We start from the raw sequence: 72089 nt of genomic DNA, 5'->3' as shown, positions 1-72089 counted from the left end.
AAAAAAAATGAAATATGAAATGGCCCCTTTACAATGATGTCACAGCAGTAGAAGCAGCATAACTAGTCTATATTCCCACCCACTTTGAAGTTGTACCATGAACTGGAAAAGCATCATTAGTGTTCATATAAAACAAGTCAATCATTTCCCCTTCCCTTGTAGGACAAGTCACCATTTGCTTAAAAGAGGGCAAGATAGCTGTAAACGAGTGAGGTGTGACAACAAAGTGGGGATCCAAAATCAAGGCTTTATTCCATAGAACATAGTCAAGAAAGGCAGGGTTAAACATCAGCAAACAATCACATCCAAGGCAAAGACAAAAGAGTAATCCACAAGGAAGGCAATGGTCAGGGCAGGCAGCAAACAATCATAAACAAGGAAACAGTCTAAGGATCAAAACACAAAGAAAACTAAGGAACACAGAATCTAGAAAACACGGAATGGCTAAACAATCACCAGCAGAGTGTGTGTGTGTGTGTGTGTGTGTGCATGTGTGTGCGTGTGTGCACCTCTTGCCTGATCATAACCCTTCTTTTTAATGTTTTGTTCCTCCTAAATTTTCCTCTTTTTTTTCTCCGATCTCTCTCCATCTATAATTGATCTGCTAATATCCATCCTGTGCACTCACTGAGCGTTCTCTTCTCCCTATCATTATTAGACACGACCCTTACTGCTGATTGGCTGCGAGTGTGTTTTGGGACTCGGTCTGACACTGTGGTCAGAAGCATTTTGTAAATATTGCTTACTGCACCTTTAATGAATTGGAGCATGTAACAAGATCGGATCATGACAGAATCAGAATCTCATGTAATTTGTGCACACAAGATTTAGTAACTTAACATTAACACATAACTAATCTAAACAAACTAACATACAAACACTCATACATAGGTGGAGTTTAAATGGATGAATGAAACCGTTAGACAAACCAGAGAAAGCACTTATTGGAAAATGAGTCAGTTAAACACCCGAGTGAAACCATCAACGCTGTTTTATAATAATGATAATAATAATACATTTTATTTAAGGAGTCAGGGAGGGCATTCCACAAATGTGGGGCAGCAGTACAAAAGGCCCTATCTCCCATTGTCCTTAGTCTGGTTCTGGGTATGTGGAGGAGGTTTGAGTGAGTGGAATGGAGGGAATGGGTTGAACAAGAAAGATGATTTGACTTCTCAACAAGGTTGTCTCATCCCTCGTAAGCTGAAATCCAGGGTACTGACAGAGCTGCACACTGGATATCTGGGTGTTGTAAGGATGAAGACCCTTGGAAATGGCCAGACTCACCTTGGTAATGCACTGATGTGGACTTTTGAAAGACACTTGTACTTGGTAGTAGTGGATGCTCACTTCAGAAAGCCCAAGGTGTGTGGAACGGAATCAACAACGTCTATTCAGATGCTGAGAGGACTGTTTAGTCATTATGGACTCCCAGAAATGTCTCACTTCTCCTCAGATGAGTTCCAAATATTTCTCAAGGTTAATGGAGGGCACATACATGTTCTGCACCTTTTCACCTAACAACGAATGGCTTAGTCAAACATTCAAAATGATGAATTTCAGTTCAACAAAGGCTGGTGTGCTGAAATACTCCACAGAGGAAATGCATACTATGTTGTTTCTGCACCACAGGTTGCTAAGAAGGTATTCCTTCTTAGAGAAAAATGGTATCTGTGAGGATTTCCAGTCAGGATTTAGACCGTATCATAGTACTGAGACTCCTCTCCTTAGAGTTACAAATGACCTGCTCTTATCATCTGATCGTGGTTGTATCTCTCTATTAGTGCTATTGGATCTTAGTGCTGCGTTCAACACTATTGACCACACTATTGACCACACTATTCTTTTGCATAGACTAGAACACTTTGTTGGCATTAATGGAAGTGCATTAGCATGGTTTAAATCGTACTTATATGACCGCCATCAATTCGTAGCAGTGAATGAAGAGGTATCATATCGTTCACAAGTGCAGTATGGAGTACCGCAAGGCTCAGTACTAGGGCCGTTACTCTTCACGCTTTACATGTTACCCTTGGGAAATATCATCAGGAAACACGGTGTTAGCTTTCACTGTTATGCTGATGATACTCAGCTCTATATTTCTTCGCGCCTCGGCGAAACATACCAATTTGAAAAACTAACGGAATGCATAGTCGATATAAAAAACTGGATGACGAGTAATTTCTTACTGCTAAATTCTGAAAAAAAACAGAGGTGTTAATTATAGGGCCTAAAAGCTCTGCATGTAATAACTTAGAACGCTGTCTAAGATTTGATGGCTGCTCTGTCAATTCATCGTCATCAGTTAGGAACCTAGGTGTGCTATTTGATAGCAACCTTTCCTTAGAAAGCCACGTTTTTCTAGCATTTTTGTAAAACTGCATTTTTCTATCTCAAAAATATATCTAAATTACGGCCTATGCTCTCAATGTCAAATGCAGAAATGTTAATCCATGCGTTTATGACCTCAAGGTTAGATTATTGTAATGCTCTATTGGGTGGTTGTTCTGCACGCTTAGTAAACAAGCTCCCTAATACCTAGAATATCAAAGTCAACTGCGGGCAGCAGATCCTTTCTTCTATTTAGCGCCCAAACTCTGGAATAACCTACCTAACATTGTTCGGGAGGCAGACACACTCTTGCTGTTTAAATCTAGATTAAATACCCATCTCTTTAACCTGGCTGACACATAACATACTAATACACTTCTAATATCCAAATCCGTTAAAGGATTTTTAGGCTGCATTAATTAGGTAAACCGGAACCGGGAACACTTCCCATAACACCCGATGTACTTGCTACATCATTAGAAGAATGGCATCTACGCTCATATTAGTCTGTTTCTCTCTTATTCCGAGGTCACCGTAGCCACCAGATCCAGTCTGTATCCAGCCCAGATGGTGGATCAGCACCTAGAAAGGACCTCTACAGCCCTGAAAGACAGCGGAGACCAGGACTAGAGCCCCAGAGACAGATCCCCTGTAAAGACCTTGTCTCAGACGACCACCGGGACAAGACCACAGGCAACAGATGATTCTTCTGCACAACCTGACTTTGCTGCAGCCTGGAATTGAACTGATGGCTTCGTCTGGTCAGAGGAGAACTGGCTCCCCGACTGAGCCTGGTTTCTCCCAAGGTTTTTTCTCCATTCTGTCACTGATGGAGTTTTGGTTCCTTGCCGCTGTCGCCTCTGGCTTGCTTAGTTGGGGACACTTCATTTACAGCGATATCGTTGACTTGATTGCAAATTATTGCACAGATACTATTTAAACTGAACTGAGCTGCATGATGACATCACTGAATTCAATGATGAACTGCCTTTAACTGTCATTTTGCATTATTGACACTGTTTTCCTAATTAATGTTGTTCAGTTGCTTTGATGCAATCTTTTTTGTTTAAAGCGCTATATAAATAAAGATGACTTGACTTGACTATAAGTCATTTCTGTTTTGCATGTTACGGTTACACACTGAAATACATATTAACAGTCATGGCTAACATCCATGGAAGGAAATGTGATGTTTGCACTCAATGTTTTCAGTGCACACAGGGCACTCTAGTTCATTCCCTTGTGTGTTGTGTTGTTGTGGAGAAGAAGACAGAGTCTAACGTAAACAAAAAAGTGAGTTACCACGGCAATCATCTCTCTGTGTCATTTATGTCATCCTGTATAAAGCAAGAAGATATGACACATGACACCCGGTTTTAAATGTCCGAAGCCAGGCGTTTTAGGCATTGCATGAGGTATGGCAGTAAACATGCTAAACATGTTCATGTTAAAAAGAGTGAGGCTGAGCACTAATGAAATTTGCTTTCATTGGCAGTTTTTCTCAGATGTTCGTTCAGAGGCCTCAGCTACGATGAAGATGTGTGTACACAGACGGTACCAGGACACTTCCACATGGACATGTGTTGCTGTACGGTGGGTTTGGCCTGGGGCAAAGATTGTGAGCCTGGCAGATGGCAGTTTGATGCTTTGTGCTCGAGAGGACCAGGCTTCGCCAACAAAGGGGACGTGCTCACTGGCAGAGCTGTTTATAAACTTTAAAGGTCAAATGAATACTGCTGGGCTGGAGTATTTTGATTTCACTGTTATGTCTACTCTCATAAAGTTCATATATACTGTATTTTTCATTAATGACATTTATCTAATCCCCTCTTTTTCAGATATCAATGAGTATAAAGTTTTCCAAAGCATCTGTATTCATGGAAAATGTCGAAACACCACTGGAAGCTTCAGATGTCGTTGTGACAGTGGCTTTTCACTGGATTTCAATAAGCAAAACTGCACAGGTTGTCTGTGAAGATATAAGTAGCAAATCCTTTTCATAAGTAAAGAATGACTGGAGAAATAATGTTGTCGTTAATGTTGACCCCTGAGTTGCATTCTGGTATCAAATATTGTTAATATTGTGCTGCCCTTTGAGTTTCTGCGCATACATTCAGCATGTGTTTCTCTACATGAGTGTGTGAATTTTCACAGATATTGATGAGTGCGTGATCTCTCCTGATGTTTGTGGTCATGGCACGTGTGTGAACAGTGTGACTGTTTCCCTGGCTATGAGGGTGGATTTATGATGATGAAGAACTGCTTGAGTGAGTGACACCTCATTGACATTAAATAATGGAATGGAAATAATGGAGAGTATATTAATCAAGTTTTATGAACTGTGCAAAATGTGCTATATTAATACATTAAACAGGTCATGACATGCCTGTTTTCATTATTTTATTTTGTGACCAGCATTTGTGACCAGACCTTCAGACTGACGGCTGAAGGTCTGGAATCCATGGCAGCTTTCATTTGACAATGCCCGCCCATGAGGCCATTTGACTGACATGTCAAACAACCAATCACAGTGCATTTGGTTCAGTGTCACGTTTCGGGGCGTAGAAATGAAGCCACAATAACAGACTGGTGTGTAAAACTCTCAGCCGTATTTTAAAGATTCTATGCCACAAACTTTAAATATTTCACATACTTTTGAAACTTTCGTGCTGGGGTTTGGCACCGCGATATCTTTGTTTCCAGACAGAACATTAAAGAACGCAACACACACCAGAAATCCTGTATAATTCAACCAATCCGACGATGACTTCGAAACTCCTGAAGTGTTTCCACTTTTGTGTGCCACATGCATCAGACGTTTAGCCAACAGTCCGTGGCCGTGACGTCTGAGGCTGAGACTACAGAGCACCCAGCTGGAAACACAATACAGAACTTGATGACCATAGGATAAACAGTAAGCATGACTTGCTAGGTAAACAAATGGTAATAACTCAGCTGGCATTCACAGTTTATCAGCATTACCAACTTGAAGCATAACAATGGAAAGAATAACGTCTTGGAGTAAGTATATCGCAGGTAAGTATAACCAAGGGCAGATCACCATACACGGGTGCAGGAGTACATCAAGGATATCTTTTCCAGGGCAGAGTACATTTGCAGATAATTATATATTGAACAGGTTGAGGGGAAACCACAACAGGTGTGTAACTGAGGTACAAGTCTTTTAGTCCTACCAAGCCACAGCAGTTGAGGAGCTTCAAAACAGATGGACGCAACTCTTTGAACAGGTAGATTATCCTGTGATTCTCTCCTCTGCTCTGGACCCAAGCTTCAGAAAACTGAGACTTCTGTCACCTGAGCAATTATAACTGTGCAAGCTAAAGTGCAAACTGAAGCACTTTAGAAGCACACAAGAAAGGAGATGGAGCAGCAGCAAACAACCACCTCAGCCATAAGAACAGAAGCTTAACCTTCAACATCTTTGCTGGACTCACTCCTTGATTCTGGAGGCAGCAGTGAGGAAGAGAGCAGAGAGGAGAAAGCTGAGGACCACCTCAACACTCAAATAAGAAATGTTTAAGAAAGTCCTGGCTTGTTTGTTGAGAGGCCCCTAGCCAAGGAAGAAAATCCTTTGGATTGGTGTAGAGATAATAACAATAAATACTCCACCTTGGCCAAATTAGTCGAATCCCACTTGTGTATCCCAGGCACCTCAATGCCATCTGAGTGTCTGTTCTCTGCTGCAGGTTACAGAGTTTGCAAAAACAGAGCCAGCCTCAAACCAGAACATGTGGACATGCTGACATTTCTACATTCGAATTCTACATTTTGGAACAATGAATAAGAAACTTGTTCGTATGAAGAGTGACAGTTTTCCTGTTCTTCTGCATTCTACCTCTGTATCAAACAGTAACATTCGTTGTTTGTTTATTATTTATAATGTGAATTTTATACGAGACAACTCAATGCTTGTTTTGTTTTGTTTATTTATATTTTTAATATTTAAAGACGTTTTACTGTTCAAAAACTGGACAAACTTTTGTGTTTTATGTAAGGTTTAAAATGTCAAAATTAAAGATGGTTAAACTCAGTATGTGGCTTTTGCATTTTTTTAAAGTACACTTTTATACATAAATATCCTGATTTAGGGTTTTATAAAGTGAAAGTGAAAGTGACGTGACATACAGCCAATTATGGTGACCCATACTCAGAATTCGTGCTCTGCTTTTAACCCATCCAAAGTGCACACACACAGCAGTGAACACACACACACCGTGAACACACACCCGGAGCAGTGGGCACCCGGGGAGCAGTTGGGGGTTCGGTGCCTTGCTCAAGGGCACCTCAGTCGTGGTATTGAAGGTGGAGAGAGCACTGTACATAGGAAATACATCCCCCGATCATTCCAGTAACGTAAATCCTCCTATCCTTTGGTCTGCTTTGGTGGTCATAACGGAGGTAAAGCATTCATCAAGCAGCGCCTCATGGTGCGCAAAATGACTTTGCCTCTAGTTGTCAGGGCCCACTCCACTCGGATTGTAGCATCTTCCAAGGCACTATCTAAGGGTGTGCCCTTACAAGGTCTTTGTGCTGTGGCAGGCTGGTCCTCTCTGCAAACATTAATTTGACTTAAGAGTCTAGACATGGATTCATCCCTAGGAGTGTTGATCCAGTCCTTTCTGCCTTGGCAGGCATCTACACCAGTGTTACACAGCCTTGTGGGGCAGGCATTCTTCCTCAGTGTGGCGGCATTGGCAGTCACGTTCCCATAGTGTCAGTGCCATAACACAGCATTGAAGTTCTACTTTGAAAGAAAACATCTCCAGTTAAGTATGTAAACTGGTTCCCTGTGAAGGGAATGAAGATGCTGCATCATGTTGCCACACTTTAGGCTCACCTGAAGCATCTTCCTTCAGACAATTATAATCTGGGGATTTCATGATATAGGTGCCCATTTATGTTCTCTCTGACATGCCACAGTATGTCGTATGCCAGCCAATTAAGGCATGTTTTCACATGTGCATCAGACCCCGGTCATGCAGAAGTGTTCCCATAGCATCAACACCATGACGCAGTGTCTCATCCCTTTCTCAATATTTCATACATAACCTAAAAAAAGTTTCTCACCACGCAACCATTATGTGTGATTTATTTTTCTTATATTTTGACCTCTTCTGACTGTGAGATTGAATGAGTGATTGTTTCTGCAGACACTGTGTATCTGCTGCTGGTTTTGGAGGTGGTGGGCTTGGACCAGAAGAGGAAAATGGTCTTTCTCATGAAACCTACTATGGTTGCAAAACATGGAAAAAGATATGAAAATCAAGAACATTTCATTTAAGATGTGTTGGACTGGTAGTTTCATCTATCTTCTAAATGAATGTGACTGTCAGTTCATTGCACCTCGTAACTGTAATAGAATATACTTCTGTTCAGGAAGGAGTTAGTCTGGCCAGTGTGGATGTGGATCCGCCGCTGAAATTACTTCTCAATCGCACACAACTCAAACCCAGTGAATCCATACTGGAGCTGCTGCCTGCTGTCAGAGCACTTGCTCAATGTGTAATGTACAGCATCACAGCCAGAAACCGTGACGGATTCTTCCAGATCATACAGCGGGCAGGTATCAGCTACCTGCACAGCACATACAGGACTTCCTCAATGAGATGCTACAGACAAATGGACAGAGATGAGCGACTTGCTCCAAACCTGCACATGACACTCCAGTAGAGAAGCAGGTACTGCTGAATACACAGACTGGAGTATGTTTGCTTCTCAGGCTGCCTGTGGCTCTCACACAGACATGGATATCTATACCTCCTCTGTATTGGATTACATCAACACCACCATTGACAGTGTTACCACAGAGAAACAGATCACAACGTACCCTAATCAGAAGCCATGGATGAACAAGGAGGTGCGACTCTGCCTTCAGGTCAGATGACGCTCAGGCCTACAGCAAATCCAGGGCTAACCTGAGGAGGGGCATCAAAAAATCCAAAGTACTGCTACAAGCTAAAGGTAGAGGAACACTTTTCAAACTCTGACCCCCGACGCATGTGGCAGGGCATCCAGGTCATCAGTGACTACAAGTCAAGTAACTCCACTCCAACGGTCACAGACGTCTCCTTACTTAATGAGCTAAATTACTTTTATGCTCACTTCAACAGCGACAGCAAGGAGACGGCCACCAAAATCACACACTCAGCAGACCACCAAACCCTCAAACTCACCTCCACAGATGTCCACACTGCATTGACCCGGATCAGCGCACGTAAGGCTGCTGGGCCGGATGGCATTCCTGGACGTGTGCTTATGGCATGTGCAGAGCAGCTTGCAGGGGTCTTCACAGACATTTTCAACCTGTCCCTCACCCAAGCAACTGTGCCAACATGCTTTAAGTCCACATCCATTGTGCCAATACCAAAACACTCCTCCACTGATGTGCCTGAATGACTACCGCCCCGTAGCACTCAAACCTATTGTAATGAAGTGCTTTGAGCGACTTGTCCTAGCACACCTCAAAGACTGCCTCTCACCCACACTGGACCCACACCAATTTGCTTACCGTAGGAATAGGAGCACAGAGGATGCAGTATGCACAGTGCGGCACTCTGCACTCACACACCTGGACAATAACAACACAAATGTACAGATGTTGTTTGTTGACTTCAGTTCAGCATTTAACACTGTCATTCCCTCCAAGCTGACCACAAAACTTGAAAACCTGGACATTAATACCTCCCTCTGCAACTGGATCATGGACTTTCTGACCAACAGGCCACACCTGCTCCACCACCATCACACTCAACACCGGCGTACCACAGGGCTGTGTGCAGAGTCCATTCCTCTACTTCCTCTACACCCACGACTGCAAGCCTGTGCATGGATCCAATTCCATCATTAAACTTGTAGATGACACCACAGTGATTGGCCTCATCAGAGACAACGATGAGACTGCCTACAGGGAGGAGGTATAGCACCTGGCCACACGGTGTGCTGACAACAACCTGCTCCTTAACACCAGCAAGACAAAGGAGCTCATTGTGGACTTCAGGAAGAAGGAAGGAAGCACGCATGACCCCATCCACATTAACGGGATGGTTGTTGAACGTGTCTCCAGCTTCAAGTTCCTGGGAACCACCATCTCAAAGGGCCTGTCCTGGACCACAAACACCTCCAGCCTGGTCAAGAAGGCTCACCAGCGCCTCTTCTTCCTCAGGACACTGAAGAAGAACCAGCTGTCTTCAGCCATAGTGGTGAACTTTTACTAGTGTGCGATCGAGAGCATCCTGACCAGTTGTATAACAGTCTGGTATGGGTACTGCTCAGTTGCTGACTGCAAGGCACTGCAGAGGGCATCACAGGGACACCACTTCCTGCTATTGAGGACATCCAGAGAAAACAAACACACACAAACAAAAAAAGTAGTTTTGTTATTACCTGCACTACTGTCTGTTCATCCAGAATACTGAATAATCCGTTTGCACACTGTCCTTTGCACTAGTGTAAATAATGTTCATATGCTCATAGTTTCAGCTTACACTTATTACATAATCCATCTGTATAGTATGTTCATAGTACACCTATCTGTATATCATGCTGATAGTATTTAAAAATCTGTAAATTATGTCCATAGTACTGCCTTATCTGTATATTTATTGTACATACATATTGTAGACACTGTATATTCTGTACTTACTGCTTATTGCACTTCTGGTTACCTTGTACCTTACATGTGCAATGACAATAAAGTTGAATCTAAATCTAAAAATCTAAATCTAATTAAGTTACAACAATATGCAATATATCAAATCATTGGCAAATGTAAACTATACTATAGCAGAGCTGCAAATTCTGCAGGATGCTGATAAAATTGGATATTCTTATTGTAGATTGGAGTTCATTCATTATGAGGTGATATGATGAATTATGATAGCTGTAAGGTTGTGTTTGGTGTAGTGACATGCAATGTCCCCTTTAGGTTTTTCTTGCTGAGCAAAACCTTTCTGTATTGGGTGGACATTTCTTCCACCTGAGCAAACACATTCTTTATACTAGACCTGTACAGCACACACAGAAATAAGTGTGTACCTTTTGACTTTAACGTGATATTTATATTTGATTTGACCCTTGATGTAACTAAATAAAGCACATTTTAGGTTACATGAGAAAAATTTATTTGCAAAGCTGTTACACCAAGAAATTCCTTTTATTTTCAAGAATCTCTCACAGAACAGTTCAATTCTTTATAATAATATAATATAGTATTATATTATATTATATAATATGAAAAAATCAGAAAATTAAAAAAAATGAATGCCGATATCACTCATGAATTCCCTTTTTGAGGTAAATTATTTATTAGATTTATAATATAATATAACATAATAAAAACAAACTGAAGCATTTAAACTGAGATCTGTAAACTAAATATAAAAATAAAAATAAAATAAAGTGTGATCGTTTTACCTTGATCTGAGGCCTTTCTCTAGAACTTTAACACTCTAATGTTGCACCCCTCTAATGATTGTATTCACAGTTCTGTCCTAACTTCAGGTTCGGAGCTTCTGGACGTAGAGCATTTGTGATGTGGAAGATAATTAGTGGACTGAGTGAGCTTGACTAGTCTCAGCAGTAGTGATCCCACGTCATCACGTTATCAGCTCTACAGTGTATGACAAAACTAAATCTAGCATATGATTATGGCAGTTCTGTCCCATTCTGTCTAACCCTAACAGAGTTGACAATGTCAGTAAATGCTTATCTTAATGCTGTCATTTTCATATTTGAATGTTGAAATCGCCAACACTCAGAGCTCTATCAACACTAACTACTAGATCTGACACAATCAGCAAAGAAAGCTGATACTGTATATACTCAGGGTCTGGGATGATTGGCTGTAAAGGGTTAATGGTGTCAGAGATTGACAAGTGGGACCCAAAGTGAAAATAAAACAACTCAAATAAGGCAGAAGGATGTAATGCTGTCTCTCTCTCTCTCTATAAACTTACAGCACACGTGCAGATGAGAGTCCACCTTTTGTCAGTACCGCAGGTAAGTGTACATGTTATTATAACCATATATTTTCATACCATGATATACTGTGAAACCGATACAGCACTGCAACCCTAACAGCACTCATTCATTCCTATCTGGAAAATGGAGAGAAATATCCAACAGAAAAATCTTTAAACAAGTCAAGCTGTTTGTAATTGTTTGCACTTCAAATAAAGGCAGAAGTTTTGGCCAACAATGGGTCATGTGCTAGATGTTTAGTACATCAAGCCAGATTTTAGACTGTGTCCATGAAACTTAGCTTCTTGCAGAACTTTATGTGGTAACGTGTAGTGTACTCTTAGCTAGAAAAACATGTTTGTTTCTTCATGTTCTGTTTTACTGATTCATCTGAAGAAAGCACCAGAAGTGGGAGTGTCACACATGTGCAAGTCTCAAGTCTTAACCTTCAAGTCTCAAGCAAGTCCAAGTCAATTTTTGTGAGAATCATAAAATGTTTTACAAATGTTTTTAAAACTGAATTTATATATTAAAAAACTTAAAACTACAGTAGTTATGGACTATGGGAGTTTTTGTTAGTTATATTTAAAATTTGCAATATGCATTTCTACTCAAAAAGTCTCCACATACAGGCTTAGCTGTTAATACAATAAAAATCTAAAATAAATAAATAAATAAAAATTAAAACTGCATAGCCTAAGATGTAAATGTAACTGAAATTAGTCCAACATAAAAGCATGAAAAGTATTTTGGTACAGTTGTTTCAATATGCCTCAAACATTCGGAGAAACCATGAAAAAGTATTAAACAATTCACGTAAAATGGTTTCTATGCCACCAAATGGCATTCTTCAAACAGGCATCACCTTTATGGGACATGAACACATCATTAAAGGGATACTCCACCCCAAAATGACAATTTTGTCATTAATCACTTACCCCCATGTCGTTCCAAACCCGTAAAAGCTTTGTTCATCTTTGGAACACAATTTAAGATAAAGAACATAAAAGTATGAAAAGCATCGTCAGAATAGTCCGTCTGCCATCAGTGATTCAACCGTAACGTTATGAAGCGACGACAATACTTTTTGTACACGAAGAAAACAAAAATAATGACTTTATTCAACAAGCCGTCTCCTCTGTATCTTTACACATCAGCATAGTTAAATTTTAGAGAATATGAGCTGAACTCAAACTGAGTATGCTCTTCTGTGTGGGGGTAATTGATTAATGACAATTTTATTTTTGGGTGAGTGTGATTTATTAATATTTGTGAGTGAATGTGTGTGCACGAGTATGTGTGCATGGTTGTGCTTGCAAGTTTTTGTGTGTGTGTGTGTGTGTGTGTGTGTTTTTTTTTGTGTGTGTGTGTGTGTATGCATGGTTGGGTTCGCAACTGTATGATTTTTTTCTTTTATGCATCCCCATAAATTATCCATAGGATTTTCACTCAAAGAGTAACACAGAAGACCAATTATTAGACAATGTAGTGTACACATGCTACTGCCAAAAAAGCTGACATTTCCTTATAAACAGTGAATAACCATTTACAATACATTCCACTTGCAAAAAAATACATTTCATACTGCTCCCAAACTGTATTTAATGCAGCCAAATTCTCAATGAAACTGTTTTCACTGGTATATTTTTCTGTTTCTGTTGTAAGACGTGTTCTTCTGAGTCAAGTCTCAAGTCATGAATATCAAGTCAAGTCTTTTATGAATATTTGTCAAGCAAGTCTCAAGACCTTAAAGTCTGACTCGAGCCCCCCACTTCTGGAAGAGTCCCGGTTGCTATAGAAACGCCTGAAATAAGGTCTGTGGTGAACACAAACTGAAGATGTTTTATTCTACTACATAAAATACATTGCTAATAAAGCTGTGGGATTTTATACATTATATATATATATATATATATATATATATATATATATGTTTCTTATTTTATAAAGTAAATAGAGAAAAATGTTTGGAGGATATTTTTTTGTTTTATGTAAGTGTTTCTTGAAAAATGTTTTTAAATAAAGACTGGTAGTAAATTTCGTGTGACATCATGTGCTGTGGTTCGTTTTCGCTTCATAAATCTGATTGTATTCAGGATTCAAAATTCACAAAAAGAACACAGAGTTGTTGTTTTCTTCTCAGTAATCCAAAGGCCAGTTGGGTTTTAGTCAAGGGAACCAGACTAATACTAACTTCTGGGTTGGCCTACAAAAAATGTCATCACCACAGCTCTTTTGTTCAGGGAAACTAAAGTGGCTTAATATTAATTTATTCTTAAATATTCTTTCATGAGTCATGCTCTCATAATAATGACATTAGCTCAGCAATGTCTTGTTTTAGCCAGCAGGTTTGTCTAGTACTGGTCCAGCAGGTCACGCTGATGGAGGAGCTGACCCCAGGGTCTTGGCCACCGGCAGGGAATGATCTTGGAAGCATGTCACTTTTCATCACATATTTCCTCATTACCAATTACACATCACCTGAAAACAATTATATCATTAAGTATATATAATCATTATGACTGATGTCATCCATAAATGGTAAAAGTTCTTGAAATAAATATACTGAACGTGCACATTTATCTGCTAAAGTGACTTGCATTGGAATTTATCAGTTGATTAGTTTTATTAGTATTCCCTGGGAATCAAACCCATGACTTTGTGGTTACTAGCATCAAACACTATTTTTTTGGAGATATACTGTATGTTATAAATGCTCAGAATCCTGACTTGCCTGAGCAGTGCACCACCAGTAGAGCTATTTCTATTAACAGCTGCAAATCATATACACACACACAGTATATATATATATATTATCATTGCATTAATTTCTATGACCGTGTAATTCACTAGCAGTTCATTTTGACATGTCCATCAGATGTCTTCTCTGATCCTCAGCTGACTGTTTAACCAGAAGCTGAATATGACGTCTGTGTTTAACATGATTTCTGAGCAGCACATGAAGGCAGGGATGATACAAGTTCAGCCGCTCCAGTGTAACCCGAGTTAAGTGGATAAAAGTATAATCACCATACTAATGTAAACGGTGTAGCTGGACTCTAAATGAACACTCCCAGCATGCACTGCACGCCTGAACAGAAGTGGGACAGATGTTCGTCTGACCCCCACAGAAACACACTGCAGCAACCAGAATTATCATTTCAGTTTATTTTTATATATTGAAATAAAGATGTACAAAGCACTGATACCCTTAACCGTTAAAATGTTAGAAAAAAGCATACATGTGACAAATAACAGTACAGTATATCAAAACATTACTGTTCCAGCACAATCAGTCGGTCAGATCCACCCTCGTGCTTCAGCAGGAAACTCAAACCACCGGTCAGCACAGCCATCTTTAAAAGGCGTATAAGAGATAGAAATGTGACCGAACACTGACAAATGATGAGAATCTGCAGACTAAACCCAAACAACTAAAAAAATATCACATGAAGCTACTGTAAGAATAAACTCCTGAAGCATTTCTCACCACATCAATTTGCAATTATTCTTCCGCTCCTTTGATTAATCTGCTTAGATATTTACATGTTAGTGAGGAAGTCTAGTGTGCACTAGAGCTGGAGCTCGCTGACCTCGAGGTGTGAACTCGTTTTCTCATGTAGAAACAAGCTACCGAGAGACGAAACAGACATGAAACAGACTTTGGCAACACATTCTGCCGGATGAGAAAGGCCAGGACACACATGAAGACGACGCTTCGTCTTCTACAGAAGCTCCTCACCGGACGCTGCAGCTGGATCAGTGCTTGTGACACACGCTCACTTTTCTCTCTCTAAATATAACATACAAGCATTTTAACAATTCAAGATAACAGGCAGCTGTTGAACTGGTGATTTAGTCATTGTTGGGTGAACGGGTGCTGTACAAACTCACCGGGTGAGACTACCGTCAGCGTCTGGAGCCTCACCCGCTTCAGATCAAACGTGCGGCGCACATACTAGCTATACTGAGAACTATACATATCAACATATTCATTCTAACAGTGTCACATGGAGTATTTCTCAGGTACACAGACCGAGCCTGTGAGCAAAACTAGTGTCAAAGGTGTGAGGAAACCCACTACTGCGAGAGACATGACACGCCAGGGAGCTCTAGATTAAACTAAGGCATGACGGGCTCAAACATCCCAGCATTCAATCACTGCCAACAAACAAACCACATTCAGGAACAGAACAGAGCCAATCTGCACACATCTGAAGAAAAACTCAGACGTTAAAGACAAACCTGGCACTCGATCCTGAGTTCAGATACACGGCCGCACGCACTCCGTCTGCATAGAGGAACACATCCGCTCCAATACATTCTTACAGCTTCAATGACACATTAACACATCCCGGGATTTCCAGTTTAATCTCAGAAACACACGGACCAATGAAAGCAGAAGAGAAGGAAGGAAGACCCAGCTTCAGGTGCAGACAGTAACAGCTCACCCTCGAAGCGGAGCAGGAACAGAGACTGAAACCAGCTGATCAGGTGAAAACAGACAGACTGTGAAGAGGGTCAAGACTACGTTCTGCTCTGTTCATCTAGTTCTGTCTGCATTCGCCTGCCAGGCCAGCAGAACGGCCTGAAGACAGTAAATCTTCTGTTAAGGCAAAGGTCTGGTCTGTAGCAGGATCTGTGCTTGCAGGGCTTTGGTTGACTGTTAGTTTGAAAGGATCTGACGGCACTAATCAGCCTCTCCTCATCACACCAAAAACCATTCAGCTGCACGCTAGGGAAACTAATATAGTTCTGGACAAGGTTTTACATCAGACTACTTGAAAGATGATTGTAATCACCCTGTAGTTCAGCTGGATCATTGTAACAAGAACATGGAGGCGCGCTGAGCTAGAACTCATCCAATGCTTCAAGGAAGACTCTGAACAAGAACGCAACCAAGAAATCGGTCTACAAAAAGAGTGAAAACACGGCGCAGTGGAAACCTCAGTTAAAACTTGATCAAATCAAGGAAGATTTACATTTAAAACCCAGTAAAAACAAGCAGCCTACACTGTTTCATTATAAATCACCAGTCAGGGAGAAGTGTAAGAATCGAGTCTGATTGCACAGGAAGGCACGTCCACAAGGCTATAAAAAGTGTGGCAAAGAATCGTGTTTTTCTTCAAAGTGAGAAAATAAGAAATGAGGTTATTGCTTCAACAGCAAAAAAAAGAAGAGGAAAAAAAAATCCACAACTCAAAAAGCTGTGCCAGTCATAATAACGATAACAGTGATAACAACAATCAGTGTAACAAGGTGTGCTCGGAAACCTGTGAGCCGAGGACAATAAACCACCAAACGATGATCTTTCCTGTGGAGCTCTGCGGCCTGGAAGGAGTCCGTTTGTTTCAGCTCTGTCGAGAAACGTCTATCATCATCATCATCATCATCATCATCAGTCTGAGGTGCTGTGCTCGTCTGAGAGCGCTCTACGAGTAGAAGGTGAGGACGCTCTGATGGTTCCCGCGCACTAAGAGGATGGGCGGCAGGTCTTTGGATAGTGTGTCCAGCCAGGCCATGTAAAGAGCGCTGGAGACGGCTCCTTTCCTGGCCAGCGGCATGCTCCTGTTACACACACACACACACACACAATATCAGAGCTGGCTAGAAACATGACCACTTCAGCTGATGACCACACAGCTCTGTCTTTGACAATGACAGCAAACACAGCACTGCCGCACTGGAGATGTGCTCCAGAAGTGCTCCTTGTTTGAGGAAGTGTGTTGTTCTTTCAGTCAGTAGGTGGCAGCATGTCACTGGAGCGCTGGTGATGGTAACTTACATGACGATGAGGTTGGCTGTGCTCGAGTGCTCCTTCAAGAGCTCGTTCAGTCGGATCTGACGGTTACTCTGAGGAAACAAACAAATCAATCAGCAGGAAGACTGAAGTTGCTGTATCTGTTAACAACTGAGAAAACAAGTACTGCAGACAAGCATGTGGAAACAGGAAACAGTGCACATACCATCGTTTTACTCCACTGAGTCATGAGCGTTTTAGCTAGACTTGTTCTTGGACATAACTGTCTAAAAATGTCCTTCTTTCTGCTAAGTGTTCAGGACTTAACACGAGGTCAGTAAGAGCGGTTCTGTTACATGCGCTCAGTCACTGCTCTTCCTGAGAGCTAGAAACACTAGCTTAGGACACATGCTAACTCACGAGGTGCTGTACCCATCTTTGATCTTTTGAGATTTTGAAGGTCTCATCTTCTATCATTTGCAGCATGCATCACTTGTGGGGTGCCACAGGGCTTAATTTTGGGACCTTTCTGTCCTCTCTTGACAAAAAGCCAACATTATGGTCTTTTCTAAAACATTAATCAAATGAAGAAGTGAGGTCTTTGAATCTTATATAAATGGGCTTGTGTCTTAAATTCAGTACCATTAAAATTGTTGAGTTAAATTAAGTCTTTCAAAATAACTATATATATATATATATTTTTAATAAAATAATAAATAATTATTACCAAACATTTTCAGTTTCAGTTTTCAATTTTCATTCAGATGCATGTCTAGTTGTTAGTTACTCTGGTCTGTCCTTCTCTCAATAAAACCCCTTCTATTACACTTGTGTCTTCCTTGTGTTGATAATACAGTAAGAGCCTCTACAAGATAACGATCTCTCTCAAACCCTTCAGATAGTCAGACTACAGCTTCCTATAATTTATCTCATTCTTTGTGTTTGTCACTGAGCCATGATTGTTCGGAGCAGGAAATGACTCAAATCAAATCCCATACTGCACAGGACGTGCTCGTGAGCTGCTGTACTCATGTGCTGTGTAACGCTGTGCTTTGTGATCCATCATCTGTGAATGTGACAGGACGTGTGTGTTGAGACCTTGGCTTTGTAGAGCTCCAGCTCATTGTCTGTGATTCTCCAGGGCTCTTCGCTCTTCAGCTTCTCCGCAGCTTCCTGCTCCATGTCATCTTCTCTCAGCTTATATGGCTCGATCATCTGAGCAAACTCTGTCAAACTGAATCACAAACACAAGAGCTCAGCGCTGAGAAACCTGAAGTGGTTTTTCTGTGTTTTGTCTGTGCACATAAGCATCTTCATAAGATCTTCCATGGACAGATTCAGAATCATCACTGTTTGCAGAATGCTAATCAATTCACAAAAATACCTTAAATGCAAAACTAGCCCTCAAATATCTTACACATTCCACAAAAATCCCCAAACAATTAACAGTGAAGCAATGTTGATGTAATGTGATGAATAATGTTCATACCCCTCTGACTTGGGCTTTGTGTTGATGTCACCCAGGACCGTGATGTCAGAGAAATCGATCCTGAACTTGCTGAGCAGTGTGGCCATGCTAAGGACACAACAAAGTCACATTACATATTTAACAGGCAATAATAAATAATGCATGCAATATTGCACTATTAGCTTCCCATCGCAGCACTCAGACGGTTCCTCGAATGCTCCTGAGATCCAGCAGCTGACGCGTGACCATGGCTGCAGTGATGCAGATTCAACAGATCCATGACAACGAACCTCACGGTCATGTTCAGCTGCACATGTGTAAAGACCTCTCATGCTTTCTATGAAGACCTCGCTGCTGGAACATGTCTAATTATAGCTAACAAAGGCTCTGGCAGCTGCTGCAGAGGACAATGGGAAACATTTGTCTCTCACACACACACACACACACACACACACACACACAATACCTCCACGGGCATTCAGAGAAACAGAGAGAGAGCACTTTATGTGAAAAGAAACGTGGCATACTAATACGATCCACACACAGTCCAGCTCATCTGAACTCTTCAGGGCCGTGAGATGGGAGGAGCCTAAACTGTTCTTGGGAAAGCATATCATTTTTTCCTTGAGTTATGACTCTGATATAATTCTGGAACACAGTGTCATTACAGCATGGTTTCACAGGATTACGTACGCTCTGCGGTCATGGTCGATCCTGTTGATCTTTCCACCGATGAAGACGCGGATCTTACAGTCCTTCCATTTCTTCTTGTTGGCGATCAGATAGGGGATGAGTAGAGTCAGACCTGACACAGACACAGGAGAGCATGCATTAGTATATATTACACACATACTGAACCAGACATGTTATATTAATACTGTAATCTATTATTGTGTAAGTACCTGAAAGAAGCGCTATTGTACTGCTGCCTTAAACACTTCAACACTGACAGCGGTGACGCAAGCTCTGATTTGTGTGTGAATGAAATGCTGCAGAGCCACTTCACTGCTCGTCTGTGTGAGAGCTAACATGTCTTGACAGCACTGAGACAGGACCTCATACAGGTCATGGAGATTTGCCTTGTGAAACAGGAAGCTCTGGCTCTCCTCACCTTCAGCACACTGGTGTTTGTGTGCAGGACCGCCTCTGACCTCCACACCATCTACATCCGTCCAGACGCACCAGCGAGCGCCACCTCACAGAGCTCAGTGACTAACACAGTATTCAGACGCATTTAATACGCTAGCTAGTGTACATGTATCCTGCTGATGAAAAGCGTGTTTGAAGTAAAATGAAAAACTGTACCATAAGTGGCCCAGTGCCAATGTGAAAAACAGACGGGACCGTTACAGAACTGCCACTTGGAAAAAGGTAACCATTTGCACATTTTTTTTCCAGATCAAATGTTTAAGTGATTGTGAACCGTTGAAGGGAGATAACTCAATTCAGCGCTCGTATGCTGTCTGACAGTTTCCTGTGCTCTCAGAGAGAGAGAGATGAGGACAGATTATTACAATCAAACGGTCTGTTCTGCTAAATGTTCATGTAAATACAAGCAGTTATGTCTTAAATGGCTGTAACCAGTTGAGAAATATCACGTGTGCACTCTGCTGCTGTACTGGCACTGAGACAACAGAAATGTCATTTTCAGCAAAGCAGAACAAGACTGTGATGTACATGTATCATCATCATGAGATGAAACACCTCCTGTATTGATGCACCGTTTCAGTCACACACAAGAGCTTGTGAGCTAGGTGTAGTTTTCTCTGACCTCACTGGATGCTGCTTCAGTAAAACGGTTCCTCACATTCCAGAAAAAAGGCCGAACCCATTAGCCAGGTTAAGTTCACTAGTTTTTGGAAGCATACACACACAACCTAATGTGCGAGTACACTTAGCGTGTTGCACACTGTGCTCTTGTTACATTTGTTTTTGTATCACATCTCGGAGAACAGAACGAATTGTTTCCAAAATAACAAAATGTTCAGATGTAACAGTCTGTTCTCCACTCACCTCCGTCATCAAAGAGCCACCAGACGTCGATGGTGCCCTTCCCCTGCTTCTGCTGGAACTGCTGACTGGCGTCCAGCAGCCGCTGATCGGCCACATTCAGGGGAAGCGCCGGGCTCCTCTCATCTGAAACACAAACACACGCTCAGACTCCAGATCAAGAGCTGAGCCATGTATCTAATGATCAGACAAACAGAAAGAGACGGAAGAAAGTCTTCAGCGGAGAGACAAGCAGTCCTGCAGGAAGACACCGAGCATTAGATCACAGACAGGAAGTGACATCATCGGAGCTGAAACACAGGCTAGCACATGTAGAGATGAAGGTCAGAGGTCAAACCAGCAGAAACACTCATGAAAGCAGCGCGTCCTAAAACGTGACCAAGAGAAGGTGCATGCAGGTCAGAGACAGAGTAAGCAAAGAGAATGAGAGAAATGTCCTGCCTTTCTTCAACAGCGGCTGAGTGTGGGCTTTGCCATCCTCATCCTCATCTGGATAATGTTTGGAAAAAACAGGAGAAGGTTAAAGTCTGCTAATGCTGCAATGGGAAACATGTGCGTCAGTCAAACACAAAGAGAGGATTGTTCTGCTGCAGTTGACCACACACACACACACACACACACACACACACACACACACACACAACCTGTTTGCTGTAACATCCTGTGGCCTGCAGCACGAAGCCCGTTTGGGTTTTTACCCAGGCAAGTTTGAGTTTTGTTTGAGTGTTTCGAGCGGGTTTCGTCGCTATGCTAACTCCCAAACAGGCTTTATCCTGAGTTAGAGATCGCAAACCAAACTGGACCAATCAGCCGTGAGCAAAGTGACATACATCGGATACACTTAAAGGGATACTCCACCCCAAAATGAAAAGGACTGCTTTATAGTTATTTTCGAAGCTTTCAGTGTACTGTCATTATAAAAGAACTTCATTGTTTATTTAATTCTCAAAAAGTAAGTTTTTGTTAAAAACTAACCAAAATGAAAAATAATTTATGTTCTCTGTACAGGAGAGACTAGGTGTTGTTTCTAGGGCTGCCCCTAATAGTTGACTAACCTTTAGTCGAGGAGAAGAGGCTTGGTCTCCACAGGACGTGCACGGACAGATTGTTAACGGCTGGATTTTATAGTAATACAGTACATCCAAATACTCGCCTATCATTCATCGACCTCAAATATGGCTTATCATCTGAAATATGTAAGTAGTAGTAACTTTACATGGCCGCTCAATCTGATGCTAACTAGACAGGTGTGCACGGTTCAAGTGTCTGAACAGCAGCTCACTGCAGGACAGATGGAGGCGCCGGTGCTCACTTGCTCTTAAAATAAATTTTTAAAATTTTGTAATTCAGATAAGTGTACTACATCTTTCAAATCTCTAAAGACTCTACATTTATTTGTGTGCACTCACAATAACAACAAAACATTGTGCTTTTGTAAAATAATTAAAGCAAACAGGGTGCGCTTTCTGTCGTCTCGGTCTCTGTGAACTTGAGCGAGAAACTCTGTGTATACTTGCCCTTCAGACATGAAAAATATATCTACAGAGAGTGAAATGTGTACTTTTAAATGAATCAATTCAAATTAGAAAAAAAAAAAAAAAAAAAATCTCAGCTGATGTAATCCGTATGAAACATGCATGCAGGCTCATCACAACTGTGGAGATGAACAGTCTGTGTCGCCAAATTAATCTCTAAAGCCGAAAACACAGTAAACACTAGTTTATCAATAGATTATTAAAATGTTAATGCAGTTTAATCTTACTGTTTTTCACTGAAACATTCAGCATCATTACTTCTGCCACTGTGCTGTGGCAAGCTTTCTGCATGTACTTGAGCGCTTATTAGGCAATGCAGGCAATTAAAGGCTCATTATCATGATTTAAATGGTTTATTAATAAACATGCAATTAGTCAACTAATGCTTAAAATGAACGACTACTAGTCGACCAGAAAAATCTTTAGTCAAGGACAACCCTAGTTGTTTCCAAACTAAAGGAAATATATCGGTATCGGCCAAAATAGTTATAAAATATTGGCATATCGGATATCGGCAAAAATCCATTATCGTGCATCCCTATGGCAATTAATATTAAACTTTGCATTTAAATTAATTTAAACACATACATAACCTATAAATAAGTATTAATAAATAAAGCTTTTAAAATGACTAAACGTATGTATTTTTCTTTTGTGAAACTATAGAAATGATTACATTTAGAGGACTCATTTGCATATTTTCTTTCTGCTGCCCTCTCAAAGTTTTTGTTTATTCCTACCACGTAAATGCATTCATTATATTTTAAATAACAACATTTCTAAATATTTAGCAGACAAGTGAATTGCGGCGACTCCCTTTGACTGGCTGTTTGCTGCGTGTGTCACACTTCCTGAGCTGAGCCGGATCTAAACCAGGGGTGCGTTTCCCAAAACCATAGTTGCTAACTAAGTTAGCAACTTTGTTGGTTGCAATGCAATTTCCCATTGCCAACCAACTAAGTTGCTAACAGGTTAGCAACTATGGTTTTGGGAAACGCACACCAGGTTGGATTTGTTTGGTTTTGTCAACTCTAACCCTACTCTGAAACTCAAGTTTGTTCAGTTAGCTTCATGCAACAGGCCACTGAGCAGCTTTTGTAAAGTCTCTTTAGGAAGAACTGATGGATGGTGTTGAAATCTCACTCAGATTGATTGTTTAATTTAGTGCCATGTAGGTTACCACCATATATCACCAACTTTATTCAGACTGTCAGTCCAAATCAGATTTTCTGTACATATATGATTGGAATCTGATCATATTTACCAAGGGTGCATGGTAAAAAAAATAAATAAAATAAAAATCACATGAAATTTTTGAAAAATTTGTACAATCTACATTCATATTCACAAATGTGAACACATCAGACATTGTTTGTAAACATGTCTTTGTAAATAAAGGTTGTGTTGTGAAGGGCGAGTCGAGCAGAAACACACGAGAGATGTTCCAGCTTCCTGCCTCACACAATCCAGCGCAACATGTCATGATGAAGACAACATCTGTATTGCAAACCATGTTGCTCTTATTGCTGTCTTTTGGCACAGTCACATTGCCAATGAAACCAATGCAGATATTCGTAAAATGAGAGCATGCAACGGCACACACAAATCAGGCTGAAAGTGTGAACACAGACATCACAGTCCATTAAAATAGCTTCAGAGATAATGGATTTGTTTCCGCAGGACTGCCCTGATACCCAACAATAAGCATGTAAAGAATCTGTGCCTCCAAGGACCGCAGTCCATGTATAACCTCCACAAAGGCTGGCTGTTCATATTTTTCAGATTTTATTGATTCATTAAAATTATGTTTTGCCATGATTTTATTTTTTATAACTCGAGGAATCAACGTTTTGAATAGAAATATTACCAAACGTTAGAATTAGACACTTTGACAATGTGCCTATGTTAACAGTAAAGAGAAAAGAAAGATCCAGCCGCATGTTTCGAGTGCCAGGCGCTCTCTGAAGGACCGTCAGCAGAATATATCACTAGGTGCCGTTCACACAGATTGTGCTTTTGTGTTGACAAAGAGGCGACGCGGGCACTGGAAGAGGAAAACATGCAGGAAGATGGGAGTAGTCAAACGCGTCCATGTTCACATAGAAAAACCGCTGAAAAAGCAGCGTAATGGAGTAAAGACCTGTGCAGAACCAGTGCTGTGTGTCTGATAGCTCATGTTTGTATCATGGTGATAGACTGAAAGCTGCTGGTCTTTGTTTTTACAGAACATTTATAGCCTAGTTTCTAATCGTCTACTGGTGCTAGTGACTTCAGTCTTGGCCGTTCTGCTCATTTTCTCCAGTTTTCTCACATGACTGACCCCTGCTGATCACCGCTTGTGGCTATGTTTGTTTTTATTCTGGTTGTTTTCTCAGGCTTCAGAGAGTCCTCCAGAGTCAGATGGAACGGAGAGGCCAACACTGCAGACCCCTGAGTGATTAATCACTGACGGACGTCAACACTCGCTGACCCCTCAGAGAACATGCTCCACTTGTGTTGTGTTGGGAAGACATTTCAGAAAACACATGGAGTGTGGATGAGATGGGATGAGAAATGTTTTCACACAACTGGCCCCAAAAGAACACGCTGAATCAGAAGGTATGACTCCTGGGAAATAAACTCATCTGCCTTTTCATTTTCAGCATTTGAGACAACAATTTAATATTTAAAAGACACAAGTAACTCTGTGGTGAACAACTAACTTCTTTACGAACATATTGAGAAGTAAAAGCGCCAACCTTTCTGGACAGCTGGGCTGTTCTGGACACTGGTGGCCTTGGAGGAGGGTTTGGACGAGTCTGCATCCGAGTCTTTGCTCATGTCGATTGAAACCACCACATCCTTCACAGCTGAAGAATCATCTGCAGGAACAAAGGGAAAGTTCAGCATTGCTTTGAGATCAAGGCAAATTCAAAAACTGTGAGCAGTTAATGACCAACAGAAAATGAGCTCATTACATGGACAATTTCATCCGGTCAAACACTGAAGGTCCACCACGCATGTCCAACTCAATGTCTTAAGGAAGGTGATTTGGGTCAGAAACACGTTTGTTAGGCTGGTTGAAAGTCTCTTCACATCCCCCTAGCAATCATTAAGCGCTCTAAATGTATGTATTTCTATTGTCTGTGGAAGGTGTAGGACCATAAAATGTTTGTCCAATCATATCCCTCAGTCTGAACATTGCGATAGGCTGTCCTCCCTGCCTGTCAACACATGTGATACCTAGGGGTGTGACGGTTAGTATATAACCGTGAGACCGGCGGTTATAGTTGAACACCGTCATTAGAACTCTATAACCGCCAAAACCGTGTCATTAAAATATTTTTTACAAACATTTTTTATTAAAAATTATTTTCATTTTTTAGATAGGATCATAAGATGCGCAATATATCGGGAGACATGGTTTTTACCACTTAATGAAGTTTTGTAAATCGTCAGACATGATATTTACCACTTCATTAAATTTTGCTTTGTAGAAAACCTTTATTAAAAACAAATTTCGTTTTGTACAAATTTTATCTTAATTTTAATAAATGTTTTATCAACCAATTGCATGTATTTTAATAAATAAAAAGCAAATATAGCACACAATGATAACCGTGACATGGAAGCGCCAGTGCGCCGCGTTCACTTGCACTGCACTGTGAACTAGAGCGCATCTCATCGTAAATGAAACTCAGCGTAGGCCTGTGCCTCATACATTAGCATTAAATATCTTTGCTGCATCCTTTCTAGAACAGACAAGGGCTTTTTTTTTTGCGGCTCGCATCAGCAAAGCATTGCATCGTTCATAGACCGCAAAACAATCAGCGGATGGCGGGCGGGTGCAGCTTTGAAATTTGCTCAAAAAACGTTGGCGCAGATGATAAAAAATGTTCCTGATCCAACGTCGGAGGTGACGGAACATGTTCCGGCTCAAATTAAAACTTCGTGAAGAAAGGTAAAACCGATGCATCTCGTTGCGAAAAAAAAATGTTACATCGCCTATATGGGCACATTTCGGGTTTAAACCAGATGGCAACGGAAAAACAGAAAATCTTGATGAGCCTGTGTGCAGAATATGTGGAAAAACTGTATTTGTTACAAGTAGCCTACTGTTTTAAAAGGTTTTGTTTACTGTGTGTGATTTATTTAAAACAAAGCACGTTCATTGCAAAGTTTTTTTTTTTTTTTTTGTTAAGGATTTGTTCACTGTGTGTGATTCATTTAATGGAAAGCACATTCACTGCTAGTTGTCTTGCTGTTAATTTTAAATAAACGTAGAGCAAGTAGCTAATCAGTGTCTGCTCGTTTATTCAAACTAATATACCCCCCTCCCCCCCCCCCCCCCCCCCCCCCCCCCCCCCCCCACCGACGGTTATGTTATAAACCGTCACATTTGACTCACGTCATAACCGTCATCACCAATTCTGAAACCGGCACACCCCTAGTGATACGTCATCAGCGCGTTCCAGCGAGAATGTGATGATTGTCACTGGTGAACGAGACCTGAGCTGCACTGGTCTCAGATCGTGTCACTGGTCTGGAGGAGGTGTGACGCTGCAGTGATTATCTTGCTTTCAAAGCTGGCTTGCTATCGCTAGCCTTTCCAAAATCACCTACCCTACCCTACCTAAAAAAAACCTATGAGAGGGCATGTAAAGCAGAGTCAATATTCGACTTGTGAACGTGCTAGCGAACGCTGATTCCACTCTTCACAATAAATCCACAGCAATTGTCACAAAGTGTTTATTCTTTAAAAGAGACTGGTTAGTGTAGCAGTTAAATGTACAGCACTGTACCTTGGCCTTGAATGTGAGAAATATCCAGTCCTTCTCGCAGTCTGAGAATGACAACACCGTACTGAAAATCAAACGCATCACTACACACACACACACACACACACACACAAATAAACAAGTGTTAATGTCTGACAGGATGAAGACCCACACCATTAACTTCAAAGCTGCATAAACATCCAGCAGACGTTCTTCAGCTGTACATACACTAGAAATACATCAGCACATCATGGGAAAAACTGCACATTTATAAGTTAAAATGAATGCCAGAGAACAATACGTGTTAAAAGAAATTAATACATTTAGGCTTGCAACAGCTTGTCACGGAGTGGTCCACAACAGATAATGCCCCACTGACAGCTGTTTTACACACACTTTCTGCTAAAACAAGAATTCTGATCAGCTTTTACTCCTCTGGAATCTCATGTTACATAGATGAACAGCAGACAAACAAACACGTCACTATCACTGTACAAGCATAACAGAAGCTGCTGCCACACTAATTCAATAAGATTTTTATTAATATTGGATTGATTTCAAACAGAAGATGAAACCTACTGCATCAGGTTTATGTAGGTCTCGACGTCCTTTATATCTCCGATGCGCCAGTCGTTCTTGAAGCCGAGCACCAGTGTGTTGGGCCTCAGTCTGCCCAGACCTGCAGCCTGTGAAACACACACTGGAATCATTTCTGTAGGCTTTATATTGAGCTCAGCCCTCATAGAAAGGGGTTTCTCATTTACTAAGCCTTTCTGAAGTACACGATTTTGTTGTTGGAAATTACATTTTATATGACTAAAGTTACTGCATAGGGCAGTTTTTTCCTGACCTTATTAAATGCACGCATCATCTTTCATATCAAATTCTTCCATTTTATTAATAATTCACTTAATCTAATAAGACACTATAGGGCTGAAATCAGAATGAACAAAACCGCTCTTTCCCTGCAGAAGAAACAGAAGCGCTGAAGTGTTTAGATGCATTTACACACAGTTTAATGAAGCATTCACACTGCAGAAGTACAACAGCGTACATAATGTTATGAGCTTGCTGTTTTAAATCCGTTTTTTAATATACAAATATGAAATGTTGGGGACAAAAATGCAAAGATAATGTACTTTTAAATATGAAAGTAAACCACCAGTAGATCTTAATGAGTGAGTCATTGAGTGCTTCATTCAAACGATTCGTTCAGTCCGCTGATTCATTTAAGAATGAAGCGAGTGCCTGTCTTTATGAATCACTGAATCATTGACTCAAATGATTCATTCAGAAAGTTCATTAGTTTTGATTTCTCCATGAGATTCTCTCAAACACAGACAGGCTGCACAATCCTCAACTGATTAATTGTCCAGCTGGGCAAGTAAAATTCCCTTTCACTTGCCCCTTCAAAAATGCTAGGAATGCTTCAATCCGATACTCAGGATCAGTATCGGCTTCGATACTGGCATTTCTGAGGATCAGGTATCGGTCAGACGAGATCCAAATCCGATATTGTGCGTATATTATTCTGTGTTATTGTTGAGCTCCACGAAAGGCACAAAAACATTATAAAGCACCAAAACGTTTTCGTGCACATATTTCAAGTGTTCTGAAGCTGTTCCATAGTTCAGTGTGAGGTACAGATTAATATTGAAGTCATTAAATTCAAGTTCACATTATATTTTATGTGTTCTGCGGCCGTCTGTCATCCTCCATCCTCCATTCATCAATCAAACTGTGTGTCTCGTTCAGTTACTACAGTCAGAACCATCAAACCCTCTTCAAGAGCACACAGTAACTGAGGTTTAAAACTGTTCAGAGAAAAGGCTCATTAAACTAACACACAGATTTAAAACACTACGTATCAATATCTCTTCCCTTTGTACTAGTGATGTCCAGTTCGTGAACGAATCGTTTGATTTAACAGGTTCTTCTTAGTGAACCGACTGAACCAGTTCACCAAATCGGACTGAATCGTTTGAACCAGTTCGCGTCTCCAGTAAGCATTAATCCACAAATTACTTAAATTATTCACTTTTTTAACGTGGCTGACACAATATCTGAGTATGTGTTAACAAATATCCCGGAGTAATTCATTTACTCAAACAGTACACTGACTGGGCTGTGACGAGAGAACAGAGCATGTGTGTTTGAGGACTCGGAGAGCTGCGCATAAGTGCTCTGTGCCACTCTGTATTGGCACCTTTAGTATTATAATACTTTTCTTCACAATTAAAGATTACTGATAGTCTTTCTTGTTCTGTTCTATCATACATTGCTGCCTTTATTACTGTGCTATACATTTAAAAGAAATGTATTTAATATGTCTATATAAATGTATATACTTTTTTCATGAATGTATTTTACAACAATACAAAGAGCAATGTGTAACATTTTAACAGATTTTAGACTTATTCACTTTTATTTGTAAATAAAATATTTCACTAGATTTTATAAAATTATTGTGTAATTATTGATTCCATGATTTTTCTAGAATCTAGAGTATCTTCTGCTGCTGAATTATCCACTAACCTAGTCTATAATAGTATTTTGTCATAGATTGTGATTATATATTTTTTCATTTGTTATTTTTTTATTAAAATGAAGTTGTCTATATGTAGTAGATTGTGTTTATAAAAAAAAAGTGTTGTGATGATGTGGTCAAAGAGGAGTATTGTGGTTATTCTTGGTTTTTTTAAAAAAATGTGCTGTTGTATGGTTTTGTCGGTATCGGCAGAGACTCAGAATTTTCGGCATCGGATCGGATCAGTTCTGAAAAAATGGTATCATTGCATCCCTAATTGATGCTGAGGTCTGTTACTGTATATAAAATTCACCCCGCCAAAGTGGCTTGTGGGAGTGACCGTGTTACCAGCCACTGCATTAGGCCGGTTGGTGGTGTTAACCTCAAGCCATGGTTATAAGCAGATTATAGGCTCACGTGTACTGAAGGCAGAAAGTGAAGACATCAAAGGACAGAAAAGCCCAATTTTAGGCTGTGCAAAGGGGCCCAGTTTTTGTAAAGATTGGACATGTGTAGAAGTAAAAACAGTGAGCAAGATCCCATAAACAAGTCTTAAACATTTTTTTTGGGAATAGGGCTATAAACCCCCTCTCTTGCGCACACACACACACACACACACACACACACACACACACACCTGCAGCAGGTACTGGGTTCCTTGACGAAGGTCTTCACCCACCACAGGGGTGTAAAATGCCTTGGAGTTGTTGTGCAGGAGCCACCTTTGGTAGCGCACCATATCGCTGTTCAGCTCTTTGAAGTTGGGCCGCCGGGAACTCTGGGAACGAACACACATGTGGAGAGATCAGCTCATGGTTGAAAGAGCCAATGGAGGCTTTTCCAGACAATGTACTTGTGACTGGCATGGTCCACACAGACTGGTTTATTCTGCACTACTATAATCTCTGTCCCCAAAGAGTTTTATTATTCGAAGAACAAGTTCCAATAAGAGCTGCATGACCAAACCATTCAACATTCTACTCACTCCTAAAACAACACACACACAATGTGCTCTCAGTGTACAGTAGGAACACAGGACGGATTGTTCAGGCACTCACGATGCGCACGTGGCCGCACACCATCAGACCCACGTTCTTGGTGAAGGCATGGACCAGATGAAGAAGAGCTGGACGTGAGTTTGGTGCTCCGGTCATCACCAGACACTGTGGCCTAGAGGAGACACAACACCATCAGATCATCAGACACTGTAGGATCCCACCACATCTGAGTTTAACAACTGCAATGTACATGACATCAAGCAAAAGCAGCACACAGTGTGCCGCACATCACATTCTCATGACCTCTAGAGCCATCGGTTCAGTCGAGAGCAGAACACAAGCTCCAATTAGAGAGCTTCAAAGCAAAAATGTTAAGAATAAAACGGGATTATGCAGAGGGTGAAGCTTTTGATGGGAAGGTGCTGTCAGAACCAGAAATCTCTGAGCCAGGACGATCAGGCAGAAACCTCTTCTCTTAACATGAGTCTCAGTCTGAGCACACACACGAAACTTCTTCATCTGTGTCACAGCCACAGCGATGATAATGGAACAAAACTATTCTGATTTCTTTTTCTCCTCATTCAATTCCATTCTGACTTCTCATGCATTATCTTAATTTTGCATATTTCAATTACATACAAAAACCCTGACATACACTTCAAGTTAAGTCAAGTCACCTTCATATCACTATAGCGCTTTATACAATACTGATTATCAAAGCAGCTTTACAGAGTCATACAGGAAAATAGTTTGTCAATGATGCAAGAAGACAATAACAGAGTCATTTTCAAGATAAAGTATTTATTTTATTCACTGGTTCATTTTTCTTTTAATTTTTTTTGTGGTATTGTTTGTGTGTTCAGAACTAAACAAGCCAAAGGAACCAAAACTCCAACAGTGACAGAAATGGAGAAAAAACCTTGGAAAGATCCAGGCTCAAACGGGGGGCGACTTCTCCTCTGTTCAGATGAAACCAGCATGGTGTGGTTTGATTCCAGATTTTCCACTCAGCCAAGACTGGCACTCGTTCAGAACTGGCTCATGTTTCCACTGGAAGGGAGCAGAACTCTATTACATCACCAACCTGTGACCAGAATTGCTTGGTATCTCTTGCAGAAGAACAGTTCTGCTGACCACTGCTGAACTGACTTATTTACTTGTTGTTGTTAATTTACCTGGACTTCGACGGCTTTTAAATATAAACTTGTTCGAGATGCATTGGCACCTTGCAAACCGATCAGTGGATGACCTCAAAGTACTGCAGGAGCAATTTAAAAGCATAAAGAGTCGTCTACTCTCCAGTTGCTCTCGTGGTACTCTCATTTCATATGCCGATAGGTCTGCACAGCGCAGATGCATCTTGAACAAGTCTAATGACTCTCAAACTGCGATCTGTAGTGGAAGCTCCACCTATTGACATCATAGGTTCCCTTGTTTGAGACCAGCAAGGTTTTGGGGCCGGTTCGGAACCCGAATCTGGGCACCACCCCAGGAATTTTTTGAGTGGAAAAGAGCGCCCCAGTTCCCAATTGGGAATTTAAACTGGTTAACATTCCTAGAATTTGTTTTAATGAACAATGTTAGGTAAATGGTTCTAGAGTTTGGGTGCTAAATAGGAGAAGGATCTGCCGCCCGCAGTTGACTTTGATATTCTAGGTGTTATCAAATTGCCAGAGTTTTGAGAACACAGCGGACGTGGAGGACTATAATGTAACAAGAGCTCGTTCAGATACTGAGGTGCTAAACCATTCAGGGCTTTATAAGTAATAAGCAAGATTTTAAAATCTATACGATGTTGGATAGGGAGCCAGTGCAGTGTTGACAGGACCGGGCTAATATGATCATACTTCCTGGTTCTAGTAAGAACTCTAGCTGCTGCATTTTGGACTAACTGGAGTTTGTTTACTAAGCGTGAAGAACAACCACCCAATAGAGCATTACAATAGTCTAACCTTGAGGTCATAAACGCATGGATTAACATTTCTGCATTTGACATTGAGAGCATAAATTACTAGTCGTCTAGTTTTTTATATCAACTATGCATTCTGTTAGTTTTACAAATTTGTAGGTTTCACTGGGCCACAAAAAAAAATATAGAGCTCAGTTTCATCAGCATAACAGTGAAAGCTAACACCGTGTTTCCTTATGATATCTCCCAAGGGTAACATGTAAAGTGTGAAAAGCAATGGTCCTAGCACTGAGCCTTGTGGTACTCCGTACTGTACTTGTGATTGATATACCTCTTTATTCACTGCTATGAATTTATTGATAGTCTGATAATATTTGAACCATGCCAATGCAATTCCACTAATGCTAACATAATTTTGTAGTCTACTCAAAAGAATGTTGTGATTGATGGTGTCAAACGCAGCACTAAGATCCAATAGCACTAACAGAGAAAAACAACCACGATCAGATGATAAGAGCAGGTCATTTGTAACTCTAAGGAGAGCAGTCTCAGTACTACGATACGGTCTAAATCCTGACTGAACCTTACAGATACCATTTCTCTCTAAGAAGGAACACAGCTGAGAGGATACTGCCTTTTCTAGTATTTTTGACAGAAAAGGGAGATTTGAGATAGGTCTGTATTTAACTAATTGTCTAGGATCAAGTTTTTTAACGAAAGGCTTAATAACAGCCAATTTGAAGGATTTAGGGACATATCCTAATGACATTGATGAATTATAATATTCAGAAGAGGATCTATGACTTCTGGAAGCACCTCTTTTAGGAGCTTAGATGGAATAGGGTCAAATATACATGTTGGTTTAGATGATTTAAGTTTATACAATTCTACCTCTCCTATAGTAGAAAGTAAGTGGAATTGTTGAATTTTCAGCATCAGTTCAGAATTTCAGTTTAGTTCAGAATGTCTATAAATGCTGATCCCAATGCATCTTTTTCATTATCAACATGAATAGTAAAATCATCAACAATTAAGACTTTACCTGCAGCCAGCACTAACTCTGATAGAAAATCAGCAAATTCATTGATAAAGTCTGTATGGTGCCCTGGTGGCCTGTATACAGTAGCCAGTAAAAACAATACAGGGGATTTATCATTAACACTTGTTTCTCTGGATAATGTTATATGAATCACCATTACGTCAAAGGATTTATACTTGAAACTATATCTCTCAGAAATACTGAAAATTTTAAAATAATGTAATCATCAGGTTTCTGTCAAACAGAGCACATCTAAGTCGTGGCCTAGTGGTTAGAGAGTTTGACTCCTAACTCTAGGTTGTGGGTTCGAGTCTCGGGCCGGCAATACCACGACTGAGGTGCCCTTGAGCAAGGCACCGAACCCCCAACTGCTCCCCGGGCGCCGCAGCATAAATGGATGTATAGCGCTGCGGTATTGTGTTCACGGTGTGTGTGTTCACTGCTGTGTGTGTGCACTTTGAATGGGTTAAAAGCAGAGCACCAATTCTGAGTATGGGTCACCATACTTGGCTGTATGTCATGTCACTTTTTTTTTTTAAAGTTATAATCTGTGATCATATCATTTTCTTTTTTTTTTTCTTTTTTTTATATATGTATTATGTCTGTTTTTTTATTTGTTGAACAATTAAATTGTTACCCTTAAATTGTTTTGGAAGTTTTTTGTATTTTCTAGCTCGGGGGAACAGACAGTCTCTATAGTGTGACTGTGACATGAGGTGGCTAGCAGACGGTCGGTTTAGCCAGTCTGTCTGCTTCCTGACCTGGGCCCCAGTTAGTCAGGTTTATGTGATGTGAGGCGGCTAGCAGACGGTCGGTTTAAGAGCGGCACCACCCCAGGAGGGATGAAGACCATCTCTTTTCACAGGATGGATGTCTTTTTCAAAAACTCGTCCAATTGTCTATGAAACCTATGTTATTCTGCGGGCACCACTTAGACATCCAGCCATTGAGTGATGACAATCTGCTATGTATCTCATCACCACGGTAAGCAGGGAGGGGACCAGAGCATATTACAGTGTCTGACATCATGCTTGCAAGTTGACACACCTCTTTAATGTTATTTTTAGTGATCTCCGACTGGTGAAGTCGAACATCATTAGCACCGGCGTGAATAACAATCTTACTGTATTTACATTTGGTGTTCCTGTGGCTCAGTGGTAGAGCATTGTGTTAGCAGCGCAAACAGTTGTGGGTTCAATTCCCAGGGAACACATGTTAGGTAAAAAAAAAATGTTGGCCTGAATACGCACTGTAAAAGCGTCTGCTAAATGCATAAATGTAAATGTTTAGCATTAGCCAGCACTTTTAAATTAGTCAAGATGTCAGGCGCTCTGGCTCCCGGTAAACATTGGACTTCGGTGGCTGGTGTCTCTATTTTCACGTTCCGTACAATAGAATCGCCAATAACTAGAGCACTTTCATCAGGTTTCTCAGTGGGTGCATCACTGATTTGGGAGAACCTGTTTAATGTTTTGATCGGAACAGAAGAGTGGTGTTTAGACCCATGACTATGCCGCCTCACAGTCACCCAGTTGCCCTGCTGCAGAGGCGCTGTTACCGGAACCAAACAATGTACAGGACTCCCTGAGCTAGACGCATCCAAAGCCGTATCTGGAGCCCTCACATTCTTACTGTCCTCAATTAAAGTTTGGATGCGTGTCTCTAATTCTGAAATCTTCTCTGTCAGGCTAACTATTTCCCTGCATTTATCACATGTGAATCCCCCTTCGTCGCCAATAGAGAGAGATAAACTATACATGTGGCAAGCGGCGCAAACAACAATAGCAGGAGAAGAAGCCATTACTCACCGTGATTGAAGAATGATTCTGACTTACCACTGTTGTTTGACGAGCTCGTGAAAAACGGCACGAGAGAGAAAAGAAACTAAGCAAGAGAGAGAGAAAAAGAAACGGTAGGAAATGATAAAACACTAATGGAAACGAGAATGACAAGCTAACAGGCTAACGAAATGCTAAAATGCCGTGATAGCGGTTTAGATTAAAAGCGAACTATGTCAAATTAGTTTAATATATAACATCAGTAGGGCTGCCCCCAATAATCGTTAGTTGACCAGAAGAGGCTTGGTCGACCAAAATTTTATAAGTCGCTTAGTCACAGAAAAAAAGAAAAAAAAAAAAAAATCACATTGGCGAAGTCACACAGATCGTTAACGGCTAGCCTATGGTAATACATAACATCCGGCAGGACATCCAAAGGCTCGCCTATCATTCATCCACCACAAATACGGCTTATTTTCTGAAATATGTAAGTAGCAGCAACATTACATGGCCACTCAATCTAATGTTAACTAGAGAAATGTGCACTGTTTAAGTGTCTGTGTGGAAGCTGAACAGCAGCTCACTCACCGCAGGACAGATGGAGGCGCTGGTGCACTCACTTGCTCTTAAAACACTCCGTAATTTTTGGTCATTCAGATAAGAGCAATACATCTATCAAATCTGTAAAGACTCATGTGCACTCACAATAACAACAAAACATTGAGCTTTTGTAAAATTATGAAAGCAAACAGGATGCGCTTTCTGCCGTCTCGGTCTGTGAACTTGAGCGAGAGAAAAAAACGAGTATATCTTTGCCTTACAGACATTAAAAATATATAAAAAGAGAGTGAAATGTCTGCTTTAAAATGAACAAATTCAAATGTAAAACAAATATTCTCAGATTATGTAATAATCTGTGTGAAACATACAGGCACATCACTACTGTGGAGATGACGAGAAAGCACGTGTTTATCGGTGAATTATTGAAATGTTAATGCAGCCTCTTTTCTGTTTTTCACTGACACATTCATAATCATAGCTTCTGCCGTGCACTGTGGCAAGCTTTATGCGTGGGCTTGAGTGCTTATTAGGCTTTGCAGGCAATTAAAGGATCCTAATATATACAGGTGCTGGTCATATAATAAGAATATCATCAAAAAGTTGATTTATTTCACTAATTCCATTCAAAAAGTGAAACTTGTATATTATATTCATTCATTACACACAGACTGATACATTTCAAATGTTTATTTCTTTTAATTTTGATTATGACTGACAACTAAGGAAAATCCCAAATTCAGTATCTCAGAAAATTATAATATTACTTAAGACCAATACAAAGAAAAGATTTTTAGAAATCTTGGCCAACTGAAAAGTATGAAAAAGAAAAGTATGAGCATGTGCAGCACTCAATACTTAGTTGGGGCTCCTTTTGCCTGAATTACTGCAGAAATGCGGTGTGGCATGGAGTCGATCAGTCTGTGGCACTGCTCAGGTGTTATGAGAGCCCAGGTTGCTCTGATAGTGGCCTTCAGCTCTTCTGCATTCTTGGGTCTGGCATATCGTATCTTCCTCTTCACAATACCCCATAGATTTTCTATGGGGTTAAGGTCAGGCGAGTTTGCTGGCCAATTAAGAACAGAGATACCATGGTCCTTAAACCAGGTACTGGTAGCTTTGGCACTGTGTGCAGGTGCCAAGTCCTGTTGGAAAATGAAAATCTGCATCTCCATAAAGTTGGTCAGCAGCAGGAAGCATGAAGTGCTCTAAAACCTCCTGGTATACGGATGTGTTGACCTTGGACCTCAGAAAAACACAGTGGACCAACACCAGCAGATGACATGGCACATAACACCATCACTGACTGGAAACTTTACACTGGACCTCAAGCAACATGGATTGTGTGCCTCTCCTCTCTTCTTCCAGACTCTGGGACCCTGATTTCCAAAGGAAATGCAAAATTTACTTTCAGAGAACATAACTTTGGACCACTCAGCAGCAGTCCAGTCCTTTTTGTCTTTAGCCCAGGCGAGATGCTTCTGACGCTGTCTGTTGTTCAAGAGTGGCTTGACACAAGGAATGCGACAGCTGAAACCCATGTCTTGCATACGTCTGTGTGTAGTGGTTCTTGAAGCACTGACTCCAGCTGCAGTCCACTCTTTGTGAATCTCCCCCACATTTTTGAATGGGTTTTGTTTCACAATCCTCTCCAGGTTGCGGTTATCCCTATTGCTTGTACACTTTTTTCTACCACATCTTTTCCTTCCCTTCACCTCTCTATTAATGTGCTTGGACACAGAGCTCTGTGAACAGCCAGCCTCTTTTGCAATGACCTTTTGTGTCTTGCCCTCCTTGTGCAAGGTGTCAATGGTCGTCTTTTGGGCAACTGCCAAGTCAGCAGTCTTCCCCATGATTGTGTAGCCTACAGAACTAGACTGAGAGTTCATTTAAAGGCCTTTGCAGGTGTTTTGAGTTAATTAACTCATTAGAGTGTGGCACCAGGTGTCTTCAATATTAAACCTTTTCACAATATTCTAATTTTCTGAGATACTGAATTTGGGATTTTCCTTAGTTGTCAGTTATAAACATCAAAATTAAAATAAATAAACATTTGAAATATATCAGTCTGTGGGTAATGAATGAATATAGTATACAAGTTTCTTCACTTTTTGAATGTAATTAGTGAAATAAATCAACTTTTTGATGATATTCTAATTATATGACCAGCACCTACCTATATATATATATATATATATATATATATATATATATATATATATATATATATATATATATATATATATATATATATATATATATATATATATATAAAGTGATTTAAATGGTTTATTAATAAACGTTAGATTAGTTGACTAATGCTTAATATGAGCGGCTACTAGTCAAACACAAAAATACTTAGTCGAGGGCAGCCCTAAATATCAGAAACATGGTGAGAATTAAGTTATATTATAGCAATTTAAACAACAGAGTAATAGTAAGATAAAGATTCCAACAGAAAAACAAACAAAAAATTATATTATAGCAATTTTAATAAAAGAGTAAAACACACACTAGTTTTATATAATGTAACATATCAGTTCTTTCAGATTTTAATAATATTTCATAATATTAGTGTTTTTAACTGCACTTTGACCAAAAAATCCGAATAATTCGATATTTTTGGCTGGTAGTGCATACTGGCACCGACTCTGTCATTCATTCATTTTTTGGTTTGTATTGAATTCTTGATCTGTATATGTCATTCATTCATCAACTTTTATTTAATTTTTTTATTTAGTTAAATTACTATTAGTTAGTTTTTGAGCAGTGAAAGTTTACAGAAAAATTGAAGAGAGTGTGATGAGTACAGACTTCAGGTGTGCGATTGGGCTTCAGAGCCAGTCTGAGGAAATCAAACATATTGATAGGTGTAGATTTTAGAAGATCTTATTTGTCATAAATCTCTGAGCTATGAGGTGTGTGGTTATAAAAGTGGTGGAGTGTATTCCAGCTGTCAAGAGTGAAAATGAATGAGCTCCACATACACATCAGAACAAGCCATCACAAAGAAAAACCCTGAAACACTACAAAAAAAGAGTGATGTTTAGAGTTCACAGCTGTGAAACAACTCACACACAGACAGAGGCTGTATTACCTGTAGGTTTTGATGTGGTCGGCTACTCCGCAAAGCTGTAAACTGTGTGTCAGGGCCTGATGATAAGTCAGCGCTTGAGTGGACGAACCCCAGTTCACATCTGTAGGACCACAACCATTTCATGAAGCAGAAAAACCCCATCATTAGTACTGTTCTGAAGAACAGACAACTGATTCACGCTTCTCATTGTCCAGTCCACTTCACCTGGTTTCTTGTAGCTGACGTAGATGTAGAGGGACAAGACGATGACGTTGGTCAGGAGGGCCGCCCACCAGTTGATGATGAACATGACCACACAACACAGGATGGCCCCGGCCAGAGACACCCACATGTTGTAGTACTTGAAGCTCGGCCTCCATCCTGCCCAACAAACATGGAACAAACACTCAGAGACCTCCAGGCAGAGCCAAGGGATCCGCAGGACTGTGGGTTAGGATTTGGTAACATAGTAAAAGGTCAAAATACCCTAATTACACCCGTCAACTGGAGCCAATGTATTGGAACGGAGCTACTAAACAGTTGGGATAAAACCAACAATAGATCTTTGTGGTAGGAAAGTGCTAACTGTGCCATTCTGTCACGTTACATAACAGTGTGGGACACAAAGAATGGCACACGGGGACAACTGCTTGTGAAAGCAGGGAAGGGACACGCATCTCTGTGAAGAGCGTCCAGAATCTGCAGACAGTCCTCATGCCCACTGGGACACGGGATCTGATCTACTCAAGACGTTTCATGCGTCAGAGCTTCTCGATGTTCTTCACAACACACATCACAATGACAGCTGAAATGCATCAGTCTTATAAAAGCATGAAAACAGAATTGATTAAATGAAGTTAGCACCAGTTAGGATACATACGGGTGGTTAAGAGGACTAGGAAGGTCCTGAACACAGGACACGTACTAGAGTTATGGGATTTAGTGGAGTCACGGTTACCTTGTAATGCTACAGACACTGCATGACATAAAGGGTACAGAAGCGCTTTAAACGTGAGATATCTGGAAAGTGAAAGATTCACACGTACCCTTTACGTTCATGCAATTGTGTGCAGAGACTCTATGTAATAAAGTGTCAGAAGTGAAGATATCTACCTGCTGGTCTTCTAGAACTTTGGTATTGAGGGACAAACAAACTTCTTCACACAAAGAATAAAGAAATACATGAAATTATAACTTCAAAACAAGAAATACAGTCAATAACATGATATCATTCAGAAATGAAAAGACTTTCATTTTCATTCAAATAAAAAGGTGAGTAACAGGTCATAAGAATGGAAAATCTCTACAGGAAAACAAAATTTGCATAGGAATTGATACTTTGCAAAGCTTGGTAAACTCTGTAAAGGCCCCGGTATACTTTAAGAGAAATCAAAGAACAAACTGTCATTTCAAACTAAATCAGGCCAAAACAATGTTCGTTTAAAACAGCTCAAAGTGAACAGACACGAGTTAAAACACAAACACAAGGGAGAGCTGCTTTACAGGACGAACTGAAGTTACTCTAACTGAAAGCAATACTGACAATGTTCTCATATTTACTACTGTAAAGCCATATATTGTATGAAGTGCTACATAAATAAAAGTGATGTGATCGGACTGCTGAATTTTGCAGTTTTCTCACTGCTGTCCTGTTTGTGGTTTATTTTGGTATTGAGAGGAAAGCGTATTCTCTCTGAGCAGTGTGGACGGCGTCTGGGTGTTCATTAATGTTATAATCGCTGCAAACGTATTTCTAAATTCTTCATACAATGAAAAAGACCTTGGCTATGAGTATCAGGGTCTCAAGAGGCTCAGCAATGACGGGAAGCCCATATTTTCACTGCATTCTCTCCATTTGTATACAAATTGTGGTGGTGACTGCTTTCATCCAGCTCGACCATTCTACCCTCACATTAACCCTAAACTAGCTGGCCTCCACTGAGTAACAGCTTAAGGGTGTACTCACACTAGCACAGTTGCCTTGAACCGACCCGCGTGCGATTATCTGCACTCCCCGCTGGCCTGCAGGAGCTCGCTCACGTCATGTACGAGACAGCAGGAGAAAACACTTTCACTCAAAGACTGCAGCTTTACTAACAAACTACAATTCTTGTTCATCAGGTAAAGTGCAAACCAATCCCGTTATAAACCTAGATATACCTGATTTAATTCAATTAACTGAAGCGTGTACTGTAGTAGTAATAGAAGATGCGTGCGGTCGTATTGGTGACAGTAGCGCACATAAAACACTAGCTGTTCTGTGCTCCGGCGCGGTTAGAGATCACACTACATGTGTACCACACCTGAGCCCGACTGAACCGTGCTCTGGCCCACCTCTTCCAAGACAGCCAGGGACAGCCAAACGAACCGCGTACGGAGCGGTCACACTAGTCAAACACGGTTCAGATCGCTAGTGTGAGTACACCCCAAGACTAAATCTGCAAACCAGTCATGTGCTTGTTTAATATTTACAGCCAGAAAAGAATCAAACTCACACCAAGCACTAGTGGTCGACCGATATTGGTTTTTTGACAGCCAATGCCGATATCTCTTAGAGAGCAGAGAGAGAGAGATTTTTATTTAATTTTATTTATTAGATTTTTATTTAAATTATTATTTAAGAAATTTGAAATAATTTGAAAATGAATTAAATTAAATGTGTCAAATAAACATATTAAGAAATTTGAAATAATTTGAAAATTATTTAAAAATTAAATGTGTCAAATAAACATACAGTCCCACCAGCTGGAGGGGGGTGGGGTTTATTCAAGATTTTTATTTGTCACATTCACGGTTATATGGAGAGCATATGAGGTTTATACATGGTTCACACTATGTGTATGTGTATGTGTATATATATATATATATATTTTTTTTTTTTTTTTTTTTTTTTTTTTTTTTTTTTGAGTCCCGGATTGAATTTATATTTCAGGCAAGCAAGAAAAAAAAAATATTTAAAGCACAGAGAATGAGAATGCCGAGAAATTTGAAATAATTTGATTTTTTTTTTATGTTTATATGTTTCAAGGAGACGTGAAAGAAGAATCATCTCAGTGTTCTCTCTCTGTCTGAAACTCGTCTCTGTGTGTGTGCGCTTGTGTGCAGCTGCTGTGCACACCGAAAACTCTGCGTGAGCAACGAAGAGAGTTCTCTTTTGCTTCTTCTTGTGCTTTAAAAACACTTAAACGTGTAAATTGGCAAATGAATCTGCGAATCGCATGCGTGCTGAGCTGTGAGGCCTGGTCTGTATCACGGATCAACTGCCACACATTTAACCACTAATATACATGACAGATCAGAGCAATCATTCATTTACTAACTGAACATTTAATTTATATCAAATCCTCAAATTGCTAAAATCACAGCGACTGTGCTGCTGCTAGGTTGCTAGAACATTACTGTTATTATTGATTGTTCTAATTATTCTGTATTTCTGTTTGTTGTATGCAGTAATCTGGGCAGTTTGTGTGTATTGGCAATCTCATTTTACATACAGCACAGCACACAGTGAAAATGAGTTGAATATGTCAGCGGGCAGATGAATACAGCACAGCATTGTTTGAAATCAGGAGTTTAGAGTTTGTCGATGGTACGTCTCCAGTGAAGCTGAACTCTCCTCCTGTCTGATTCGACCGTCACACAGCACACACACATACAGTATGCAGGACACAAATACACCCGTCACAAGATCTCACCGCTGGATTCCACCAGGTCTGCAAGCTGCAAATGTGTATTTGCTGAATGCTTGTTTAGTTTAACAGTTCTATCTGATTATTAGACGTATCAGACAGAACTGTTAAACTGCGACCACAAGCAATGACGAGAGAGAACGTGAGCGCTGTGTCCCGCCTCCAACACATCGGCCAGACAGAAAAACATATCGGTCAACCACTGCTAATCACTAATCAGGGTTTATAGAAATAACCCTATAGTTTAGTGTTTCAAATTCATGCTAATGTACATGCAGAAACGTTTAGTTTCTCTTCCTGCGGAGGATGATCAGCATGTTTGAAGGTTAAGCACCTGGTTTCACTGACCTTCAAATGAATCAAATGTCCATTTCAAAGGCCCTTTTGTAACCCACTCAAGGAAAGCAGTCTGCCCTGCACTTAACCTCCGTGTAAACCCGTCACGTGGGCTGGGTGTTGTGTACCATCCTGACACTAATGATATTTGAGCTCTCTGTGGAGACGTGACCCAGCTCGTCCACAGAAGGAATTCACCCCAACCGTACAGAGGAACGTCTTACCGGGGGAGTTGGCCAGTGACGCGTGAAACACCGAGAAGTTGATGAGAGCGTACGAGGCCAGGAAGAAATTGGAAATGATCGGGGCGATGACATTCAGCTCCGCTGGAGAAATTAAAAACAAGCATGTGTCAGAGCGAGGGGAGCTCATCAAACAATCTGATCATTTCATTCAGCAAAGATTTCTACCAATTAAACAACTCAATTTGTTGAGATCGTACCAATGACAATGAAGGCCAAGGCAATGCCAAAGGTGAGCAAATATCCTCGCAGGGGCTCGTTGTTCTTGCCGTAGCCCTTCCCGAAAACTCCAATTCCAGGATAGATATTGTCTTTGCATAAAGCCTGAGGAAATGGAAGAATTCATCAAACCAGCAAGACCTGTTCCAACATCTCTGAGCTCACACAAGCACTGGAGCGAAACCACACATGTTATAACACACAGCAGCAGACGAGACGCCCACCTGGAAGACCTTGGGGGCGCTGACGAGAGAAGCCAGGGCAGAGGAGAGGGTCGCAGAGAAGACGCCGGCCGTGATGAGGGGCCCGAAGCCGGACACCACACTCATGACCTGCAGAACAAGACCTTCAGCCACACATCCTTCACACACCACCGTTCACTTCCAAATCTGAATGTGTTGAGACTAAAACACTGTTTACAGCCTGACTGAAACCACAGCGGAGACTCAGTCTGACATTAGCATACTGATAACGAAACTCACACAAAATGACACAAATGTAAAGTAAAGCCTGTGTGAAACTCTGCAGGCTGATCACATGACTGCTCTGCTTGAACGCTGCATTTTGGAGTCTGCCATGTTGAAGATTCTTTGCATTATGCCTTGAAATGCGGCTGAGGATGCTCACTAGGGTTCGGAACAGAATGATCGTTTAGAAAAGGCCATGTTGATGATGTACCTGGAAATCATTGTGGAGGCCGAACTCGCAGGCAGTCTTCCCACCTCTGGCTGCAGGTCTGCAGGAAGTGAAGTCGTAGCCGAACTTACAGGCCGCATCAGTGCAGTTTGAACCATTGATAGTCATGTTACTCTCGATTCCTGTGGCATCCCGCACGATGCTAGCACCTTTCAACAAATCCATCAATACATCAGAGAAACACAATACATCAGTAATCAAAACGATAGGGGATTCTATTGGAGCTTACCTGCAGAGATGGCCACACCCATGTACACGAGGCCCGTTATGAGGATAGCCAACAGCGTTCCTTTAGGGATGGCCATTTGAGGGTCCTTAAAGAGAAATCAAGCAATTACAGAGACGCTCTGAGGAAGAATAAATATGTGGTGAGGAACACTCACTGCGAGATCTCCTGAGATGTTGGCACCAGCTAAAATGCCTGTGGCAGCCGGGAAGAAGATGGAAAAAACGGAGAAAAACGTCTCCCCTCGAAAGTCTGGGCCAAAGTTTTCCGCCAAGATGCCCACTAAAAAGACAAGACACCCGATACGAACAACAAAACAGGAATGAATAAAGAGAAAAAAACTGCTAACATTTAAACTCAAAACCCAAGTCACATAAAAACATTACCAGTGGCCTTGGACAATCTTGAACTACTGTTCTTAACTAGTTTTCCTTTAAGGCCCAAGTTTTAATTTAGACATCAGGCAGCAATCAAGATCTATTGTTAAATTAAAATGTATTTGTAGTTTCTATCTTTTGAATTGGTAGGGTTTCCTTCTCTTTTCAGAGAGTAATTCACAGCACAAAACGCTGTGTTCAGCACAAATCATGTTTACTGAACACAGCAGAGTTTGCTTTTACATTAAAGATGAATAAATACCAGTTCAAAGCAGTTTATCATGTACATGCAGCACTGTTTTCTGTGAGCTGAATTTAAGAGCGCATTCTTACCATCATAGCTGAAGAAGCCAAATTTCTCCTTGGACTCAACGCGAATGAAGGTCCCAATGAAGTAGTTGAAGATGGCACTGATCAAAATGACCAAGAGGAATATTTGAGCCTGTGAAACAAAATCGTGATTTCATAAGGTCGGCACTGGCTAATGTTCAAAGATAACTGAATATGCAGTGAATCTCCTGCCTTGGCCTCCCACTCCATTCCAGCCACTGAGATTCCGAGAAGCAGGATGACTGTAATGGTCCCAACGATCCTGATGTCATTAGTCACATCGAACATGAGTGCACCAGAACTCTGAACGGACACAAACACATAGGATCATTCCATCCACACACCATCATATTAAAACAAACTACTGTAAGCCATAGGAAACAGAATTGTGTCTCTTACGTTGAGCAGCTCAACTACGGTTTCTGCAAAGCCCACTACGTACATGGCCACGGCCACAGCATTGGCAAAGGCAAAAATCAGACCAATGGAGCCGCCGAACTCTGGGCCCAAACTTCGAGATATTAAGTAATACGCTCCACCTGAAGAAAAGATATTACACAGATCACCTTTCTGAAAACACAATTTAAGGCTGATTTATTGGTTATTCTGTTACATCATTAAGACACCCTTCAAAATATTCTGAAAACCATATTATTTTGCTATTTTACCCAAGAGAGGTTCATCACTTGTCAACTTTGACCTCAGTTTGTGGACACAAGACTCTGACAAATGAGTCTTCCACTGAACTCAAATCATTCACTAACTCTCGTCCTGCCCTTGTGTTTGTTCTTCAGGAATTTTGAGAGCTTTCTGAATAAACGGTTGAATAATTTAGGCTAATTTGACTATTGGCAAGCAGGAGCAAAAAGTAAAGCAGTGTGTGTTTTGGATATAGCAGCGGTAGACCAATCCATTGTGTGTCAAAATAATAGGTCCCAGTGATACAGTGAGAAGAGGAATGGCCCCGACACCGAACCCTGAGGTACCCCTGTGGATAAGATTATAATGGGTCGAGTTACCGATAACAGAGCAGTACTCTCAAGCTATGCCGAAACATCTTTCCATATTTAAGCCCAGTCTACAGATTTTCCTAATAATCAGGGGTGAGAAATGTGCACAGATCGAGTACAGATCGCCTTGAGTGAGTGTTAAATGCTAGATCTTATTTATGAAAGTGTGTGTGAGTATTAACAAATGACTGGAATACCAGGGAAGATTAGGCCTAATGTCAGATTAACGGCTACACACCTCAGTGACCGAAGCATTAGCACAAACACACATCAAAAAACCAGCATGCAGTGCTGTGAAACGAAATATGTAGAGTACTGAATATAATGTTCTGACGAGTGTGAGAAAGCAGTGACAGCTAAATATCATTGACGATCTCAAACAACCCTTTTTAAAAAAAAAAAAAACCCAGCATATGCTGATTAGCTGTGTTTTGAAGCCTGGCAGCTGGTCTGAGCTGGTTTAAGCTAGTCATGTGCTGGTCCTAAGGACCAGTTTAAACCAGCTTTCATGCTTCAAAACATAGCTAACCAGCATATGCCGTTTTTTTCAACAGGGAAACCCAATCTCTTACACACACACACACACACCATCCCATGACTGGGTTAATAACTAACACCTGAGGTGCTCATTGAAAAATATTGATTCACTTCCACACTGAAACAAAAACTTTATCTAGCGCCATCACCCCGTCTCTCAGATGAAGGCCTGTAGAGAGGGACCGCTATCCATTTCTGACTTCCAGACTGCCACTGAAGCTCTCAATGGCCTGAGAGAAAAACACTGCCATCTCTGAACACTCTATTAAATTTCCCCACAGGCAAGTAAAAGTCTTCATTCTATCGTTTGTTGTGTAGAGGAGCTTAAAATGTCAACCCTCTTAGGATCACTTGTGTACAGTAAACAATTGAATGTTTATAGAATATCAGCATTTATCCACATTGTCTCATTTGTGTGTGTGACAGTTCCACCACAGGGACCTTTTGATTGGTCTTTGCTCCAATGCATACTGTGCCAGTGCACATTTCTTTTTTATTTTTTAATTACCTCCTCGTACAAAGCCATTGGTGGCGATCGCTGAGGTCGAGCAGCCCGTGATGGTAGTCACAACAGTGGCCATGATAACAATGATGCAGGAATACGCTGTGGAGATAAAAAGGTGAAACGACAGTGAACGACTCCAAGACTCATTGTCCCCTAGTTCAGCACTAAACACTAGCCAGTGTTGGAGCTGCGTAATGACAGCCGACCGCTCACAGCACCTCACCGCCACATTCAGCATGTGCATGAGAAATGACTGCAGCTCGATGGAAACCACGAGAGTGTGCTTGTGAACTGAAGTGCTAATTCACACGGCCGACCAAAGTCAAACCTACCAATTCCAGCCTGGCCCACGATCCATGTCATTCGAATGAAGAGCATCACGCCCCATATGTTTAACATGCAGCGCACCTGCACAGAGGAAGGATGCAGTTTAGACTCATGCTGACAAAAACATCAAGGACCAAAGCCGTTTCTCAAACCTCCTTCACCGGGACGATGAACGCTGGACAGGAACCCATCGGCGTTTGAAGGAAAGCTGTGGGATGAGCTCTATCGACGGCCTCTGTGGCGTCACGTCCGTTACAACAAAAGACTTCCATCACGTTTACATCAACACCTCTACAGCAGAAATAAACCTGCCCGGAGCTCCAGAAGCAGTTCATTATTCCATCTGGAAAGCATCTAGAATAATCTTTTAGTGATGTGACCAGTTCTAGTTGGATCAACTTTCTGGAGTGTCATGCCAAATTTGCTGGCATGTTTACCAGCTCTACACGGCCATAAGAGCAGAGCTGAATGATTCGAGATAACAGACCAGTAAGCGATTCATTCACACGACCTCCAACACGTAAACACTGTACACACTGTACTCTTACATCATGTTGGAACTAGCGTGAAAGAACCGCTTACTGATCTGGGTTACGCTTTTTGGCATTTTTTTTTTTTTACTGAGGGAAGAGTTGAAATCTCTTTCCGTGTTAACAGACATTACACCACAAAGACTGTCGACAGAGAACCCTGACCAGTCCTTCAAACGCATCTGAACACAAACCGGTTTCAAACATTGACTGAATTCCTGCCGTGGTTTGAAAGACACTTTGGATGGAAATGAATTTTCACTTGTCGACACTATGAGAAGCAGTTTGGTGTCAAATGTTAAGACTGGGAAAGGTGAAAATGAGGACAATTTTTAAGGACAAGGAAGACCTGTCAAAATATTGACCAAGAGACGAGAAGCAGAGCCGATCTGTGAACCATAAAGCTTTTACTGGATTCACACGCGTCAGCGGGGAAGACGGTCCGCACTGAGCAAAGCCACGGCTTGTTGAGAGTATTAGCATATTAAACATTACAACAGCACGACAGTTTAACATTCAGCCTCTAATAGGAGTCTCGACAGGCAGCTGATACAGCAAACTAACAAAAAACCAATTATCACCCACAGCAGAAAGATCTCACTCGTCACCCTCGTTATACAGTACAGGTCAAAAGTTTGGAAACATTACTATTTTTAATGTTTTTGAAAGAAGTTTCTTCTGCTCATCAAGCCTGCATTTATTTGATCAAAAATACAGAAAAAAAATTAATATTGTGATATATTATTACAATTTAAAATAATTGTTTTTAAATATATTATACTTTAAATTATCATTTATTTCTGTGATGCAAAGCTGAATTTTTAGGATCATTATCACATGATCCTTTAGAAATCATTCTAATATGATGATTCATTATCAAAGTTGGAAACAGTTCTGCTGCTTAATATTTTTTCAGAACATGTGATACTTTTTTAGGATACTTTGATGAATAAAAAAAAAAAAAAAAAAAAGAAGCTATGTTTTTAAAATATAAATATTTAGTAATAACAATATACACTACTGGTCAGTAATTTGGGGTCAGTAATTTTTTTTTCTTTCTTTTTTTAAATAAAATCAATACTTTTATTCAGCAAGGAATGTGTTAAATTGATAAAAAGTGATAGTAAAGAAAATATATTATTAGAATATATATTATTAGAATTTTTTTTTTATTTTGAATAAATGCAGTTCTTTTTAACCTTTTATTCATCAAATATATTAGACAGCAGAACTGTTTCCAACACTCATAATAAATCAGAATATTAGAATGATTTCTAAATGATCATGTGATAGACTGGATGTTACATGTGACACTGAAGGCTGGAGTAATGATGCTGAAAATTCAGCTTTGCATCACAGGAATAAATTATTTTTTTAAAGTATATTCAAATAGAAACTATTATTTTAAGTTGTAATAATATTTCACAATATTACATTTCTTTCTGTATTTTTGATCAAATAAATGCAGGCTTGATGAGCAGAAGAGACTTCTTTCAAGAACATTAAAAATAGTAATGTTTCCAAACTTTTGACCTGTACTGTATTCATTCCCATCTCTGGTTTAGTGTGGGTGACACTATTCTGAGTAAGTGAGGCTCTCCGTCCTGCGGTTGGTACATCAGCCGCTGCGCGGACTTCTGCTGAAGCGTGTTTGATCAGATGTTAACTCTTACCAGCACTCCTTTGATCCAGCCGAACTTCACCACTCCTTTAGACTCGGAGGCTTCTTTAGCCGCGGCCTCCTCTGCAGGAGTCAGCTCCTCGCCGTTAGCGAAGCCATCCTCGAACGGCTCCTGCAATCACAGATACCCACACGCATGAATACATCTGACTGAGTATGGAGTGACATGCAGTGAAGAATCACTCAGAGCTCAAAGGAAAAGTGCGGTTCTCTTCAAGTTAAAGGCTTTCTCATGTCATAGGTGTTTATTTCAATAACGCTGTTGTCTGATGGGAGATACAGCCCAACATCATGATGGACAAGTGGCTAATGCAAATTAAAATGAACTGTAAACATGAAGACGGTCCAGCAGCAGTGTTCGCTGTCCTTGTGTCTGTGAAAGGTCAAACACAGGAAGTGTCCCTCCTCCACAGAAACAAAGCCATGACGGAGACAGCCGCCCGGTATAGCTCCTGCACATCCACACACACAGACTAAACAATGCCAGTGTGTGGAGTTTACAACATCCTGTCCGGAGCACATAACGCTCTGGTTCTGACTGTGTGGAAAAAGCAAGCAGCGGTTGGAGCCGGGGGCCGGGGGCCCGGGGCCGTACTGACGGCTGTTAGAGGCGTTCAATGCTGAGGACAAAAGTACAGGAGAAATGGGTCTTATCTTCAGCGAGGATAAAGATCCTGACAGAAGGATCTCTCTTCACTCCACACCGGCACATTTCTTCAGGATATTCACCCCCGCTGAAGGGCACAGGAAGCTCGTGTCCCTGACCAAACGAGTGAGTGTTGATGGATTCACCGAGACATTGAGGGGTGTGTACTGATGGCCGGTGGCTGCAGGACACACTGTATTACACGCCTAATGACTTGGCAGCACTTTATTAATATTTCCCCTCCACACAACCTTTACCCCGTGATGAATAACCCTGCTGCAGGTGGGGATCTAATAACTAAAGAATTTGATTAGTGGTTATACAGCTTTAACAAACACTGTTCTATGACTCATAAAGACAGCATCACAGCAGAATCTAATGACAGGATGAACAAAGAATTTCAAATCATTTCAGCATGAAATCACTTGTTTTCACACAAATTCAGTTTTAATTGGTCTTGATTGCATTTTTTTAAATAATTTTAAATATTAATAAAATTTTTTTTGGTGGGTATTTATTTAATTTATGTATAGTTAGTGATTAATTTTGTTTGTTTTTAATTAATTATTTTTGAAAAAATGTATGCAAAAACTACATTTTTAGGGCCTTATCAAATCAGTTTTATATTCTGTTTTTATTTCCAGCAGGGGATATGGGAAGGAAAATTAGCAAACAATCCACCAGCAGATTAATCTGGTGATACCTGAAAACCCTGTCAGCTGCGATCGTTTCTACTTTGACAGATTAATGACACAAGCCAGACCTGAACCGGTAACGAGAAGTGCCTTCTGAGAGGTGCTCTGACCCACACAGAGCCTCAAACAAACACTGCTCGGTGCTCTGAGTCACTGCTCCCGCTCACTGCTTTGATCATACAAACGATGCATGAGGACTTGTGTTTACTGACTTATTAAACTGTTTTAGAGTCAAGCAAAACGTCACTGGGCCCACTCATCGTGTTAATCATACGCTAGATTTAATTATATCACATGGAATCGATCTTACTGACATAGATATTGTACCTCAAAGTGATGATGTTACTGACCATTTCCTTGTATCGTGCATTCTGCGTATTGATGATAATAACTATATAGCTTCGCGTTATCGTCCGGGCAGAACTATTGCTCCAGCCACCAAAGACAGATTCACAAATAACCTGCCTGATTTATCTCAACTGCTCTGTGTACCCATAAATACACATGAACTAGACGAAATGGCTGGCAACATGGGCACTATCTTCTCTAATACATTAGAAGCTGTTGCCCCCATCACATTGAAAAGGTTAGAGAAAAAACGTACTGTGCCATGGTACAACAGTAATACCCACGCTCTCAAGAAAGAAACTCGTAGTCTTGAGCGCAAATGGAGAAAAACTAACGTGGAAGTTTTTAGAATTGCGTGGAAAAACAGTATGTCCAGCTATATACAGGCTCTAAAAACTGCCAGGGCCGAGCATATCCACAAACTCATAGAAAACAACCAAAACAATCCAAGGTTTTTATTTAGCACGGTGGCTAGATTAACAAATAACCAGACGCCACCCGATCTAAATATTCCCTCACAGTTAAATAGTAATGACTTTATGAATTTCTTCACTGATAAAATAGATACTGTAACATCAGAAATACAATAACAAATGTAGATTCTACAGCGTCTAATACTTTAGTTTTATCCATCGCACCCAAAGATAAACTGCAGTGCTTTACAATTATAGGACAGGAAGAGCTAAATAAACTTATTACTGCATCTAAACCAACAACATGTTTATTAGATCCTGTACCCACTGAATTACTGAAAGAGTTGTTACCTGTAGCAGAAAAACAGCTTCTCAATATTATTAACTCGTCGTTATCTTTAGGTCACGTCCCAAAACCATTCAAGCTGGCGGTTATTAAGCCTCTTATTAAGAAACCACAACTAGATCCTAGTGAACTGGCAAATTACAGACCCATTTCAAATCTTCCATTTATGTCTAAAATTTTAGAAAAAGTTGTGTCTGCTCAATTGTGCTCCTTCCTGCAAAAAATGATCTCTATGAAGAATTTCAGTCAGGTTTCAGGCCCCATCATCTCTATAGCCAAACATTCACATATGAATCTCATAACCTTGTCCTCCAGTGATATCTGCTCAAATACACATGATCATCGTCTGCTTGTACAGCAGCTACGCTCGCTCTGCTCTGTTTCTGTCACAGGATGGGAACCCTGAGGTAAAGCTTCAGTCTGGATCCAGCCCTTATGAAGAACACCTGAGAACAAACAAAACTACCACTGCAGCATATAATCACTGCTGAGTATAGTGTTCACGGTTCGCTTGAATGCATGTCTTTAACTATCGGTGTGATCTTTATTATTGTACAGTTCTGCCATGTGGAAATATGATCAGTGCTGATTGTAGTGTTCACGGTTCGCCTTATTACAGAATTTAAGGAACACAAGTTTAAGGAACAGAAATTGCAGCTTTGATAAAGATGAGTTAGTCGAGCATGTTTCCTGTTTTGTGTTTCCTGTAATACACAGCATGCAATGCTAAAGCATTCACAGTAAGACCAGGAACAGGAATTAGGAAAGAGAAGAGTAAACGGTGGCTAATAACTTTGAAGATGTCATCTGTGCAGCACTAACTCTCCAGCAGTTTACTGAAATGGGAAATATAGTAGAGACTGCAGCCGTTTGCTGTCTTTAATGCTACACTACAGACTGGAAACCAGGAGTCATGACCAGCACAGTGTGTACACACACACACACACACACACACATCTGTGAGATCTGAGATACGCGGTCACACACGGCTGAGAGATAATCATCACTGACAACATTTAGCAGTGTGTGACACATCCAGTCAGAAAACAGAGCGAGCAGACCACATGGCTGGCTCTCCTGTCCTCCGTCTGCTTGTGTGTGTGCAGCGTGAGCTCTCTTCATGAGGGAGACTCCAGAGACCCGTGGACTCATCTAAAGTAAACTCCATCATTAACATGGACAAACACATGCACATTTTACCCACACGCTCTACATGCATCGTGGGAAAACAATCCCACCACGGTCTCAATTCGGCTACTTTGCGGCCCCTTTCATTACAGTTTAAACCTGCACATCTAGTTCCATCCTGAGGTGGGAATGAGCCAGAGCCCGCTCTAAACAGGAAGTGAGCACTTGAAGCAGCGGCTGCCGGTCTTCATCTGGCAAGCGGCCGATCAGAAGCACTCAGGTTCTGCAGAGAGTCACATGGTCAGGAAACGCTATCAGCAGCGTACACAGTCATTATGAAGCTGACGTCACACCAACGCACAGCAGCAGCAGCACATCTCCCACATCTGCCACACGCGTGCGCTCTGGGAAATGCACCGACTTCCTGTGCATGTTTATTTATCAAGCTACTATCACATACTTTCTGGGGGAAGAAAACAGCCCTTGTAAACGAAAGCGGTGTTTGGAGGACTCGACGGCTCGGAGATCTTACTGAAACAGCTCGATCGGTCACGAGATGTTCATGTGTGTTACATACAGTAGACTGGCCTAATGTAACCTGGAAAGACAGATCCCCCTCGACTGAGACGCTAGTTCTTTAGAGAACGCCCAGCAGCGCTCATATTCACAGCAGCCGGGGCGTCACGGATCGTCAAGCTCTGAGGAGGACTTCAGTGGAAAACAAGCCGTTCCAGAGCATCTGAAGTGGTTTTAGCAGTGATCTGACATGCATTTATAGTCTTAAGATCACCGTACTGTGGTTTACTGTGATTTCTAGAGTGCACCGTCTCATTAATTGTTGGTATGTGAGTGTTCAGACGGATCGAAGGTTTTAATCAGGGCTGGGCAATATGGCCAAAGAGATTATCATGATAACATTTTTCTTATCAGTCGATATTGATAATTATCTCAATACATTTATTTCAAGTTTAAAGGCAGATTTTTGCTCCTAAGTGAAAGTTGTAGAATCCAGACTCTTTATGGTCAGAACATGACAAACTATTTCTATTTTTTTATTATTATTTACACTTTTTCAGTCATTTTTCCTTAACAAAATAAATATCTTGATAGAGAAATGAAGTTCTTAGTCTCTGCATGTTGTAATGAGTGATATTATCATTTCAGATCATGAAGCAGGTTTGTGTTCCTGTATCTTCAGCACAGTTAGCAGTGCGTCTGCAGTATTAATAATAACATGTATTTTTGTCTCTTAGAAGTGCAGATTTGACAGCAGCTTGAGTGGAGTTGACAGTAGTTGCTTGAGTAATGTGTAGGCGTAAACTCATCTTCATTATCAAAAAAGAAAAGAAAAAAAACTGTAAAAACTGTAACAACCTCATTTTTATATGATGAAATGTAATTATTCTGACTGAGTTTTATTCAAATCAGAGCTCAGGTTTGCAGGAGACGGTCGGAGCACAGGCAGCGTGTGTAGATGTGAATGAGAGTTCAGCAGCACACGAGGCGAGGTGAGCTCATCTCATTCAACAAAACGTCTCACTGTTGCTGAATCTACTCGAGCCCGATCACAACTGTAACTGGAAACCACTGAAAAGCCCCCAGCTAACCCACAGCGCCCATTCCAGCTCATTCAGCACGCCACGTTAAGAGCCAGGGCTCGTCTCCCACAGCTCATTCATTAGAGATGAAGAAAAAAGGAAAAAATGAAGTATTACGTTTCTGTAAGAGATCTCTTAAAAGCCTGGTTTGAAGAGAATGTGACATTCTCAGGAGGGCTGGGAAAGAGTTTAAACCCACTAACAGAGCACATCCACCAGTACCTGTAAGTGTCCAGATCTGATTCACGTGAACATGAACTACTGACACATCTACTTCAGCACAGCCCCACTGCTTCAGGTCCTTGGAAACACCCAACAGCACCGCTGTTAGCATCAGTAAAATAGTATGAGAGTGAATAAACATGGACGAATGAGCAAATAAAGAGACATGCTTGATATTGAAAAGGGTTATTAAAGCACAATAAGGCCTTAATTCAGTACTTGCATGCTGTCTGACAGACACACACACACACACACACACACACACACACAATCAGACAATAAGAGTACCGTGTATGGATTCAGATCTTTTTCACAACTTACTGCACTAGAGCAATCAAATACACACAAAATGACCATTTGGTAAATATTAATGTAAATACAGGCTATCAGACTTCAGTCAACATAAACAGTGTCAGTATATCAGATCTGTGCATTCAGTCTTAACATGACAGCAGCCTAATAAACCCGTCTCATTAATGTTAATCAAAGAACAAATAAAGAAAAACTGTCTACGTTTGACTGAAAAGAATCATATTTCATCAATACAGTGAAGACAATGCAGTGTTTACATCACATGGTTATTCAATTTCTGAATGCCACTGGTAAATAACATTAAAACTTCATATTCACATTTTCATTTATTTCCAGGGCTTGCAAAATCGCTAGCCCGACGTCCCGGTGCTTTAGTGTTTCCAAAGCGCACACAGAGAGCCACTGCGTGTACACAGAACTGATTCCTCTTTCACATATCCTTGCATCTGAATGAACACATACACAAAATCATCTCAAAATAACTGTCTCGGCAAGTATTCTCATAAACACAGTCGGTCATGTCTTAAGTGAATGTAAACCATGGAGAAAGAAAAACTCAAGTGCATCCTTATATTGGATCCGTGCATTCAGTCTTAAAGGGGCAGCAGTCTATTAATACCTGCTGTTCCATTAGTGCCACCTGCTGTCAGAGGGACATCTGCGTCTCATTCACAAAGCTAAAATCAGTCCATTCTGTTTCTGCTTCAGATTTTGAAATTATACACTTAAAAAAAATACACTTAAAATCTCATTTTGTTGTTGTTGTTTTTTTATTATTCAGGTTACTTAAATTCATTTTGGGCTACCAAAACTGAAGAATGTCTACACGAAGGGCTACCAGCGATTTGGAAGTTTTGCGAGCCCTGATTTCATTTATGTAGTTTGCACAATATTTCATTTGTATAACAAGAAAGCAATTTTGTAACAATTAAATGTGTTACAATGCCCACTGAATCCTTCTCAGATTTTATGCTGACTATGAAGAACTGTGAGAAGTACTTTTTTTGCACAGAATAGGACCATAATACAAGAGCACGAACCAATGACTGTTTTAAGCGTGAAGTGAACTTTGTTGCAAAAGAAGCTTTCTTGTCATGATGAGTGATTTTTGCTAAGAATAGAGCAAGAAAATGCAAAGCAAGAGTCAACAGAGCTGTAAGAAGAGTGAGGGTTTCATCATCTCACCCCGTGAGAGACAACACGCTTGTTTATGCACACAGGAAGTACCTACTGTAGCTAAAGCACATTTAGCCTTTCCCAGGGCCCACACTAACAAAACAGAGACTCTGGGAAGACGTCATGAGACAGAGTCATTCATTTAGCCTCTTACAGCACGTAGAGTACAGTGAGACGTGAAATTCAGTGGCTGTAAACTTCCTCCAGGAATTCAACAGGACAGATGTGATGTCATGAACTTGTGCCCTCAATGCTAAGAAAGTGCTAAGAAAGGTCAAAGCAGTAATGCTTAAAGTGATGGAAGACTTTGAATTAAATTTGTGTCATGAACTTGAATTTACTTATTTTACAAATATCAATATATATAGATATATTTTCCTAGGCTTTTATTAAGTGTATGCTTAATGAATATAATAATTTTTTAACTTCCAATGAACTGTAATAGTGATGATTAAGAAAGAGGAAGTGGACTGCTGAAAGAATCATGGGCACACCCCTCCCCGCTCTCATCCAGAGTGAGTAAAAGGGCTGGACCCCTCACACCCAGGTCCCCTCCTCTGAACAGAGCACTGCGCACCAGAACAGCCAGGCACAACAAAAATAAAAAAAATCTATCTGTTTTATGAAAAGTTCAATGCCCACACTGGACAATAAACACTATTTACACTTATATTTACAACACCAAACCTGTTTACATTACCTTTCATCCGCACATCTGTATATGTATTGCCTAATGTCTATTTTGCATATTGTATATTTTGTATATTATATAAGAAAGTGTAAGTTCGTGAGAGCACACAGAAGGTATGATGGGAAACTGCAGTGTTTAAATCTGTCACAGGAAGACATTGATCTAACAGATCTGTGACCTCACTGATGATATCGCCTGCAGAAACACAGTGAGAGGCATCAGATGGCCACCATCAATACACATGACAGCCACCATAATACATTGATCTGAGAGATATGTGAACTAAATGGTGGTGTTCCGAGAACGACCGTCACCACACCGCAGCGCTCCGAGAGCGACGGTCACCACACCGCAGCGCTCCGAGAACGACCGTCACCACACCGCAGCGCTCCGAGAGCGACCGTCACCACACCGCAGCGCACCGAGAGCGACCGTCACCACACCGCAGCACTCCGAGAGCGACCGTCACCACACCGCAGCGCTCCGAGAGCGACCGTCACCACACCGCAGCGCTCCGAGAGCGACCGTCACCACACCGCAGCGCTCCGAGAGCGGCCGTCACCACACCGCGGCGCTCCGAGAGCGACCGTCACCACACCGCAGCAGCGCTCGGAGAGCGACCGTCACCACACCGCAGCGCTCCGAGAGCGACCGTCACCACACCGCGGCGCTCCGAGAGCGACCGTCACCACACCGCAGCAGCGCTCCGAGAGCGACCGTCACCACACCGCAGCGCTCCGAGAACGACCGTCACCACACCGCGGCGCTCCGAGAGCGACCGTCACCACACCGCGGCGCTCCGAGAACGACCGACCGTCACCACACCGCAGCGCTCCGAGAGCGACCGTCACCACACCGCGGCGCTCCGAGAGCGACCGTCACCACACCGCAGCAGCGCTCGGAGAGCGACCGTCACCACACCGCAGCGCTCGGAGAGCGACCATCACCACACCGCAGCAGCGCTCGGAGAGCGACCGTCACCACACCGCAGCGCTCGGAGAGCGACCGTCACCACACCGCGGCGCTCCGAGAGCGACCGTCACCACACCGCAGCGCTCCGAGAACGACCGTCACCACACCGCGGCGCTCCGAGAGCGACCGTCACCACACCGCGGCGCTCCGAGAACGACCGTCACCACACCGCGGCGCTCGGAGAGCGACCGTCACCACACCGCAGCGATCCGAGAACGACCGTCACCACACCGCAGCAGCGCTCAGAGAGCGACCGTCACCACACCGCAGCGCTCCGAGAACAACCGTCACCACACCGCGGCGCTCCGAGAGCGACCGTCACCACACCACAGCAGCGCTCGGAGAGCGATCGTCACCACACCGCAGCGCTCCGAGAACGACCGTCACCACACCGCAGCGCTCCGAGAGCGATCGTCACCACACCGCAGCGCTCCGAGAACGACCGTCACCACACCGCGGCGCTCAGAGAGCGACCGTCACCACACCGCGGCGCTCCGAGAGCGACCGTCACCACACCGCAGCAGCGCTCCGAGAGCGACCGTCACCACACCGCAGCAGCGCTCCGAGAGCGACCGTCTCCACACCGCAGCAGCGCTCCGAGAGCGACCGTCACCACACCGCGGCGCTCCGAGAACGACCGTCACCACACCGCGGCGCTCAGAGAGCGACCGTCACCACACCGCAGCGCTCCGAGAACGACCGTCACCACACCGCGGCGCTCAGAGAGCGACCGTCACCACACCGCGGCGCTCCGAGAGCGACCGTCACCACACCGCGGCGCTCCGAGCGAGAGCGACCGTCACCACACCGCAGCAGCAGCGCTCGGAGAGCGACCGTCACCACACCGCAGCGCTCCGAGAACGACCGTCACCACACCGCGGCGCTCCGAGAGCGACCGTCACCACACCGCGGCGCTCCGAGAGCGACCGTCACCACACCGCAGCGCTCCGAGAGCGACCGTCACCACACCGCAGCAGCGCTCGGAGAGCGACCGTCACCACACCGCAGCGCTCCGAGAACGACCGTCACCACACCGCGGCGCTCAGAGAGCGACCGTCACCACACCGCGGCGCTCCGAGAGCGACCGTCACCACACCGCAGCGCTCCGAGAGCGACCGTCACCACACCGCAGCGCTCCGAGAGCGACCGTCACCACACCGCGGCGCTCCGAGAGCGACCGTCACCACACCGCAGCGCTCCGAGAGCGACCGTCACCACACCGCGGCGCTCCGAGAACGACCGTCACCACACCGCAGCGCTCCGAGAGCGACCGTCACCACACCGCAGCGCTCCGAGAGCGACCGTCACCACACCGCGGCGCTCACGATGAGGAGAACTATCAGATAATCAATCAGTCTGGCCCGGTGGGCCCAGTTCAAAATCACAACATTTAAAAAACAAAAAACGAACTGCCACTGTTTGAGTGTTGTACGGATAGACCGTGTGTGTGTGTGTGTGTGTGTGTGTGTGTGTGTGAGACACTCTTTCCTTATGTGTGTGTGTGCACACATCCTCGTACCGCACCGCTCCAAACCATACTCCAAACTTAATCCAGGAAAGGTGAACATTCCTGCATCATAACTTTGACTGAAAGATGAATGTGTAGAAATTGAGCATGTCTCCAAAAATTTTGCTGAGCAGCAGGTTTAATGACTGCATTTTGTATTTTATTTTTTACAGAAATTATGTTTTGATTTATGTTTTTGATTGTTGAGCTGCAGATTAAGGCTCACTTAAGGGACTGCACTCAATCAATCAAGAATTTTATAAAATATATTGTCTTCAGTGGAATTTTTTTTTTTTTTACCCAGACATTTTAAAATAACATTTTAAAGCTGTAATCACAATACCGTGAAACCGTGTTTCTTTTTAAGGTTATCATACTGTCAGAATCTCATACCGGCCCATGCCTAATTCATTACAGTTTTATGAGTTGTCTTTTATTTAATGTATGTTTGAATAACTGCTAAGAATTTTTTAAGACACCATTAGAATATTTATATTTTAACAATAAATTAGAGAAGAGCATAATGTCCTTTACATTTATGAAACACACACACATTCTTCAGTGCATTTCTCATCTTCTCTAGCTTGTTCCCTGGGGTTGTGACGGTGAGGAAATTTTCCCACCAGTTAAAATGTGTGTGACAACACCGGTAATACAGAGATTATGATATATATCTATATCTATCTATCTATCTATCTATCTATCTATCTATCTATATCTATATAGATATAGATATAGAGATATATAGAGATAAATATATATATATTGATCGAGAGATAGATTTTTATTAGGCTTATAGCATGGTGTATTTTTGTCCAGTCAAGCAATTGACTCGGAATTGCTGCCAATTCAAAAGTGAATGTAAAATGTGTACTGCTATTTAAAAGTGAAAGAAAGTGAGTAAAAGAGTTTTGCGAGCCCCGACCCCAGTGACACCGGTATTACCGGTAACTGGTGGGAGAACTTCCTCACCGTCACAACCACAGGGAACAAGCTAGAGAAGATGAGAAACGCACGGAAGAATGTGTGTGTGTGTGTGTGTGTGTGTGTTTCAGAAATGTAAAGGACATTACGTTGCTACTCTAATACATTGAAATACAAACATTAAAATTGTGTCTGTAAAAATTTTTCTTAGCAGCTTTCAAACGTACATTAATTAAAAGACAACTGAAGTAAAACTATAATGAACATGTAATATAGTGCATGTGAATCAAGATGCTTATCTCTAGTGGTTTTTCTAGCCAGCACTGAACGTAAAGTTGCGTAACATTCTTCACAAGCTGTTTTGTGACATTTTTCACAAGCTGAGGGATTACAGGAGACATTCCAGTAAGTTGTACGGTTTTTCAACATTTGGTTCACATGTGCTCGTGCTCATTTTCACTTGTCCAAATTTTGGTTCATCACTAGTGTTTTAATATAAAGCTCGTTTTGATGAGGAGCAGTCAGTCACGGAAACACTGAGCTCAGGTGTGATAAAGGTGAAGTGTGTCCACTGGGACGCCGTCTTCATCACGCGTGCAGATCAGCGCCGCTCACGGGACGAGCATCACTATGGAGACGCGGCGGGGGACGAGGGCTCCTTCTGATGCCAGCACAATTATTACATCACAATCAGTGAATAAATCACACTGGCCTTCATCAGGGATCTGTGTGAATTCTTGATGAAAACACTGAATGGACAGTCATCTTAGGCCGTGTGTTTACAGAACCAGACTCACTCCTGAAATGGTCATGACTGACATTATGGTAACCATTAGACACGCGTGTTTAGCTGTGGCTTTGAACAAGAAACGTCAATTCCAAGAGTTTAAACCGTTAGGGATCCAGCATATTTTGACTAAAGTAATATTAGCATGCAAAGACTTATGTTTGGCAGTTTTAACTAAACCATTGTTGACACAGTCTTCCAATGTTGCCATATCCTCTTATTACTGTCTCTTTAGGCTTGTTAGGACATGGTCATAAAGAAACCACTTCATGGAGGGAGTAAAGTGGGCAGTTGTGGGTCATAATATTTTGGTCGTATTTCCAGCATTTGGACTCATTTTATTTTGGTCTTGTTTTTGTTTGCTGTTTTTCACAGCAAGATCTGGCAACACTGATTCTTCAGTCCAGATGTCAGAGGGAGAAAGACCGGAGTCAAACGGCACAAATGAGTGAGGACTTGTTCCTCCCGTTCTGTGATTTTCACAGTTCTCAAAATAACAAATCCCTACCATTACATTTTGCACAACAGCTTTGGCAAAGCATCTGTCAACTGATTTAAAATTGAAGTGCAATGTGACTTAGTTGTGTATGTAGTATATAGTTTGTTGGACTGCACATATCATCATCATCATCATCATCTAACTGCCCGGCATCCTAAAACACTAGTGTTAATGTAATGTAGACTGACACAATATCAAAACTATAAAGAGGTCCCAGTCCACTTTAAAGTCCAGGTACAGGTCAACACAAAGACTTCTTGCTCTGTTCGATCTGCACACTGTAAAAGGGGTGGAGCTCTTCTTCGTGAACCCATAAGTGCACCGGATTCATGCATTTAACATCAGAAAGCAATGCAGCAGCAGAGATGTTGAAGATGTTCACATGACCACCGCTCGGTACGGACTGAACACTTTTCAATTCAAGCATACTTTCCCAAAAGAACTTGCCCAAACGTCCAAAAACAGAACATGTAACTGTGGACTGCTCTACACACCTCTACTATGCCAGCTTTCATGAAAGCGGTTGCCAGATCCCCGAATCAGAGCTTCGCTGTTACAAAGATACATTTTCTGCCGGTGTTTGCTTATTTTAAGCAATCTGGCAACCATGCACACGCAAATGCTCCTCATTGTGGAAGCGCCGTCGACGATGATCTGTAAACACTAACAAGCTGGAGTTTAGTGATTAATGACCTACTCTTCCCTGCGGATGATCTCTGACCTACTTTCTCCTCGATCTGAATTTCTGTATTTTTGATTTTTAAATATTGAATTTGATGATCTGAATTTCCTCTTCATCTTGAAAGCTTGAAGCTGTATTTTTAAAAACTGGATATTTGCAGTCTAAGATTTCAGAACAAAAAAATTTGCTGTTTGAAAATACATGCCTTTAAAACTCTGCCATGAAAATATTCAGTTGTGTTGAATTTCAAATGTTTAATATTCAAGTAAAAAAATTAAAAATTCAGAACTATGTTAAATGCCACATTATATTCAGTTGTGTTGAATGACTCAAATTTACACAATGCAAATTCAGTCCGATCTGTCATATGACACGCTCCACACAAAACTCCCTGCTGAGCTGTGATCTCGGACTCTGCTGGCGGCTGTCAGGGGCTTGATATGATAAAGACGAGCGCAGCATCTGTCTATATCACATCACTGAGCCTCTGTGTCTGTCTCTCACAGCTTCAGTAGTTCAGCATGTGTTCCCGCTCAGTCACAGCTCTGGGAATAAATCAGTCCTGACAGGATTCTTCCAATAACATGCGTCCGCATCGAGCCTCAGTCACACTACCTACACGTGCCGCACAGATAAAATCAATGAATACTTTAGTGAATATGACATAACTTGTTGCTCTAATGAAATACTTGAAGTGTTAAAGCAACGACTGGAAAACCAGACGCCAAGCGTCACAGCGTGTATTTGACAGCCATAAAGACCCACTGGCTCCATATCTGTTTAAACTCACTGCCAGCAGCCAAACACCCGTTCCATTCAGTCATGGACGGCTGTACAGTACCGTCCTGTGTGTAACTTCAACAGGAGAACACTTCGATCTGGAAGAATGATGACTTTACTAGAACCTTAAACGGGTCACAAACTGACCACTTGAGTCAGAACACATCCATCTGTCTGGTTTAATAAAGCTGAAGAAGAAAATAAAACAAGAGGAATAACATCAGCCACTTCGAATGACCCGAAGATTATTTGGACAGGACCAGAGTAACTGACATCCATTAAAAGAACAAACAGAAGAAAAGAGCTGTGGATCTGACACAGCTTAACTCCATTCTCCAGAAGACACACAGCTGAACAGATGTGTTTACAGCAGCGGTGTTGACTTACTGACAGCTGCTACACAAAGCACACAAACACATCACCAGAGCCTCAGTGTGACGGACCGGACAGCACATTCCTCCAGCAGGTGAAGACTAAACCACTCGCCACCGTCACAGAACACCAGCTGTGACTCACCCACTCAAACTGAAGGTTAATGGCTGTTTAAACCACAAATGTACACCTTGTTCCTCCCAAAAATGGTTTTAAGAGAGAGAGAACATGTAACGCCTGCAGTCAGACAGCACAGTGCTACTGCAGCACAAGCTCACACACGGAGAGCAGACGATGACCCGAGCGTTCACATCTCACCTGAGTCTCACCTGAACACGAGTCCACCTGACCGGCTCGATGACCGCTGCACTCGCACAGCAGCTGCTGGTAAACATGACAGCATTGACTCTTACAGCATCATTTTATTCTAAATGGAGAGGCAATATTAATATGTTTTTCTTGTATCCCTTACTTAGAATGTGAACATACACCTTAACTATTTTTCCTATTAAATAAATGTTCTATATTTTAGTTCAATACTATTTATTTAATATTTCGAGGGGAGCATTTGGTACAAAATACTATGTGCAATAATTATGAACCACTTGAAATATTTATTTCTCATATTTCTATAACTTAAATATTACAATTAGCGCAGTAGGCCTATTTAAGGTTAAAACCAATGCAAAGAGGCAAGTTAGAGTCATTTTAACAAAGCATAATTTTTATTTGTAATGCCATGGTTTAGCCACTAGGAATAACTCTTTAATAAATATACACGCATCTACTAGTCTAGTTTCTCAGAAGAGTGTTCAGCTCATACCTGCTTATTAGTTTTCAAGTTTTGCATTAGAATAAATATTTGAACATGATTAAACACTAGGACTTTTAAAGTGAAATTTAAAAAGTTCATAAATTGCATCTTTTTATTTTATTTTAATGATACTCGTGTAAGTGAATATTAATGAAAACAAGCAAATACTGAATTTAACCCAAGAAAACAGAAGTTCTGTATCTCGTTCTCCAGTGCATACATCTGCACAGACACTGAACCATGAGATCTCTCTCTCTCTCTCTCTCTCTCATGATTATAATCACTGCTGCAGAGGAAATCAAGAGCGGTCAGAGATGCATGTTCATGTTTCAGCACACACACACACACACACACACACACACACACACACAACCCCAGCTCAAGACATGTTTAATTGACGCTGTTATCTCCTGCATCTGTTCATGAGGAAGTCAGTGAATGCTTTGGCACCGAACGAGTGGAAACGACTGTTAAACACGTGTGCGCCAGAACTCACCTCAAACAAGCTTCTCTAAAACTTGGCATCAAAGCGTCTTACAAAAGCACTTAACTAGATAAACTGCCTGCTCACAACAGCCAGAGTCATCAGAGAGCCGAGAACCTGCTCCCAAACTAACTAGTGCAGAACCAGCCCCTCACAGGGAACAGAGACGGAGCCACCAGAACCAGCACCACTGTTACAGAACCAGCCGCACCGGTGAAGCTAGCAGACAGAGTCTGAGTCTCTCACACACACACACACACACACACAGAGACACTCACACACAGAGACACACACACACACACACACACACAGACACAGAGACACTCACACACACAGAGACACTCACACACACACACACACACACACACACACACACACACACACACAGAGACACTCACACACAGAGACACTCACACACACACACACAGAGACACACACACACACACACACACACACACACAGAGACACACACACACACACACACACACACACACACAGAGACACACACAGTCTCTCACACACACACACACAGACACAGGAGACACAGCACAGACACAGAGACACTCACACACACAGAGACACTCACACACACAGACACACACACACACAGAGAGTCCAGAGGAAGAATGTAAACACGCCTGGCTTTGTGTTTTCACAACACTGCACTACATGTAGAATGATACAGTGAAGAGTCTGATCTCCAGATATCACACACACACACACACACACACACACACACACACACACACACACACACACACACACACACACACACTCTCTCTCTCACACACACACAGGTCAAAGGTCACAGCGCTGCATGTTGACTCAAGTGTTAAAGACAAACATGTGACACGAAGCCAGTGTTTACTGCTCTCATCTGACAGCAGACGAGCGGAGCGTCATCACACACGTGTCCCCGGTGTGCTCGGGACCGAGGTGTCCGCGCGCGTACCTTGTCCAGCTCGTCGTGCAGCTCGGAGAGGGTGGGTCTGATCAGCTTCTCGCCCAGCGGCGCGGCGGTCTGCCGGTAGAAGTCGATGTTGGGCACGGCGTCGATGGTGTTGTGTCCGAAGGTGCGGAGGTAGTAGGTGTTGGTGTGGGTGTCGTAGTGATGGTGCTGCTGGCTGCTCTCGCTCATCACCGTGTCCCCGTTCTGCGCGATCTCCGCCGGCGCGGCGTCCGGACTCGAGGCCGCGAAGTTCACGACCCGAAACCGGCCCTTGGCTTCCTCGGAATCCCGGAGCCCGTCGAAGGGCGGCACGGCGGCGTACTCGGGCGGGGAGTCGGAGGCCACCGCTGTTCCGCCGTCCCCCGCGGCCTCTGACACCAGGTCCACCTGGAAGCGGCTCTGGCTCGGGGTCGGTCGGGACTTCAGCGCGTCAGGCGCGGAGAGATGGTCGCTCGCGGCGGCGGGGGGCGGAGGGGACGCCGACATGACGAGTCAGAAAAGCCTTCCGAGAGCGGATAGTGTCCGACAGAAGCGCACACGAGCCGACAGGCGTGACTGATGCTCAGGAAGACTGAAGTAACGCGCACGCGGATGCAAATGAAGAACAGCGACACGTCCAGTCAACCGCGCTCGAGGAACTATCCGTCGCGCTCACGAGGACTCCCAACACACAGATTATCTCCGGGAAGCGTGCTTTCCGTGACTAATTTACGCCGTGATGCTGCGCGACCTTGCCGCAACTCCTCCTCCTGAGCGCGCGAGTCTCGCCGCTTTATACGCGCACTGCAGCAGCGGCGATGCTGGGCGGCATCGCGAGAGGAGGCGTGCTCGCGAGATCTGCCCGCTCCATCACACACACACACACACACACACAGAACTGTATCGTTACAGACGAGAGTGAAGCACGTATCAGCGGCTGTGTTTAAACAAACCGTTCATTAAAGCTGAAACACAGCCTGACCGATCACAACAATCACCACACTAGTGATCATCAAATCCTGTAACCGATTATATTACAGACTTTACTTTAAACTCTTCCCTTTTCACACAAAACCTCCTGCTCTGTAGAAACCATGTCAGTTTCAAGTCAAGGGTTAGCATTATTAACACTGAATTAATAAACACATGAAATTAAATTAATGACAGAAAAATTAGGAATGTTGGCCAATAAATATATAACAGGAATATAACAGCTTGACAGTAAACCGTTTTTTTGTTTGTTTGGTTTTTGCAGGATTGTCTTATATTAATGTCCGTTAAAAGAAGACAGTAAAATATATATATATGTTAAAAAAAAAAAAAAAAAAAACACGTCCAGCCACTTTCTCCAAAATCGTTTAATTATGACAGAAACAGCAATGCATCATCTAATCTAGATCATGTTTGCAGTGGATAAAAACGTGCAATATATATTCAGACCTAGTGGAGTGATAGTAAATAATAATATAGTAAGTAATTGTAAAGTTGCATAAGCTCATTACTCAGTGTCATGTCCATATAAATCATTATTATGGTTTCTGTGAGTAGCACCTGCAGTTCTGAAAGGATTTAAGTTACTAGAGTAAAACAGCTGAAGCTAGCACACTTCAAAACACAGTGATCCTGGGTCTCTGGGGACACGGTGAAAGGCGTTGTTCTGTCACACTGAGAGGTTTGCGTTCTTTTATTCCACTTGGCCTGTCTCTTGTTGTTATTCTGTGTGTCTGTGCTGTTCTTCAGTTCGGAGCGCCACCTGCTGGCTCTTACCCAAAACCGCACCAGAGTTTCAGACTCTGGTCAGAAGCATGTCATCATTGCATTGAGACAGACATTAGAGCCACATATAAAGGTATCTATAGAATAGCTTTGCGTTTTAGAAATGGACATAATATTTAGTTTATATAGAGAGAGGAGCTGACCATTATAATGTGACTGTAATGGTAAAGAAAACAACAACAACAAAAAAAGGAAAAACATGCTTGGCTGAGTTTTGTATCCTACCAGCTCTCATTACTCTCAGAGTTCATAATGTAAGAGGACACATAAAGAAATGGCCATCTTAAAGGAATCGTGAGTTTGGGAGAGTGTTTGTGGGATCTTTTCCCTGCAGCAGCTGTTGAACTCACCCTCAGCTTACATTAACACATATTACACATTCATTTGTGTCTGAACTGAATGAAAGTGCTGTAAACTAAATCCTACCTGTCCCAAAACTGACTTCTCTTATAAAACAGCATATATAGAAACAAAGTGAATGTTTGATGGCAGTCCTGTTACGATCAGCTGATACAGGCAGCGTTACGCTTTCCTTTGCTAATGTTGGAGGCTTGCTCTAAAGCTGTATGACAGTCAGTCACTGTTTACAAAGCCAGAAACCACAGAAATCAATGAGACGGGCCGTAAAGTGAATACTACTATTGCACACAAAGAAAAAAAGTATGTGGTGTTGATGTGGGAGTGTTCAGATCCTGGCCACAGAGATCAGATCATGTTTGCAGGGCTATTTCACTACGGATTACAAAATACATACTTTAAAAACTTGACTCGGTTTTCCTTTGCATATTATTTTTAACAACATCAGTTTTCCACAAAATGTCTTGAAGGAAAAAAGAAGAATTATTTACTGATGCTCAACACGATGCATCAAGAGCTGGAGGGTGTACACTTTTTGAACTGGATCGAAAAATAAATTGTACTAATTTTATTAACTTCTGAAGAGCTGTACTGTACTGTATATGATCTTAAACAAAATAAGAAAAAGTACACATCATGGCTCTTAATGATTTGTTTCTTCTTGCGCATCAGTGAATGTCTTCACCTTCTGTAATAGCGGTGTAGTCACTCGGCTGTCCTCAGTGTGAAAAGATGGATCTGAAAACCATACAGTCAGATATGTGCAGGATTTATCTGAAGAACTGCTCATGAACACAGATCTGAACAGAGCTCCACACTAACATGCTTCCGCTGCTCAGACATGACCCATCAAGAACCAGTGTTCAGCTGCTCATGTTAACTCCGGACCCAAACTCAAATCACATGATACCTGTGTTTAATGGACACGTGCCCTAAAACCACAAATAATCACAAATGTGTCAAAGCTTCATAAAGCAGTGTTTCAAACACCCATTACTCTTCTTATCCCATGTGAGTGCAGACTGTTCCACATGATGTTCAGGACTTATGGGAATGAGGGTGTGTAAATAATGACTGAATGTTGATTTTAGGGTAGACCTAATATAAAATAGAGTTAAATAGGAACTAAAAGAGAAGAGCTGACTTCACAAGACTACATAAAGCACAACTGTGTGTACCTGAGAAGAGAGTAACAGTACAAGAGGGACGGTAACGCAGGCTTGGGTTGAGTGGGATCCATGTGCGGTTTATTTGGTGAAAACAAGCCCAAGGTACAAGCGTGCACTGGTCGAAATATCAGTACTTTCAGCACTTCCTGTTTGACTTCTGCTTCCTTCTCGCTGGCGTCTCTGCTAGTTTCTGTGTGCTGTGACAGCAGACAGTAGTCCTTCATGAGGGTCCTCTGTGCTAGATCTGAGGGCTTTGGTTCACGATCAGTCCCACAGCACCTGATTCAGGTCTTCAGCTGGTCAGGAGAGAGATCCATTACTCCACGGAGTGTGTCAGATGAGCGCGATCAGATGTGCAGCTCTGGAGTGTGACTCTGTAAATGGAGAGGTCTTCTTACCGAGGCAGATATGGCACTGCAGCTACAGCACTGTTCATTCTGACAGACTGAATACTTCTCCTGCACTGCACTCGCTCAAATTAGCCCTCTTTTATGCATCTCAGAAAGAGTCCATCAACTTTATTTGACCGCTCAAAGTCTACAATGATGTGATCATGTTGACCGTGCTGATGTTGGGGTGATGTACATCAGCCTCCAGAACGAGAATGATTAGAAACATACACACAGATAACAAGAAAGCACTGAAACAATGCTAAATCAACAATGTGTCAATGTTAATGGCACTGGATTAATGTTACAAAGCAATCCTGCTTCAACATCACTTTTACACCCTCACTCAATGTTGAATTAAAAAAAAAAAAAAATTGCAATTGAATCAGATACATTGTGATTTTACATCACTGTTGTTGAATCAACATTGAAATGAAGAAGAAGAATCAATGTTGTTATAATGTTGGCTCAACATCAGCTGATGTTGAAGTTAGAAAAACAAAAATCAGTGGTCACTGAATCAACATTACACTGTGATCACTCTAAAAACATCTGAACTGTAATGTTCAACATCAATGTCTCCATCACGCCCCTCATGAGCTAATATTAGAACTACACTTCGATGCTGCTTCATCATGACCAGTAGCGGCTCCTGAGCGTAAATTGGGGGCAGATTCTGGGTCGTAGCGCTAATATTTGAAAAACATTTTGTAAGCTTTATAATCTAATCTCTGAACACATGGGGACAAAACGTTTGGCAGAGATGTGTGTGTTATCCTGTGGGTGGTGTGCTAATGTTGATTGACAGGCTCGAAGTAATGTTACACACTGCTGTGTGTAGCAACACAACATGCTGTATAATAATAGCCTTAATACAGTATTTATCACCTCCAGATGTTGATTTTTAAAGTTGTGGAGCAATTCAGGTAAGGAAAGAATATCATATGTCTGTTCTCAGAATAAACCTAGTGATTTAGAAAGTGGCCTAATGGTTTGAGAGTTTGACTCCTAACCCTAAGGTTGTGGGTTCGAGTCTCGGGTCAGTAATACCACGTGTGTGTGTGTGTGTTCACTGCTCCGGGTGTGTGTTCACTCTGTGTGTGTGTGTTCACTGCTGTGTGTGTGTGTGTGTGTTCACTGCTCCGGGTGTGTATGTTCACGGTGTGTGTGTGTGTGTGTGTGTTCACTGCTGTGTGTGTGTACTTTGGATGGGTTAAATGTAGAGCACCAATTCTGAGTATGGGTCACCATACTTGGCTGAATGTCACTTCACTTTTCACTTTATTTTTGGCTTTTTGTCTTTTGGATTTTATTAATTTATTAATTTGTTCATTTTATCTTGTATTTCAGTTAGTTGGGATTATAGTTACTTTACTGTTGCATTAACATAGCTGAAGCGGACTGATATCGTCTTGGTGGAGCGAGGTTCAGGTAAAGCAGGAGTGTCAAACTCAGTTCCTGGAGGGCCGGAGCCCTGCAGAGGTGTGTTCCAGCCCTGCTCCAACACACACACCATGTAGTTTTCTAAAGCCTGAAGGACTTGATTAGTTCAATCAGGTGTGGTTAATTAGGGTTGAATCTAAACTCTGCAGGGCTCCGGCCCTCCAGGAACTGAGTTTGACACCCCTGACATAAAAGTAACGGGAAAACAAGCGGGGCAGTCTCAAAACTGCCCCAGTGGCTCTCAATTAGAGCGCGCTGCAGTTCCCCTTTTCACCACAGATTTACGTTGCAAAATTGTGGGGCGCTGTTGAGCTCGGTAGGGCTCAGGCACCATCTGCCCCACTTAGTATCACTTACACATGCCTGCTGAAGCCATGCGCGGGATTCTGATATATACTGCTTACTTTACGACTTAAAATAGTCTACAATTTATTCTTGATTTAGTTTATATAGAGGTCTATGTTTTGGATGAATATTTTGGTCATCCAAAATCAGATCAGAGAGTTAAATGAAAACACTTCAACAGCAGCTGAGCCATTTTTTATTTTATTTTGCTTTTTGTTTTTTTTTAAACAACAATAACATGATACATCAGACAAAACTTAAAAGTAAAACACACATTAAGTAAATAAAAAATAAATAAAGATAGAATTAGAAGAAAAAATGGGATACAATACATATCAGTTAAAAAAAATAAAATAAAATAAAACTCAGATCAAGTCATGTGGCACTGTTTTTATGTAATTCAAAAAAGGTTCCCAAATTTGATCAAATAATTCACCTCTGCCCTTGAGCAAGTATGTTTTTTTCTCCATTCTGTCACTGATGGAGTTTTGGTTCCTCTGGCTTGCTTAGTTGGGGACACTTCATTTACAGTGATATCGTTGACTTGATTGCAAATTATTGCACAGATACTATTTAAACTGAACTGAGCTGCATGATGACATCACTGAATTCAGTGATGAACTGCCTTTAACTGAAAAATAAGTGTTTACTATTGTTCTTCTGCATTACTGACACACGATTTTTCATTTTAATACTGTAAAGCTGCTTTGACACAATCTGTATTGTTAAAAGTGCTATATAAATAAAGGTGACTTGACCTCTGAGTCCACTGGGAAATCAATTCCAGCAGTTCCATGAATCTTTGATATAACATCACATACTCGTATCCAAAACACCTTTACTGTTTTGTGCACTTAGAATGCAAACAAAAAAAGT

The 72089-nt window shown here is 41.7% G+C and overlaps 1 protein-coding gene across 2 annotated transcripts; it reads right to left on the bottom strand.

The window, feature by feature from the left end:
- Nucleotides 1-14461: 14461 nt before the first annotated feature.
- LOC109049253 (solute carrier family 12 member 2) lies at nucleotides 14462-66552 on the bottom strand. Of its 2 annotated transcripts, XM_042754169.1 has the most exons (27): nucleotides 65759-66552; nucleotides 49403-49522; nucleotides 47205-47280; nucleotides 46876-46971; nucleotides 45220-45359; nucleotides 45013-45123; nucleotides 44824-44932; nucleotides 44271-44395; nucleotides 44117-44201; nucleotides 43870-44036; nucleotides 43416-43523; nucleotides 43173-43296; nucleotides 42955-43056; nucleotides 38931-39086; nucleotides 38727-38826; nucleotides 30406-30517; nucleotides 29985-30125; nucleotides 27400-27506; nucleotides 26845-26924; nucleotides 24802-24924; nucleotides 20970-21017; nucleotides 20532-20654; nucleotides 19212-19323; nucleotides 18540-18626; nucleotides 18149-18284; nucleotides 17096-17163; nucleotides 14462-16878 (listed from the first exon to the last, which is right to left on the bottom strand). In XM_042754169.1, exons 1-27 carry the CDS (start codon nucleotides 66239-66241, stop codon nucleotides 16743-16745), a joined length of 3375 nt encoding a protein of 1124 aa, XP_042610103.1. In that variant the 5' UTR covers nucleotides 66242-66552; the 3' UTR covers nucleotides 14462-16742. The 2 variants fall into 2 exon arrangements, with proteins under 2 accessions (XP_042610103.1, XP_042610104.1); XM_042754170.1 differs by lacking the exon at nucleotides 20970-21017.
- Nucleotides 66553-72089: the final 5537 nt, after the last annotated feature.

The sequence above is a fragment of the Cyprinus carpio genome, unplaced genomic scaffold, assembly GCF_018340385.1.
Source record: "Cyprinus carpio isolate SPL01 unplaced genomic scaffold, ASM1834038v1 S000006466, whole genome shotgun sequence".
NCBI classification, from domain to species: domain Eukaryota; kingdom Metazoa; phylum Chordata; class Actinopteri; order Cypriniformes; family Cyprinidae; genus Cyprinus; species Cyprinus carpio.
The sequence above is the reverse complement of the archived record's forward strand: the minus strand, read 5'-3'. Positions and strand labels throughout refer to the sequence as shown.

Excerpts from the sequence above, each read along its gene's own strand:
- LOC109049253 (XM_042754169.1), bottom strand. The coding sequence starts at position 66,241 with ATGTCGGCGTCCCCTCCGCCCCCCGCCGCCGCGAGCGACCATCTCTCC. Across the intron at positions 44,202-44,270 it reads ACATCTCAGGAGATCTCGCA|GACCCTCAAATGGCCATCCC; the intron begins GTGAGTGTTCCT and ends TTTCTCTTTAAG. Across the intron at positions 16,879-17,095 it reads ACAGCCAACCTCATCGTCAT|GAGCATGCCGCTGGCCAGGA; the intron begins GTAAGTTACCAT and ends TGTGTGTAACAG.